This window comes from Urocitellus parryii, chromosome 2 (assembly GCF_045843805.1).
Source record: "Urocitellus parryii isolate mUroPar1 chromosome 2, mUroPar1.hap1, whole genome shotgun sequence".
Lineage (NCBI taxonomy): Eukaryota > Metazoa > Chordata > Mammalia > Rodentia > Sciuridae > Urocitellus > Urocitellus parryii.
This window is the reverse complement of record NC_135532.1, coordinates 41,893,122-41,965,210: the sequence shown is the minus strand read 5'-3', so window position 1 is coordinate 41,965,210 and position 72,089 is coordinate 41,893,122. Positions and strand designations below refer to the sequence as shown.

Below are 72,089 nucleotides of genomic sequence, written 5' to 3'. Positions count from 1 at the left end.
AATATTTATTTTCTAATTCTTGGCAGACACAACATCTTTGTTTGTATGTGGTGCTGAGGCTCGAACCCGGGCCGCACGCATGCCAGATGGGCGCGCTACCGCCTGAGCCACATCCCCAGCCCCTCAGGGTTAGAGATTTTGATTAGTATCTTCTGGATTGATTTTCTTTTGTATGTTTCATAACTCTATTTCCCTTTTTCTTTTTTTTCCCTTGCTAACAACCAAACTCTAGTGTTCTCTATTTCACTCTTCCTTTAATTATTTTACTTTTTTTTCTTCTTCCTCTTTATAAACACATCCTACCTCACCTCTGCATTTGTCTAATTAATCTCTCAAATAAAAAAACACTTTTCTACTCCCATCTCTTCTTCTTTCCTGTTAATTAACTCTGTCTTTTACAGGATACTTATAGATATTCATATTCGTTTATTTTTTCTCATTTTTAGCACTTTTTGAAGGCAGATATTTTTCATGGGTCAATTTTATTTTGCAGAAAATAAATGATAAACTCTTCTTTATTGAAAGATGTTCATTTGGGAAATAGATAAATAATTGTTAGGTAAGCTTATATGGCACATGATTATTATTGTCTACTAATTCATACTTCTGAATTTATGCTGTCTATCCAGAGCATTATATTCATGCAGCAGTAGTCAGAAACACTGATTTTTTAAATTTTCCTCATTTAGGTCCATCCTCTTGATAATGCAGTAAAACATTAGGAGCATTTTAGCCGTAGTCATTTTCTATCATTTGAGTATGTGATGTTCTAGTTCAGAATTCAAGTCTAAGTCTAGGAAATTTAGACTGATTATTTTGTGGTATACAAAACTCAAAATGTATAAATCCAGTAGTTGTACTTGGTCTTCACTTGTATTTATGTTGAAATTTTCCATCATTTATGGCTTGTCTCATGTACAAAATCCTGAGCCAAGGGATACCAGGTAATAGAACAACAAGGTTGTAGCATTTGCTTTTGCACACTGTTCAAGAGTCCACAGATTTATCTAAAGCCTCTTTTTTTCTCTTCTGTTGTAGTTTCATTAAGTATTTCCTCACATATCTTAGCTGTAATAGGTATAGTCTGTGGAGTCTGTGTCCAAACCTTTGGTAGTGACCCATGGATGAAGGTGGCATAGAAGAGGCAACAGAAATTACATCTTGTGATGATGATGATAACAAGCTTGTGTGTACATTTTGATCTTGATCCTCAGGAAATTTTTTTTCCTAGGATGTCCCCTAACTGTCTGTCCAACATGCCTCACTTGTTCAGAAATATCATCTCCGATATTTGAAACATCCCACATTCCAGAAAGGAATCAAAGCAGGAGCCCTCTTCTGCTTTTTGGACATAAGGTTTATATGAGAATGTGTAGCCATGAGCAACAGCAGCAAGGAACATCTCAATACAGGTAATAAGGTCCTGGACTCCTGTGGCATGGCTTGTATAGTTTGTCATTCCCATGTATGCTTTTCAGAAATAGCATCAACTTTTACAAACAAAGCAATAATTACTGCTTGCCAAAAAGAAACAGAACCCAAAAGAAATTTGCCAGTAGGTTGGATTGGACTCAGTTCTTCCTTAGTACTTTATAAAACAGCAGGAGACATTTATGGCAAACAATTGTGACATATTATTTATTATAACCAAATAAGTCCAAGCATTTGAAAATCGGAATTTTCCTTCATCATATATACCAAGAAGCTCACAGATTAAAACAAAGATGGTGGTGAATGGTCTGACACCTGTGTACTGCAGTACACCCAGTTTGTACCTAAATAGCAACACTTCTCGGCCATGATGGACACCAACATGAAGGTGGAAAATATTTCTGCTGATCTTTGGCTTCAAGGATTCATACCAGATCTGGATATGGGTTAGTTAAATAATCAGCAAGGAATCCCATAAAGTTGTAAATTCTCTGCAGGTAATCACATATAGTGCAATGCTGGGATATTTTAAAGCTATCCAACTACCTGAACTGTATATGGTTACCATCCAAAGAATTTTTATTAGATTTTGTCGTTCAGATTGTGTATAACACAGTAGGTGTTGCAGTAGCACCCACGGCGATATAGGTACAGTCAACAGCAACAAGATTCCAGCATTAAACCAAGCCTTGGTATGTATTCCAACATCCAGTTTCGGTAATTCCCACATGCATAGGGGAATCGTAATGACTATATGGACACCAGGTAGATGACCACAGCTAAAGGTTGAGTCCACTGTCTCCAGTTCCTACACATACACGTGCAAGGCATGTTTTCGCATAAATCAGATTGGCATAGCAAGGAAAAATAGTTCAAAAGAGATTATGTAATGGGGAGCCCTATTCTGTGGTTGTTTGTCAATTTGCATACTAGGGAGAAAGAGCTGTTAGGTGATTTCACCAACAGCTCCAGCACCCCCTGGGCTGGCGCTGTGCTTTGTGCTGCTCTTGATGCAACTGTGGCTGCTGAGGATGCTACCACCGAGCAGTTCAGGCAATATCTTTTCTTCCCCAACCCTCATTTACTGGCTCTGCTAAGGTGGAAACCCCTGGCGGAGCCTCTGCCCTCAGTTGGGGATAACCCAGAGTTCCACTTGCACAGTGGCCTGGAGCAGAGGGGCGCCCACCAGGGCCCTGCATACTCCTGTTCTGCATGCTTCTTCTTTTTTTGGGAATCAAGCTTCCTGGATGCATGTCTTCACCCCATTTTGAAGGTAGACACAGCCCCAGCCATGGATCAGAATTGTGAGGACTAAGATGTTTGAGTAGTATATATCAGTTTTGTCATTGTAATCTTTTTAATTTTTATTTTTTACATTTTCTTCTCTCCCTTACCAGTTTCCCTCAACTCTCTTTCTCCCTCTTCCGCTGCTGTCAGCCAATCTCTATTGATCTCCCTTAAAATTTTTTACTCTATTTTCTCTCCTCCTCTCTCATAATCATCACATCATACATCACTTCTGTTCTATCCTTGTTCACCACATGAAATTGTAAAACCTTTTTTAAACTTATTGTTTTTACCATTGCAATAACTAACTGACCGTATCATTTCTGATTATTGTGACAATCAACATTGTAGATTTCATGGCAAGAGCTATTTGGTTTAATGCTGCATCAGTTGTTGTTATTATCTGTCTCCCCCCTTAATGATAAGGTACTGGAAACCTTCAGGGACACTGCAAGCCCACAGGACAGAAACTCTACTGCCTCAAAACAAACTGTTAGATGGGTAGACACACAAAAATCAAGGGAATAAATCACCCCAAACAAACCAAAATACTTTGATATCAGAAACTATCAATACCCCAGTGGAAGAAATGTCAGAGAAGGAGATTAGAATATTCATACTTAAATTGATCTGTGAGGTAAAGGATGGTTTAAGGGAGAAAAAAACAGAAAGCAAAAGATCACTTAAATGACATAGAGATTCTGGAAAAAAACAAAGGAAAAATCTTTAAACTGAAGAAATCAACACACCAAATTAAAAATTCATTGGAAAGCATCAACAGCAGATAGACCATTTGTAAGACAGAGTTTCAGACAATGAAGAAAAATATATAATCTTGAAAATAAACTTGATCATGGAGAAAATGTTAAGAGACTATGAAAAGAACTTCCAAGAAATATGGGATAACATTAAAAGATCAAACTCAGATTTATGGGATAAAAGAAAGCTTGGAGATACAAACCAAAGGAATGCACAATCTTTTTAATAAAATAACATCTGAAAATTTCCCAAACCTTAAGAATGAAATGGAAAATCAAATATAGGAAGCATACAGGACCCCAAATATACAAAATTACAACAGACCCACACCAAGGCACATTCTTATGAAAATACCTAACATACAGAATAAGGATAGAATTTTAAAGGCTTCCAGATAAAAATAACAGGTCACATTTAGAGAGAAACTAATCTGGATCTCAGCTGATTTTTCAACCCAGGCCCTAAAAGGACTCGGAATAATATATACCAAGCTCTGAAAGTAAATGGATGCCAACCAAGAATACTATACCCTGAAAAATTAAATTGCAGAACTGACAATGAAATAAAAAATTCCATGATTTTTTTTAAAAAAGTATTTGTAACTAGAAAGCCTGTTATACAAAACATGCTCAATAAAATATTTCATGTAGAAGAAATTTAAAATAAAAGTGAAAACCAACAAAGGGAGGAACTATAATAAAGGAATAGTCAATCAAAGGAGAAACCAATTCAAATCAGAAATAAAAAATCAATCAAAATGACAGGGAATAAATATAATTTCTCAATAATAACATTGAATGTAGATGGCCTAGACTTATTAATCAAAAGACATAGAATGGCAGATTAGATTAAAAAACAAGACTGAATAATATGCTGTCTCCAAGAGACTCATCTCATAGGCAAAGACATTCATAGTTTGAAGATAAAAGGATGGGGAAAAAACATATCATTCACATGGATCTCACAAACAAGTAGGAGTTTCTATCCTCATATCAGACAAAGTGGACTTTAAGGCAGAGTTAATCAGAAGGAACAAAGAAGGACATTTCATACTACTTAAGGGAACTAAAATTCAACAAGACATAACAATATAACTTACAAGACATAAATATTTAATGCCCCAAACAATGGAGCATCTACATATATCAAATAAACCCTTCTTAATTTCAATAGGAAAATAGGTCACAACACCATAATATTGAATGACTTTAATATGCCTCTCTCACTACTTGATAGATCTTCCAAACAAAAACTAAATATAGAATTAAAATGCAATTAATAATTTAGACTTAACAGACATATATAGAATATTTCTTCCATCAATGACTGAAAACACTTTCTTTTTAGCAGCACATGGATCCTTCTTTAAAATAGACCATATTTTATGCCACAAAGCAACACATAGCAAATATAAAAAATATAGATGATACTTTGCATTTTGTCACATCATAATGGAATGAAATTAGCAATCAAAGGTAAAATAAAAAACAGAAGCTACTCTAACACCTGGAGACTAAATAATATGCTATTGAATGACCAATTGATAGCTGAAGAAATCAGGGATGAAATTAAAAAAATACTTAAAGGTAAATGGGAATAGCTACAGAACATATCAAAGTCTCTGGACACTAGGAAGGTGCTTTTAAGAGGAAAGTGCATTGAGCTCATTCTTTAAAAGAAAGTCACCAAATAAATAACCTAACTTTACATCTCAAAGCCCTAGAAAAATAAGAACAAATTAATACCAAAGCAATAAGAGACAGTAAATAATTAAAATCAAAATTGAAATTTTAAAAAATTTAAAAAATTCCAAATCAACAAAACAAAAAAATTGGTCCTTTAAAAAAGTAAAATTGATAAACCTTCAGCCAAGCTAACAGAGAAAACTCCCAATTACTAAAATTCATGATGAAAAAGGAAATACCACCATGGACACTAATGAAATACAGACAATAATCAGAAACTACTTTAAAAATGTATACTCCAACAAAATAGAAAATCATGAAGACATTGACAAATTTCTATAGACATATGACCTACTCAAATTGAATTATGAGGGCACATAAAATATAAACATCAATTTCAAGCTATAAAATTGAGGATGACATTAAAAGGCTACCAACAAAGAAAAGCCCAGGACCAGATGGATTCTCTGACCTATTACATCTTCAAAGATCCTTCTCAAATTATTCCATAAAATACAAAAGGAGGGAACCCTTCTAGACTTATTCTATGAAGCTAGTGTCACTCTGATACCAAAAACAGATGAAGACACCTCAGGAAAGAAAACTTTCAGACCAATATCCCTGATAAACATAGATGCAAAAATTCTTAATAAAATACTGGTGAATCACATACAAAAACATATTTAAAAGATAGTGCACCATGATCAAGTGAGGTTCATCCCAGGGATGCAGGGTTATTGCAACATATGGAAATCAATAAATGCAATTCTTCACATCAATAGACTTAAAGACAAGAATCACATGACTATTTCAATAGATACAGAAAAAGCATTTGAGAAAATTCAGCATCCATTCGTGCTCAAAACACTAAAAAAACTAGGGATGGTAGGAATAAACCTCAGCATTGTAAAAGCTATATATGCTAAACCCATAGGCAACATCATTCTAAATGGAGAATGACATTTTTTATCCTTTAAAAACTGGAACAATGGGCTGGGGATGTGGCTCAAGCGGTAGCGCGCCCACCTTGCATGCGTGCGGCCTGGGTTCGATCCCCAGCACCACATACCAACAAAGATGTTGTATCCACTGATAACTAGAAAATAAATATTGAAATTCTCTCTCTCAAAAAAAAAAAAAACCTGGAACAAGACAGGGATGCCCTCTTTCACCAATTCTATTCAACATAGTCTTTGAAAGCCTAGCCAGAGCAATTAGACAAAAGAAAGGGATATAAAAGCTATACCATTCATAATAGCCTCAAAAAATGTTTGGGAATAAATCTAACAAAAGAAATGAAAGACCTCTACAATGAAAACTACAAAACACTAAAGAGAGAAATTGAAGAAGACCTCAGAAATGAAAAGATCTCCCATGTTCTTGGATACACATATTGTCAAAATGGCTGTACTACAAAACGTGCTATACAGATTTAATGCAATTCCTATTAAAATTGCAAAGACACTTTCATAGAAATAGAAAAATCAGTTGTGAAATTCATTTGGAAAAATAAAACGCCCAAAATAGCTAAAACAGTTCTTAGTGAGAAAAGTGATGCAGGAAGCATCACAATACCAGACCTTAAATTATAGTACAGAGGTATAGTATCAAAAAAAGCATGGTATTGGTACCAAAACAGACATGAAAACCAATTGTACAGAATAGAAGACACGGAGACAAACCCACATAAATACATATCTTATACTAGACAAAGTCGCCATAAACATACATTGGCAAAAAGATAGCCTATTCAACAAATTGTTCTGGGGAAACTGAAAATTCATATGTAGTAGAATGAAATTGAACCCCTATCCTCCCACCTTGCCCAAATCTCAAAGTGGATCAAAGACCTAGGCATTGACAAAAGACACTGTGCCTGCTAGGAAAAAATTAGGCCCAACTCTCCATTATGTCAGCTTAGGAACCAACTTCCTAAATAAGACTCCCAAAGTGCAAGAAGTAAAATCAAGAATGAATAAATGAGATGGTATCAACCAAAAAGCTGCTTCACAGAAAAGGAAATAATAAGAATGTGAAGAGAGAGCCTACAGAATGGGAGAATACCTTTGTCACCTGCACATCAGATAGAGCATTAATCTCCAGGATATAAAAATAACTCAAAAATCTTAACATTGAAAGAACAAATAACCCAGTCAATAAATGGGAAAAGGAACTGGATAGGCACTTCGCAGAAGAAGAAATGTGAATGGTCAACAAATATATGAAAAAATATTCAACATCCCTAGCAATTAGGGAAATGCAAATTAAAGTACACTGAGATTCCATCTCCAGTGAGAATGGCAATTTTCAACCCCAGTAGGGGCTGGGGTTGTGGCTCAGTGGCAGAGCGCTTGCCTCGTGCATGTGAGGCACTGAGTTCGATCCTCAGCACCACATAAAAATAAATAAGCAAAATAAAGTTTATTTAAAAAAATACAAGTAACAATAAATGTTGGTGAGCATGTGGGGAAACAGGTTCATTCATACATTGCTGGTGGGACTGCAAATTGGTGCAACTATTCTGGAAAGCAGTATGGAGATTCCTCAGAAAACTTGGAATGGAACCACCATTTGACCCTGCTATACCACTCCTTGGTTTATACCCAAAGGGCTTAAAATCAACATACTACGGTGATGCAGCCACATCAATGTTTGTAGCAACTCAATTCACAATAGCCAAGTTATGGAAACAATGTAGGTGTCCTTCAACAGATGAATGGATAATGAAAATGTGCTACATATACACCATGGAATATTACTCAGTTGTAAAGAAGAATGAAATTATGGCGTTTGTTGGTAAATGAATAGAACTGGAGAATATCATGCTAAGTGAACTAAGCCAAACCTAAAAACCAAAGGCCAAATGATCTCTCTGGTATGTGGATTCTAGGGAGGGCAAGGAGGGGAAGAATATTGGATTCGATAATGGGGAATGAAGGGAAGGGAGGGGGAATGTGAATAGGAGAGACAGTAGAATGAATCGAACACAACCTTCTTATGCTCATATATGAATACACGACCAGTATAACTCCATGTCACGTACAACCTCAAGAATGGGATCCTAATTAGAATAAGTTATACTCTATGTATAATTATTCAAAATACACTGTACTGTCATGTATATCTAAAAAGAACAAATAGATGTAAAAAATACAAAAGAGTAGTAAGCAACACAGCATGACAGACCTCTCGCCAATCAGCAGACATTGAAACTGTTGAAAAGCTGAGCCAGTACATATAAGTGGGTCCAGAATTCCAGACAGCTCCAGACAGGCTGTGTATAACCCTAAGCAGGTGCCCTGTTACATTTCTAACGAGATTGCTAAGTAAAATAATCTATTAACACTAGCATTGCCATTTTTCCCAAACCAGTAAGTCTCTCTAAATGCTTTGGAACTTATTCTTCATAGAATTCATATTTCAGTGTTGCTTTGTTTCATTAATTTTTAAGATCACCTTTTTTCCATAAGAACTGCAGGTCTAGTACCTTCTTTTCCTAGAAAATGTTTCCAGACTATTGATTATCTGTACCTTGCCCACAAACACCATAGGTCCCCTGCCAGTCCTCTTAGTCCTTTGTCTTCATTCAAGCATGTGCCTAAAGACTGAAATATATGTATACATATGTTGGAGGAACAGAGCAAAGGCTATTTAGAAGAAAAATTGTACTGTTACTTTAGCAAATTGTTGCAATCTCAGTGGTTATCAGAGATTAGGACTGGGTAGGAGGACTTCTCAAATAAAAAAAATTGTTTTTGTGGTTTTCTTTTTAAATAAAACAATAAATCGTTTGGATACGTTGCCTCAACAAATTAAAAATGTTACTTTCTTCTTTAAAAAGCCTCTACATTTTCATTATTGTCAGGATTATCAATTAGACTGACTTATAATCTGGGGAAGTATTTTTGTTTCAGTTGCAATTGAACAACAGATAAATCTTTTAAAATTTTCAGACTTTGAAATTTATTGTATCTTCTCTTTTGAATACAGAGAAATTGGAAATTGAACAGAAGCTCCAACTTTTAGCATTAAGTAGCTGAATCACTAGATAAAGCCATTTTAGTGCATTTTTTAAAAAATTGGTAAAGAGCTACAAACAGTGATTTTTAACTAGCAAGCATAGTTTCAAAATCTCTAAATATGATAGTGTATGTATTTCAGGTAAACTACCGACACTCTGAATAATTGCTTTTTCTTGCCAGATGGATTTCTTTTCCTTCGTAGTCTAGTTATCTTTCAGGTTTAAAACATTAAGGTTTATTGAGCAATGGGAATATTCTTAAAAAAAATTCTTTCCATCTTGGTTTATGTACGTCTACCAGCAGCAGAATTGTATCACTCCTCAGGGTGATTATGAGCCATTGGATTCTGGTTCTGGCTGTTGGTAAACTAGTCTTTTTTAAAAAAATTATGGCATATGTACATAAGGGAGAGCAAAAGTTGGCTCCTGTGAGCTTCTCTAAGCCTTGACAGTGCTTTGCTCATGTTTAAAACATGTCGTGAATAGGCTGTCACAGACTCAAAGTCACTTTTCCATTTTGTTCATTTTGAAAAATGCTTTTAGGTAATTATCTGGCTTTTGTACCTAATAAGTTTAGGAACATGGGAGGCTTTCCTAGGCTACCCAGGGCTCTCTTAAAATTGTAAAACAGAGTGGCCATGCAGTCTTCATAGGCAGCATGTTGCTTCCAAGCATGGCTGGCCCAAGTGTTTTTGTGTTGCTGTTTCTGGAGATATGTTTGCAAGATATGTCACTCAGTGTCATGTGTAAAGTTAATCTGTATATACCCGATGACACTTCCTCTTTGACTTAAATAGCATTTCACAGATTGCATATAGTGGAAGACATACTGTGCAACACAGCTTTGACTTGAAGGAGCCTAGGGGTTAGTAGTGGATCTAGCTTACATGGATTGATGAGACTGCTGTAGCCCAGAGGACAACATGGAGATTTACAGAGTGCTGTGAAAGCCCAGAGGAATGAAAGCATCTTTTGTTTGGGAAATTCAGGTTCAACTTCTGGGAGGTACCAGTTGCCCTCATGTTGGAATACTTGCAATTTGTACAGAAAGTAGCCTTAGGTTCCACTGATCTAGCCTCCTTTTCTCTTTCTCAGACCATGCACTTCCATCTAGCACTTAATATCTCCAAAAAAAAAAAAATGTTATTCACCCCCAAAACTTCCATTTCAAGGAGCATATTTGGAAATTCTTTTGAGATGAAAAGGGAGGAGTCTTTTAAGCCTAGTCTTGACAGTCTCACTCGGTCTTCACATTCTTCAGACCTCAAGCCACTCTCCCCGAAATTCTCAGACATTAGTCTCATGGTTCCCAAAGATCAAGTCTCCTGTTATTCTCACTCTAACTTATGTAATTCCAACCCTGTTCACAGCAAAACCTCTTCACATAAGTGTCCCCATACATGTGGCTACTGCCAGACTCCATTCACTCACCTGTCAATCTGTGACTTTCAACCCCTCCTCCCCCTCTGCAGAGTAGTCCTTGCTCATGTCATGAATAGCCTCCATGTTGCTAAATTCAGTGTGCCCTTCTTGGTCATCGTCTTATTGGTCCCTGAGCTGCACTGAACTCAGCACACTGCTTTGAAGCTCATTCTTCCCTTGGCTTCCATGGTAATCTCATCCCAATTTTCCTCCTGCCTTTCCTGACTGCTCCACCTCAGTCTCCTTTGCAGATTCATTTTCCTCCTGGGCCACTATCCTTTTCATTCTAAATTCTCTTTCCAAGCCATTTATTTGCTGCCTTGATTTCAGGTGGTCGGTGGTTGTCAAGTACACAAACAAAAATAGTCATAGAAATGGCAGGAATTTACAAAAATGCATAGTAAATATATAAAATGAGTTCTCCTTTCATCTGTTTTATTTTCATGATGTTTCTAATGTGTAATTATTTGAGTGGTACTTCACATTTTTTCAAACCATTCTTAATGTAGCTATAAACAGGTTCCAAGCTAGAAATGAATTAGAGTCCTGTCTGATTGCAACCTATTCCTTCTGTAGATGAACAAACTGAAATCCACGGAGCTTAAGTACTTTCCTTAGAGTCACACAACTGGTTCATGTCTTACTCAAATCTACAACAACTCTGTGAGGGCATATGGATTCATCATTATTTAAGAGATGAGAAAACTGAGGTATTGGTAATTTGAGTCTTGGACAAATTTTCAAAACTCCTAAGTTGCAGAACAAGAACTAAATACCAGCACTAGTTCCCAGGTGGTTGGCACAGACCTTACTGCTTCTCTGCAATTATAGAAATGTTGCAACTAAATTATATTTGAAAGCTGAGTTATCTTTTTTTTTAAAAAAAAAAGGCAAACACACAACAAATTCATCCTGACAGGATTGAGGAGAGGAGGGCAGGGAGGAGGAGTTGCAAAGTAATATGAATTCTAAGTGTTTGTCCAGATGTAAAGACTGAGTTAGGTTTTTTTTTTTAAACCCAGGCCCTGTGTTAATTTAAAGTGTCTATGTTGTTTTTTCCTCCTTTCCCCTTGGTATGATCCACTTTCATTGTAAGTGGCCATGCCTTGGCACCCATGCCAAACCTACCCAGCTTCAGATCCCAAACTCTGTGCTGCCTGAAGTCTCAACATCCCAGGCCTCTCTGTCTCTGTAGAAGAAATCCTGAGATGGGCATAGAGGGAGCTTTACCTGAGCTATTGTGCATTGCAGCCATATGAGGGGCTAGGCCTGGCATTGCAGGGAGAGATCCCATGATGCAGATGGAACTCCCTCTCAAGCTCTGCCTAAGATCCTACACAGCACCCGAGTTGGGTATGAACTCGCCAAGATGTCAGTAGACCTCACCAAGCAAGATTCCACACTTGAAACCTTATCCCCTGCCTTATTTGGTGAAGAACATTTTATTGAAACTCCTTTGCTAGTCCCCTTATGAAAATAAAGAGATTCCAGGTGCATGCTCTCTTCTCCAGAGCTCTTTCCAGCGTGGAAGCTGACCCTCAAGGTCTCAGAACCATCCCTCCTTCAATTAGAAAACTACTCTCTGTGTTGTGTGGATTTTTGCCTCTTAGCTTAATGTTGCAACCAGCTCTTTTAAACCCAGTTTATCCCATCTGTACGGGTCACTGGTAAGAGTATTTAGTGTTCTAAATTTGTTGCTCAGATAGTAAAAGTCTTCACAACTGAAGATAAGAAGAAAATTTTGCTAAGCAAGATCTAATAATATCATGCTAAGTGAAATAAGTCAATTCCCTAAAACCAAAGGCTATGAGGATGCTAATTCACAATGGGGGGTTGGAGCGGGGAAGAATACAAATACTTTGGATTAGATAAAGGGGAATGAAGGGAAGGAAGGGAGAATGGGAATAGGAAAGATAGTAGAATGAATTGGATCTTACTTTCCTATGTGCATATATGATTACAGGACCAATGTAATTCTACATCATGTACAACCAGAAGAATGAGAAGTTATACTCCATGTATGTATGATGTCAAAATATGTTCTACCATTATGTATAACTAATAAGAACAAATAAAAATATACAGTAAAAATGAATTCACCTATGCAGACACCCAGCCCCAGGCATGCTGCACTGTACCCAGTTGAGCTCACCTGAATGGCCCTGCCCTCACGCAAACCAAGGGGTGGTATGGATGTAAAAATTCTCAACAAAACACTAGCAAATGGAATCCAAGCACACATTGAAAAGAGTATACACCATGATCAAGTGGGGCTTTTCTCAGGGATGCAATTTTTTTTAAAATTCTAGGATTCCACAGCAGCTATTTCCAAGAGACATATCAGTTCTAAGTTCATAACTGTTAATACTCGTGAACTAAAATATTGTCTATTTTAGAAAATGCTCCATGTGCTCCTGAGAAGTAGGTAAATTTAGTCATTGATGGATAAATATTCTAAAGATGTCTGTTAGGTTCACATTATTAATCATAGTTTTTAGTTCTGTAGAATCTGGATGTCTATCTAGTGGTGAGACAGTTGTGTTACAGTCACCCAGTATTATTGTATTCTGGTCTATTTGATACTTATTATTGAGAATGGTTTGCTTTATGTATGTAGAAGCACCATTGTTTGGGGCATGAATATTTATAAACATTATATCTTGTTGCATGATTCCCTCAATCATATGAAGTGAGCTTCTGTGTCTCTTCGGATTAATTTTAACTTGAAATCCATTTTGTCTGATAGGAGAATAATTGCTCCTGCTTATTTAAGAGTACCATTTGCATGGGATTTTTCCCCTATCCTTTCACCTTCAGTTTGTGGATGTCTTCGCCTGTGAGGTGAGTCTCTTGCAAACAACATATCATTGGGTCTTGTTTTTTATTTTTATCTAATCTGCCAACCTGTAGTGAGCCGTTTCTGTGTACTGTGGCCGCCATTACAAGATGGCGCTGATAAGCGCCGTGGCCTGTGATAAACAACTCCTTATTTTGGGAGAGTTGGCACGTAGCTGTAAAACACCCTATGAGAAAGATCCACGTGGCAGTTGTGCATTGGGGCTTTATCTGCTTTATTAAGGCTGGGGCACGTAGTAGGAGTAGGAGTAGGAGTAGTAGTAGTAGTAGTAGTAGTAGTAGTAGTAGTAGTAGGAGTAGCAGTAGAAGTAGCAGTAGGAGTAGTAGTAGAAGCTAGAAGACATGTCAAAATATAGGCCTGAATAAACTGCTGAAGGAAGAATCCTGTGTCGTGTTTCCTTTGCTGGCGAGGGGACGCGGCACCAACCTGTGTCTCTTTTTCTTTAATTTTGTGTTATTTTTTAGTTGTAGATGGACACAATACCTTTATCTTATTTATTTACTTTTATGTGGTGCTGAGGATCAAATTCAGGACCTTACACGTGCTAGGTGAATGCTGTACCGCTAAGCCACAACCCAAGCCCCAAACTTTGTCTTTTGATTGAAGAGTTTAGACCATTTATATTCCATGTTATTATAGAGAGTTGCTCTTTAATTTGTGCCATTATGATATATCTGTAATGTTTAAATCAGACTTTATTCTCATTTAATTGACTATTCTTCTAGTGTAGTTCACCCCTATGCTGATTTTTAATTTTTATTTTTCCTTTCTTTTTCATGAAATATTTCATTGAGTATGTTTCATAGTGCAGGTTTTCTGGTTATGAATACTTTTAGCTTCTGTTTATCATGGAAGGGTTTTATTTCATCTTCAATTCTATGTTTTTGTTTTGTTTTTTTACCAGGGATTGTACCCAGGGGTGCTTAACCACTGAGCTATGGTGTTTTTTGTTTTTTTTTTAATGTTTTGAGACAGGGTCTTGCTAAGTTGCTTAGGGCCTTGCTAAGTTGCTGAGGTTGACTTTGAACTTACAATCTTCCTGGGTCAGCCTCTTGAATTACTGGGATTACAGGCATGTGCCACCACACCTAGCCCTGGCCACTGATTTGCAGTGATCTGTGAGGAGACACCAAGGGTTTGCCCAACAGGTACATCCACTCACACTGAGGGTTACAAAGAAGATCCATGGCTCAGAGAGAAAGGGGAAGAGGGGAAAATATGTATGTCTGGCTTCTTTTTGTTTCCCAAGTGGTCAAGGCTCACCCATGGGCAGAACTTCTGCTTTTTTCCATTCAGTCTCTCCTCAGAGGCTGCTCAGGAATCATATCTAAAGCCTTATTTCATACTGATATATTTATATCCAAAAATGAAGTTAAGGTTCATGCAGTGGTTGGGCAAGGATTCAAGAGAGCTAACAGTGACTGCCAGCATCTTCAGGCCTGGCTGAGGCTAGAAGTCCACACGTGGACTTCTAGCACACTCTATTGGTCAAGGCAAGTCACAGGTCAGTCCAGATTCCAGGTTCATGGAAGCAGACTCTACTTCTCAGATAGAAGCTGCAGAGGCACCTTGTAAAGGGTCTGGATCCCAAGAAGGAATCTAGTAAGAAGTTAGCCAGGACAGAAGAGCGAGAGGAGGCCCGGTATTTTAGCAAAATGCTCCTGCTTCACCAGAGCTAAAGCTTAGAGGAACTAAAGCAAAGACAAAGGCTGGATCTAGAAGGCTCTTGGGTGCCAGGCTAGGGCACTTGGATTTTTCTTGGAAGGTATCAGAGAAACACAAAGAAGAGGGAGATGAACATAAATTCATTCTTGAAAGACCTTTTTATTTGGATGTAGAGAACAGTGCAGCCTAGGCAGGACCAGAGGTTGGAGGTTTCATGGTCTGCAGTTAAGGAAAGGAGATAAATCCATGTATTCAGAGAAGTAAATGAATTCCACATTGTCTTGGGCTGATTGAAAAATGCACTTCTTGTTCAGTTCAATACCAGGCGTATTTTCAGAATTTTGTTATCCTCAGTCACCTAAAAAAAGAAACAGAGTAATTAATGACCACCTGTCCAGCCCTCAAAGGATGGACTTGTGTGCTCCTGGTGCTGTCAAACACAGTCCAGCTTCAAGGTATGTTTGAGTGGTTCCAACAGGCCTGGTACCTACCCTATGAGTGGAAATTCTGAGGTGGGTGTTGTTGGACCAGGGGCTCTTAATGTCACCACTTTGTGCTTGGCCCATCTTGAGAGCTGGTTTGATGTGATCTAGCTACAGAAAACTGCTCAGATCAAACAGTTTTGCAAGAGTCTGACACATAAAAATCCAGAATGCTACTTTAAGTTCAATGGAAAATATGGACTAGCTAGGAAATGTACAATCACTCCTCAGGGTCTTCTTTCCCAATAAGCAAAGCTACACAGAATGCTGAATGAACATCAAGGTGCTTAATAACTTTATCTCCTGAGCCTCAGTTTCCATGTCTGGAAGGTGAGAGTAATAACCCCTTTCTCCCATGAGTTGTTACAAGGACTAAACAAAATGACACGAAACACACATAGCACATGGATGTGAATATATTCAGTGAGCCTAAGAATTAATTGCTGAAATACATTTTAAACTGAGTACAGTATGAATAATTTTATAATCAACAACACTATAAATAGCCATGTCAGATATGTACATTCTTGACAATCAGATCTAATTAATTCAGAAGTCAAAAAAATTAGAACCTGGCCAAGATGAATCCTGAAGTACCTGATAAAGATAATACATAAGAAATAAAAGTTGATCAAAAACTCGCCTGTAAAACCCTCCTTGAGGTAGTGTTTGGCTTAGTGTCGTTTGTATGGCCTCGCCTGGTTTTCTGGTAAGTCCCTGGAAAACATTAAAAGAATCATCTCTTGAGGTGACTTCCACTGTCAATTTTGCAATTCACTGCCTTTGTCTGCTTTAGCTATTCAGGTCAAGGTCATCTCCCAATTAACAGTGCCTCATGATACTGTTTACAGCACAAAGTAGTGATTTGATTTCAGGCCTTTTTCAGTTTGAAAGATTTCTTCTCACCATGCTTTCATTTATCCAGAATGTTTTCCCAGGGAAGCTTCATTCCATTTAACTGCTCTTTCTGAGTTTTGTTGTTTTCTCTGGATCATTCTTTGTTTTTCTAGAGATGAGAGAGAAGCTTGTTAGAGGATTGTGTTTAACGTCCCAGGAAAAATGAGCGCAGAGTAAAACTGAGTCTGAAAAGAGTCCAGGGGAAGGAAAGCCTTTGGCAAAATTCTAACTTCTCTGTCAAACAACAACAACATACTGTGTTCACTGATGCTAAAGTAGAGCCCAAAGAGATGCTATCAACACTAGACCTAGGTGATAATCTACTGCTGCGCCCCTCCCCTGACTCAGGCAATGGCAAGGCCCTACTGAGGTGGATGGCGCAAGGCGTCCATCCTCTGGAGGAGCGCAGTATGTTTCTGGGAATGGGCTGGTTTGTTTTTGTATTCCTTTAATAAGTATAGTTGCGATTTCTCATATGACCATTAAGTATGAAGGAAAAAACATGACTTTCCCAATTAATGCAACTACTTCTAAGAATAGATCTGTTTGCTCTAAATGCAATGATTCAGCTGTGGAGTGTAAATTGTTGATGTCTAATGAAAAACTCCCTGTATTCCTGTCAAGGAAGTTTTTGAGAAATTAAATTAAAATCTAGAGAAGAAGAATTAATGTGAAGAAGACAGATTAGTGCTTAGTACTGGGCAACTTGTTCTTGTTCCTGTGCACAATGGTTTGTGCTCTTACTTTTGTTTGATTAAAAGTAATAACAAGTCAACCACTTGCCGTAACCATGGCACCGGTTCCAGTCAGTAAGTCAAGAAAGAATAGTCAAGGTATAGGCCAATAGTTTGGGACATTTGTAACTATTATTAAAAGTTAACTAAGCAGAAACAGCTCAAAATAAACGCGAACTGAAAGTACAAATGCTTGCTTATGCATAAGCCAAGACACATTCTTCTATTCTAATTGTAGCTACGTAATATTTTGTTTCTTTGAATAATGATTCCTGTTTTGTAACCACAAAGTACTGTGAGCCTGCCAAAATGAAAAATATATATGATCAACTTCACAAGTAAAGATTGGGATCAACACCTTCACTTTGGTGTCTGTGTTGTTTCTCCACCCCTCTTTCGCCGACTCCTCACCATCTGTTCGTCTCCTGAGACCCCCTGTTGGAGCTGGTCTCCAACAATCTACACACTTACATAAAGTGAAATTATGTGAGATGTGCCAAGACACATTGATTGTGGATGATATTAATTACTGAAGTAATAGCATCTTCAAGACCTTTTATGAGGTCAGATTCATTAATCTGTGACATATTTGGTTGTAGGCATCTTAAGGACCTAGGTCTCATGGTGAACAAACCATTTCTAGAGGATGGGAAGTTTCACCTGGTCTTGAATAAGAGGAGGAAAGAGGAAAATGATGGTGTGAACAGAGGCACCAAGATGGATTTACAGGATTGTGACTGAATCATTTGAATAATTTCTTCCAAACTGATCAGCTAGACCTAGATCCTTTTAATAGCCAAGTGAAAGGAAATTGTTGAGAAGCTTAATTTTTAACAGAGCAGCTGTGAACTCTACAAAATAAGGTCAGTTGCTTTCACTCTCTGGTCATAAAAGGTCTCTGTTGTGCTGGAACCTGGCACAATATACAGGATAAAGGTCTGGGATGATCTCGAGGCACATCATGAAAGCTAAGAGCAATGTGGGAATTGTCACATCTGTTTGAAGCCAGCTTCTCTGTAGCTTTGCAGACCAAAAATCATGGGGCTTGCATCAGCAATGACATAGCCAAACACCCTGGGTTCTAACTGCAGAGACAGGGGCCCTGCCCAGCTGTGGTGGGTCTTCCTATTATAATCAGGATGCCAGAATCCAAGTTCTTTTGGGGTGGAAGACCCATGTGAACAGACCTCATCCCACCCACTACTGCACCTGGTAGGATTCAGTTTCTGAGGCTCAGTAGGATCTGTCTTGGTTTTGAGAAGGCCAATGAAAAGCACACTGGAGCAGCATAGTAACAAGAGAGTCCAACTTCTTAGAGGAAGAAGGAAACTTAGAGGTCACTCCAACTCACCATTACACAGAATTCACCCAGCCTGTTAGTGACAGAGCTGATCCTCATCTCTGTCATGGTTCCCTGTATTTTGTGAAAATGTTTTGTTGTTTAACTCCATGAACTGTCCTTGTAAACTTACCTCCAATGTGTTTCTTACACTATCATTTGCCTTTTCCTTCCTCTCTAAATCATTCCTTTACTCTCCTTTTGTCCTTTGCTTTCTTCTCAGAAGAAAAGGTAACATCCTCCATCCCAATGTTTACCTTATTTGTCAAGTTTTAGCCAATCTGGGCTAATATAACAAATTTCCATAGACAGGGTGACTGAAACAATAAAAACTTTGTTTCTTTTGGTTCTGGAGGTTGGAGGTGTGAGATTAAGGTGCTAGCATGGTTGGGCTCTAGTGGAGAGCCCTCCCTCCTCTTGACTCACAGATGGATGCCTTCTCCTTGTGTTCTTCCCTGGAAGAGAGCAGAGAGACAACTCTCTCCTGTTTCTTCTTACAAAGGCATTAATCTCATGAGAGCCCCATCCTCGAGACACAATTACCTTATGTCTTAGTCCTTTCTGGATGCTATCACAAAGTAACACAAACTAAGTAATTTATAAACAACCGAAATTTTATTCTCTAACTGCTCTGGAGGATGGAAGTCTGAGATCCAGGCATCAGCAGATTTCATGTCTGGTGAGAGCTGCTGCGCTCTTCTTCCAGGATGGCACCTCAATGCTGCATCGGCTGAAAGGGATAAATACGATGTCCTCACATAGTGGAAGAGTTGGAAGGGAATGGTACCAGGACACATCCTTCATCCTCTATTATAAACACTCATCCCATTCAGAGGACCAAGCACTCCTGGCTTCCCCTAAGGTCCCACCTTCTAATACCATCACAGTGAGATGAGGGTTTCAACATGTGCATCTGGGAGGGACACAAACATTCAGCCCATAGCAATCCTTTTATATGTGATTTGCTGGCTACTCCCTCCTCAGCTGTGGGTCACGGCCCTCTCTCTTTCTCTCTGGCTCACATCCTCCCTGTTGGCACGTCCTGAGGAGACTCCTGACTTGTTGGTCATCTCACTGCCTCTGGGAGCCTTCATCAGGAGTTATGGATTCACCCTCTGCTTGTGTAACTTTAGTGATTCTACATTTGTTTCCAGCTCGTATCTATTTCCGGAGCTCTAGACCCATACAGCAAACTGACTGTAGACAGATCTCCTTAAAGTCTCTTCGCGTATCTTAAACAGTCATCAGGACATCTCAGCTGCCCCTTTTCTTGTAATCTGTGTCTGAGTGGCTCCATCAGACACCTTTCACCACAAGCCACAAACCCAGATGTTTGCCTTGATTACTTCTCTTCCACATCCATAGCAGATCAGTCAGTTTTATAGATTCTACTTTCTTAACCGTCTTGAATCCATTTCCTCAGTTAACTCTGTCTTAATTTAGCTCTTCCACTGGGAACCTACATTTATGCTTCAAGACTTAGTCAGCTCCAGTGTCAGTCATCTCTCCCAGGAAGCTTTCAAAGAGCCTCGTCAGGCCATTATGTAAGTTTTGAGCTTTTCTTTTTTTTTTTCTCTCTAATAACAGACCATAAATCTCTATAGGCAAAGCATCCCTACTCTGCAATCTTCATACCCAGCACTGCACTCAGTGATTGTTAAATGCACACATGCATGAGTAAAAAAGTGAACAAAGTGAGAAAGTAATGTTTTCATAGCCAATCATAAACGTAAGGTATAGGGGTATAGTAGCTCAGTGGTGGAGCACGTGCCTAGCATGTGCAAGGCCCTGGGTTCTATCCCCAGTATCACCACACACTAAAACCAAAACCAAACCAAACAATAAATGTAAGTTATGTGGTTATATATAGGATGTTTCCATGTTTCCCTACAGCTTTCCACAAGTTTGTTTTCTTCTTAACAATTTTTAAAATTTGTTCTTTTTAGATATACATGACAGTAGAGCATATTTAGAATAATTATACATACATGGAGTATAACTTCCTATTCCTGTGGTTTTTACATGATGTGGAGTTTCACTGGTCATGTATTCATATATGAACATTAAAAAGTTATGTCTGATTCATTCTGATGTCTTTCCTGTTGCCATACCTCTTCCTTCCCTTCACTCCCTTGTCTAATCCAATGAATTTCTATTCTCACCCTCCCGCCTCCTACCCCCACACACTTTGTGTGTTAGCATCCATGTATCAGAGAGAACATTTAGCCCTTGGTTTGGGGGGATTGGCTTATTTCACTTATGATATTCTCTAGTTCCATTCATTTACCAGCAAATGCCGTAATTTCATTCTTCTTTAAGGTTGAGTAATATCCCATTGTGTATATATATATATATATATATATATATATATATATATATATACACCACATTTTCTTTATCCATTCATCTGTTGAAGGGTACCTATGTTGGTTCCATAGCTTAGCTATTGAGAATTGAGCTGCTATAACGTTGACATAGTATGCTGATTTTAAGTACTTTGGGTATATACTGAGAAGTGACATAACTGGGACAGATGGTGGTTCCATTCCAAGTTTTCTGAGGAGTCTCCATTACTGCTTCTCTACAAGTTTTATCATTTTTTTCCTGCCTATTTCTTTCTCTTGTGTTTCTGTTTCATTATCTACATTAGTAAAATAAGTCTTAAGACTCAGGGCAGAGCTGGGGGTGGAGCTCAGTGGTAAAGGGCTTTCCTAGCATTGTGCAAGACACTGGGTTTGATCTCCAGCACCACAAGAAAAAAAAATTTGCTTAATTCTAATTTCCTGAGCCAGAGGATTAAGTGAATGTAGATATTCAAAGGAAATTGAATTTGTAAACCAGACAAATTTAACAATTGGAAAAATTTTCCTAGAAGAGTCTCTTTATGTCCTTCCTGAGGCTGGCTATAGAATTACCACAATGATACAATTTATCTTCCTTCCTGACTTTGTGGGATAGTTTGCTGTTGTGATTCATTTTAAGGTGAAGTTTTGGAGGGTGAGAGCAAGTAATAGAATCTAAAGTTGGAGACATTCATCATGGACAAATCCCAAGGTGATGGTGACCCTGTGGTATTCTCACAGAAAACTGTTCTTAGCTGAGTCTTACCAATTTCCAGATTGGCTGTGCTGACTGCTGTTCACCTCACATTTGTTGAGCACTCACAATCCTGCTGCATGTGACACTCCTGGGAAAGCCATCTGCCCGGCCCATCAAGATTTTTTTCTTTTTAGAATAAATGGAATGAGGACCATGAATACCACATGGAAATCACTTGGTCAAATCCTCTTTAGCTTTTTTGTTTGCTTGTTTTACTTAAGAAAAGGGGTTTATTCTGGCTCTGGTTCTAGAGGTAGAAGGTTATGGGCTACAACTGTTGATGGCATTTCTGGAGGTGACTCAGCATCACATGGCAACAGCAGCACATGTGTCTCCTCCTTCGCTTGTGTATTTCAATGAACTCTAACTAAAGGAAACTTATTTGGGGAAAAGGTTATCCTATTTATTTAGGTAGGATTTTTTTTTTTTTTTTTTTTTATACATACAGTGTCAAAGGGAAGTCTCTGAACTAGATCAATAACCTCAGGCCAAGGTCTTGTTCTCCCTTTTAAAGTAAATAGGTGAAAGGGTGACAGAGGTAATGTGGGGTACTTACAGCTTTGGCTGTAGAATTTTTCCCAGGCTGTTGGAAAATCCAAAATCTGGAGGGCTTCCTGGTCACTTCCTCTGTCAGTTCAATACTCTTTTATGGTGCTCATAGTGTATTGGGAAATGAGGGTCAGGACACGGAGATCTGGAAGCAACACTATTAGCGGCGCCATGGCTCAAAGGGATAATTCCCCCTCCCAAAAGTGCAGCAGGGCTTTTACTTTTGTACATAAGCAAGTTTTGGGGACATCAAGGCAAGAGAGTTGACGCAATTCTATTGGAAGGTACATTTCACATTCCTTATATGAATACAAGCTTGTCAACAACCTAGGGACTCTTAGCTCATACAGCTTAGGGACTTGTACTGCACTAAGCCTAGAGGGGGTTGTTCTGTCCCTATTGCTTTGTTTCCTGCTTCTGCATCTTTTACAGGCACCTGTCAGCCTCTGTAAGCCTATGCTTTAATGTCAGTAAACAGAGTGTGTCATTGGGCAAAACCACACCCTGTCAGCTCTTGAACTGCTAAAGTTCCCATTTTGCTGTACCACAATAGAACAAGTTTGGCACTTGTCCACTGTAAGAGGAATGCAGGTCCATGTGACTTGAAACATCAATTGAGCACTGACCTTGAGCTGTGGGGAAGGACATGATAAGGGAAGAAACCCAGCACCACATGGGTGTCAGGTGCTACACAAGCACCAATTAACTATGTCTGCTGCCTGAACTTCCCTCTGCTGAGGAATTTGTTAGTTTACTAGCATTTGTGAACGGTCTATTTAGAGCTCCTGCTGCATGGATTAACTATGATGAACTCTTTAGTCCATACATATATTGAACATTTGAGATAGATAGTGAACATATGCATAGCTGTGTATTTCCACAAGGGCAACTCCCTAATAATTTTTTTTTTTTTACATCAGGTTCATAGTAGACTCTACAATGGTCCTTTTCTTTATTCTAATTTTCAAAAAGCTTTACAAGGTATCATTCATACACAAAAACTGCACATACTTAAGGTATGCAATTCGATGAGGATATAACTGTGATATACCTGTGATACCATTGCCACAATCAGGGTAACAAACATATCCACCGTCTCCAAAAGTTCCTCTGTGTCCATTTGATTGACTGTGTGTGTGTGTGTGTGTGTGTGTGAGAGAGAGAGAGAGAGAGAGAGAGAGAGAGAGAGAGAGACAGAGAGACAGAGAGAGACAGAGAGAGAGAGAGAGACAGACATGCCAGATGAGGTCCCAGTTTTCTCCACCAATCCCTAGAAGGCAGTAGGGTATCAGCTCAGCTGTGGCATGACCTACACAGCACAAGAATTTCAAGGTGGGTCACACCAGGCACAAATAGAGCCTTATTTAGGGAAGCAAGGAAATTTATTCAGGAGAGCAAACAACAGGGCAGGATGTGTACTCTCTGGGAGAGGAAGGGCGGGGGAGGGGAATGTGTGGCTCTCAGTCTTCTTTTAAAGGAAACTTTGTAACTGATGAACATGACAAGCAAAACCTGGGTGGTGACAGCCTAAAGAGCCAGACTCCTGGATTTGGATTGTGGCTTAGCGACAGAGCATTTGCCTCGCACATGTGAGGCACTGAGTTCCATCCTCAGCACCACACAAAAATAAATAAACAAAATAAAGATATTGTGTCCATGTGGAGAATATCACGGAATCCCTTACCCCTCCCCCGCTTCTCCTAAGGGCGCCAAGCCTAAAAACACCAAATTCAAAGTTTACAGTGTCCCGCACAGTGTTCTCTCGCCATTCCTGAGTCACCCTGCCAATCAGCACCTGCCCATCACCTATACAACCCTTCTTAAGCCAAAGCTTGCAAGCTCATGCTCTCTGCCCTCTTCCTCTTCTTTCTCTCCTCTCTCTACTCTCTTTCTCTTTCTCTCTGCCCTCCTCCTCTCCTCTCTCTGCTCTCTGCCTCTCCTTTTCTTCCCCTTTGGGCAGCCCCCCAATTATTCTCTGGTTGAATCTCCATCTCCAGTGAGTCACTTGCCTTTTATCCATGTATAACTGAAAAAACATTAAAAAAAAAAAAAAGAAAGAAAGCTGGACTTCTTTGATTGTTGATGGAGGTCTAGTTCTTAAAATCTTAAGGTTGACATTATCAAGTTAATATATAGTGCTTGGACTATATCCATATCCTGGGTCTCTAACAATAGCTCCCTGTTGGCTTCTTTTAATCATTCTGAAAATACATTCTGTAAGATAACAAAGTATATGGGCACTAATTAATTAAACATTTAGTACTCTAGATTTCTTGGATCTTTTAAAGATTTAGGCCTAGAGGAAAACAGGCCTGAGATGAAGGTGAGGGCATTTGTGAGTTTGTAGATTTTAAGTTACAGAGCCTCTTTCCTCCTCTGCTTCTCTCTTCTTTACCTAACTTTATTTATTTTTTATCCTTGCATAATAAGACCTTTTCTTTGGGGGAGGAGGATACCAGGAATTGACCAGCCTTTTAAAAAATATTTTATTTAGTGACAATTCTTGCTAAGTTGCTTAGGGCATTGATTCATAAGAGAGGGAGTAACGACACAGCAGTCTTCATTGCATGAATGATTTAGATCTCCACTTTCTTACTGCATGGAACTATGTCACCAGGCCACATGAATACTGTCCATGTAAGAGGAGGTTCATTCAAATAGAAATCAGCCCTTTTCAGGCATATCTGAGAGCTTGAGCATTGGCATATGACAAGGCTGTATCCCCTGTAAGCCTCTCTTTAACAAAACCTAAAGTGATTTTTGAAAACTTGAGATTTTATAGGAAATAGTTGGAGTGACTGAATTCTACCATGGGATGATGATGTGATTTGCTGAAAAGTTGACTTAGGAAATTATAAATTTATGAAATATATTTTACATGTATAGTGCAAGTTTACAATACCCAGGTAGGTATTTCTCTCATGGAACAAGAATTCTGGAGGTTGGAAGTTTTTGGTGTTAGCTTAGATGCCCAATAAGAATCTTGACTCTTGCTATTTTTCAGTCCTATACTTCTTAGTTCCTGGGACTTTTTTCTAAAAGCTTGTTATTTTACAATAGTAAGATTGTGGCAACTATTCCAGCTACCATATTTGTGTTCAAGGCAGGAGTTTGGGGAAGGGGCAGAATCAGGGTACATTATCCTGTACCTGGCCCTTTTATATGCAGTCCTTGGTATCCCAAAGGCATTGGTTCCAGGACCCTCTAGGACATAAAAACTCACAGGTTTTTTATATAAAATGTATTAGTATTTCCATATAACCTACACAATCCTCCCATATATCTTAAATCATCTCTAGATTGCTTATAATGCCTAATACAATGAAAATGCTGTGTACATAGTTATCATACTGTATTGTTTAGGGAACAATGAGAAGAAAAAAAAGTGTGCACATTCTCAATACAGACACAATTATCAGAGCCAACTGCCTGGTACACAAATGAGATTCAAGGCAAACAGAGCCCAAAGAGTGTTGGAGAGACTGAGGACCTGTGAAATGCCAAGGGGCCACAGCATAGTGTGCCTACCATATCACTGCATTTGTCTGAATTCAGCCAAGGGCTCAGCACATGACAAATGAGTTTTTCTTTCTGGAGATTTCTGGAATTTATTCCAAATAATTTTTATCCCAAATCGGTTGAACCTGAGGTAATGAAACCAAGGATACTGAAGTTACAGATAAGGAAGGGTGACTATAGAAGAGAAACCGTTTTCAAACACTCCCTTCAATATCCCCCTAAGAGTTTCACTTTTGTCTCCTTGGGCAGGACTTGTCACTTGGCCATACTTAGCTGCAAGAAATGCTGGGAAAGAAGTATTTGGTGTTTTCTGCTTCTAGTGGAGACTGGCAAAGCAGAGGAGGAATAGGAACTGAGCTGCCCTACCAGTAAATGGCTACCAAGTTACCACCAATCCTCCATTAGGGAATAAAGGAATGGCCAGAATCCTTTTGATTACTTCCTTTCATGGCATTTAAATGTAAATTAGATTCTGGATTTCAAAGTACCTACATCCTCAGATTATTTCTGGGAATGAGGGTCAATTGGAAGGCTACATAGGGAAATAAAGGAGTTGGGAAGTTGTCCCAGGCCACAGAGGATGTGCTCTAGGTTGTACTTGTAACCCCGTTACTCCAATAGCACACAGTCACAATTCCTATTGGGCGACTCCTCTGAATTGGACAACTGTGGAGCCCGGCTCTGGGGCTCCACCATGATGGTGCCTCTAATATTTTGCCTCTGAATTGACTGCTCCTGCCCTATCAGAAGACTTTTTCCTTGTATTTTACAGCAAATATCCCAAGTGAGTTTCTATAGTTCAGTCTTCACCAGGCAGTAGAGGTGCACCTGTTGCAGAGCTCTGAAAGACACCTCCAGCTGCTATCAATGGCCTCCTTGGCTCATGTGTGTGGCTGTTGTGGTGGATTAATTGTCTAACCACTCTTGGTCCCTCTCGGAGGGGACATGGGTGACTTAAGCTTCCTGAAGCTTTCCAGATGAGCTAATGGAGCTAATGGAGCAAAGGCTAGCCCTAGGCCATCTGCTGGTTTTTTTGTTTTGTTTTGTTGTTTTTATATTACAGTGGTTCCACTGTTGATTCATCTTTATTTACTTGTTTAAAATTAAAGCCATAAAAGCTTTCTGCTTTTACTATCCAGAGTGCCAGAAAGCCAGAACAAAATAAAACAAACTGTGATGTCATTGGATTTTTTTAAATTGAAGTGACATTTGCATAAGATAAAGTCTAATTATTTTAAAGTGCACAAATTTGGCTAGGTGTAGTGGTGCACCTGTATAATCTCAGCAATTAAGGAGGCAAAGGCAGGAGGATTGCAAGTTCAAGGGCAGCCTCAGCTTCTTAATAAGGTCTTAAAATTAAACATAAAAAGGGTTAGGGATGTGTCTTGGTAGTAAATCTCCCCTGGATTCAAACCCTAGCACCCGAGGAAGGGGAATGCATAAATTTGGTGGCATTTAGTGCATCACACTGTTGTATGATCAAGCTCCTTGAATTTGTGTATTAATGTTAGGGATGATCTCATCTTCTATATGGAAAAGACTGTCAATGCTGCCTGTCAGACTGACCCCAGTAGGTATAGTTTATGAAACTAACTAATCTTCTTGATAGGCTTTAAGGAAAAGGTATCTTCCTGAGCAAATGTAATAGGGCCACCCTGTCAATCTCTTGCTGTCTATTCTCAAATGGCTCTTGCAGTAAGATGCAGATTATTTGCTGGTCATTTATTGTTTAATATTTTATGGTGGCTTAGCCAGCAATTAGATTCACCCAAAAGCAAACCAAACGATGATCAATGTGAGTCACCATCAAGGTCATGGGTAACTATGTCTGACATGAAAATAGAAACTCTTCTTTCATTTACTCATTGGAAGAGGAATTTTCCAGCTTAAAGCCTCAATATGAGTTAGCAGAGGATCAGCTGCCACTCAATGTTTTTTTTTTGTTGTTGTTGTTTGTTTGTTTGTTTGTTTAATGGTAATGGGGATTACCCAGGAGCATTCTGCCTCTGAACTACATCCCCATCCCTTCTAAAAAATATTTATCTAGTGACAGGGTCTTTCTAAGTTGCCCAGTCTGGCCTTGAACTCATGATCCTCCTGCCTCAGTGCCCTAGTAGCTAGGATTATTGTAGGGACAGACAAGGCAAGGCACCAAATATAGCAGGAAACATTTTTATTTGGCTGCAGCCAGGTTCAGAGGGCACAGCTTTTGCTGTAATCAATCAATCTCCTGAACCCCGAGTTCAGGTAGTTTCAGAATTTTATACCCAGCATGTAAAGGGAGGGGCTCAGAAGTTCACAGTCTGCAGAAGTGAAAGAAAAGGCTGCTTTTATGTGAACTATTAAGGACAGCACCTGAGAAGGGGAGAGCTTCTTCTCCCCTTTTTTTCCTCCCTCTGCCAGCTGTTACCATGGAGCCCAACTGGTAACTTCTCTTATCTTAGAAATGTAGACATCTCTGTGAAGCCCCAGCTTAAGGCCAGAGGCCTTGTTTATACATTTCTACAAACTACTATACTGGATACATGTTTGTGAAAAACTAGTAAGGGGGTGTCCAGCACCTGGAGTGCCGATTTCTTCCCAGCCAGTGGCCAAGTAAAACAGGACAACACAAAAATTGGAAGTTTATCTACATTGAACTCTTTTGTAGAGACTCTTGCTGACAGTCCTAAAATCAGCCACGGTGAAGATTTCTGGAGAAGCCCAGTTAAGACTTTTCAGTGGAGAAAGGGGGTGCCACTTCAATGGCCCCATCAGAACTGCTCAGACTTTTCCTCCTTGCCAGCCCTGGGCCTCAGCATGCTTCCTTGATCCTTCCAATATTACCCTGATATGATCAGAGTCCTCCTGCTAAGCTCATGTTCACTTTTTATCAGAGGTAAAAACTGAACATGATGATCTGTTCCTAGGGTAAGTTCCAAGAACTGAAAACCCAGTCCTCATAGGATCATATAACTTTTCAATTTTCCAACTGTTGAAAATAGTATCAGTTCTGACTCTGCTGTCCCTGGTTGTTCTGTGAATGTACCTAACCAACTTCCCTTACACTAAGAGGCATGCGAAAGAGAACATGGCTAAAATTACCCCATGGGAGCCACCTGTTTAATTCCTTTTCTGCTGTGTCTCAAATCTCACATCACTTACAGTTCCCTAAATTCTTTTTCATGGAAAAAGTCATTATTCCATCTATTGGAGGTTAAAATTTGCCTTTTAAATGTGGTTTCTGAAAAAATTAAGTCCAATAGTTTGCTCTGGCAAGTATCTAATATGAAAGCAAGCCAGAAAGTTGGAGAATAAAATATTTAGCCAGATAATAGGCTAAAAAATAATTCAGACAACTCTACTGGAGGCTTAACTTGATTTTTTTAACATGTTGGATTGGTTGGTTTTCTTAATGTCTCATAGATATAACTAACCACAACAATATTTTGGTTTCAATTAAGACTTTTGAAATAGGACTGCTCAAAAAATATTTAACAGTACTGAGTATAAACTAATGAGAAAAATTAAAATATTGAACTCTTTATAGCAGTTTTTCTGGTCTAGATAGAGTGGATTCCCTTGAATGTAACATGATAGAGACATCTGGAATAATAATGGTAATAATAACAATGGTCATTGGAATGTTTATTATATGCAGAGTATTATTAATTATTTCATTTATTTCCTTTAATTCTTACAAAATCCACCTAAGAAAGTATAACTGCTCATTTTTAAGAAACTGAAATAAAGAATGTAGGTATTCTTAAGTTTCTTACTATTAGAATGCTAAGTTCTTTTGCAGAATCCACGTGGAGGGAAAGAATTCATTCAGACAAGAGTAGCCCTCTTGGCCATTTTTCCTGAGGGGACCTCTACATTTTTGTTCCCCCTCTTGCCTGTTTTGCTTGTCAACTCATTGGGTGCACACAAGTTGGGGGGGGAGGAACAGACTTCTAAGTGTTTAGGGTGAAACTGGGTGAAGTGAAGGTGAAGGTGAAGGTCAGGTTCATTCCCAGAAGGTGCAGAGAACCGACTGAGATTTATGCCTGCAAAGGGAGAACAAAGAAAATAAGATGTACATCCAATTAACACGGCAGAGAGGTGGGGAGTCAGGGAGTCAGGAAAAGTACATACATTTCCTATTGCTGCTATAATAAATCACCGCAAATTCAGTGCATTACAACAATATAAACCTCCTTTCTTTTAGTTCTAGATGTCAGACATCTGAAATGGGACTCACTGGGCTAAAACCAAGGATTCTGCAGGTCTGTGTTCTTTTCTGGTGACTCTCTGAGGGAATCTATTTTTTTTTTACTTCATTTTCTAGAAAAAAATCTATTTCCTTATAGCTTTAACATTGTTAAAGGTCTTTTAGCAACAGGAAAGCTTGATCCTGATCTCTGCACTGTGGAGATGGGTAGGGGAGAGAAGAATGGAATGAGTTACTAGTTACTATCATATGCCTGTCCCTATGGAACTCTATTCCACCAAAGTTAGATATAGACTGACTGTTTGTTCACCAAAATTCATTTCCTCTCACTAAATATATGGTTAAACCATGTCTTCCAGCGTCCTGTATTTAAGTGAGATTTTATGATTAGCTTTTGCCAGTGGACTGTGGCCAGAGGTGGAAAAGGAGCCAGTGTCTGTGCTCTATGTTCTTTTTCTTCCTATTCTATGGAGATCTAGGATGCCAGGTGTAAAGATGATTGCATTATAAGAAGAAGCCTGGGCCCCCAAATGACCCTGTGTAGCAGAACCCCATTACCATTATGATTGGTGGGGGTGAGAGAGAGAGCAGTAATCTTCACTCCATTAAACTATTGAGATTTTAGGATTATCACTCATGGTAGTTAGCTAATCTGGATTAATACACAAGCAGCAAACAAGTAAATAAAGTAATTTCAAGTTTTAATAAGAGCTATGAAGGAAACAAGTGCATAAAATAATACAGAATAACCAGAAGGGATGCTATTTCAAAAAGTGTACTCATGAAAGGCATTTCTAATGCAGTGACATTTCATCTGAGGCCTGAAAGATGAGAAGCAGTAGTTCTGAGAAGAGAGAGGGAAGAGCTTTCAGAATAAAGAAACTAATAAATGCAACAAACCTGAATGGGAAAAACATGGGACACATTGGCAGGAATAGAAAAGAGGCCAGTGTGGCTGGAACCAGAAGCTTAGACAGAGGTTCTCCTTAGGGAAGGGTTCATGGCAAGCTACCAGCTTTGGCGCAACTCCTTTCATGCAACCGCTTTTGTGCAAACATTCAATTCCTAAGAGGGTGTCTGCTGGAGAATGTATGCACAGGAAGCAATGCCTTCACCCTGCTCTTCTTACTAATGCCACCAGGAGGGGCATAGTGAGAAAGAGTGGCACAGTGCACAGTTGGCAAGAGAGGAAGCAGGGAGGTGGCTACTGCAAAAGTCTAGACAAGTGATTGTGGTGGCATAAACTAGGTTGATTGCAGCATTGATGGACAGAAGTAACCAGATTTGAGATGCAATAATTGTTGTTTGCAGTACTGGGGATCCAACCCAGGGCCTTTGCTTTGTAAATAGTAACAATGTTTCTATATTGCCATCTAGTTCAGAATGGATATGACCTTAGGTTGTTTTTGTTTTGTTTGCAGTGCCAGAGATCAAACCCAGGGAGTCCCACATGCTAGGCAAAAGCTCTACGGCTAAACCACACACGAGCCTGAGTGCATTTTAAGTGCAGAGCCAGCTGGACATCAAATATGGATACTGAAGTTGAAAGCAAACGAAAAAATTAAGTATGATGTCTAAGTTTTGGCTTGAACTTGAGAGGATGATGTAACATTTACTAAGAGACAATGTGGAAGGAATAGTCTTCAGAAACAAGATGAAGAGACTCAGCTGTGTTGGGTTTGAGGCTAAGTACACCCAATAGGAGGCATCTAACAGGAAGAAGGATATGGGTGTGGAGGATCAAACAGAGCAGTACTAGATTTAAATATGCAACTGTCAGGTGTTTTCATAACCACAGTACTAGGTGAGACCATCAGAGAGAGTGTGGCTTGAGAGAAGGAGCTCAGTAGAAACCTTAGCATTCTAGTATTTAAAGATCTATAGAAAGAAGATCAGTGAAAGAGAAACTGAGCAGGGTGGGTCCAACCAGGGATGGCCAAGGAGGAACATGAGAAATGTATTTTTTTCATTAATAAAATAAAATTTAAAAAATAATATGTGTTCTTAGTTTTAAAAGTAACATTACTCTACAGGGTTCACAGTAAAAGTTAACAGTAGCCTTCTCCACCCTTCTCCCTTACTGATCCCTGATTCCCAGAGGGAACCACTTGCACTTGGTCAGCTTTCTCTTCTGGCATTGCCTCCTTAATCTCTAAACAGCTGTTGTATCTGCAATTTCTTGCCCTTTCTCTCGGCACCAATACCCTTTCTTTCACTAAAGGTGGTTTCTCTTTATCTTGTACATACTCACTCCCACATGTGCTCACATGTGCACACTCATAGACACTTCTTCACTATCCTCCAATTCTGGTTAAAGATGGCCCCTGGTTTACCTTCACAGACTTTAACGATGGTGTGAAAGCCATATGCATTCAGCAAAAACACTACTTTGCATTGTGATCTTTTCCTGGGCTGGCAATATGGAGCATCACATTCTCTTGTGGTGTAGGCAATGGAGACGAACCATAGCTCCCCTCAGCCATGCAATCGGCAGGGGACACAACACTAATCTACAGTGTACTGTGTTGCCAGCCTTTTTTTTTTTTTTTCAGATACAGTTATTCAATTGATTACATAAGATATTCAAGCTTTTATTATGAAATAGGCTTTGTATTAGATGATTTTGTCCAATATAGATGCTCTGAGCAGGTTTAAGGTAGGCTAGGTTAGGCTAAGCTATGCTGTTTGGTAGGTTAGATTCATTAAGCACATTTTTTGTGGTAAATATTTATTTTAATTTGTTATATATGACGGAAGAATGCATTCCAATTCATATTACAAATATAGAGCACAATTTTTCATGTCTCTGGTTGTACACAAAGGTAGAGTCACACCATTTGTGTCTTCATCCATGTACTTAGGGTAATGATGTCCATCTCATTCCACCATCTTTCCTACCCTCATGCCCCTTCCCTTTGCCTCCCTCCCCTTTGCCCTATCTAAAGTTCGTCCATTCCTTCCATGCTCCTCTCCCCATCCCCATTATGAATCAACATCCTTAAATCAGAGAAAACATTCGGCATTTGTTTTTTGGGGATTGGCTTGCTTCACTTAGCATATATTCTCCAACTCCAACCATTTACCTGAAAATACCATGATCTTATTCTCTTTTCATGCTAAATAATATTCCATTGTGTATACATACCACATTTTTCTTTATCCATTCACCTACTGAAGGGCATCTGGGTTGGTTCCACAGTTCAGCTATTGTGAATTGCATTAAGCACATTTTTGATATGTGATATATTCAGCTTATAATGGGTTTACTGGCATCTGCACCTCACAATTTTTGGTTAAATCAATAATATAGTCTTTTTATTACTCTGACTTTATAAATGGTATTCATAGCTGAGCCATGTAGTATACCATGATTATATCTCCTTTTTTATATAAACTCTGGTTTTTCCTGGAATTAAGAATTGCCTTCATTATAAAAAATATTTTGGAGGCTTAATTTCCCAGGTATCTATTTCTAATTCATCTTTGAGCTCTCCTATCAATATTTTTACAGACATCAGGTAATGAAGATGTTGCATAGTTTTTCTTGGCAATGAATTTCCAGGATCTCATCTACCCCTGCTCCAGTCTGAACTATTTGCTGTTGTCCCCTGAGATTTCTTTGCACTGCCATCTTGGGGATTCCCCACCTCCCTGCCTGTGCTAATCTCCTATTTCCTGAGCTCCATATCTTCCTTTTGTGTTTATTCTTTAGTCTTGTGAAAGCATAGGCTCCTTAGCTTCCCTGATGATAAATGCATGAAAAAATCAGTTCTTTAACTATAAATTTTTAAAAATTTCCCCATTGCTACTTTGGGTAGGCTGGTATTACAATTTGACAATAATTTCCCCTCAAGTTGAGGCATAGCTCCCTTGTTCTCTAGTTTCCAGTATTACTGTTGAGAAGTTTAAAGTTACTCTTATTTTTTAATCCTTTAAATGTGATATCTCTCTCTCTCTCTCTCTCTCTCTCTCTCTCTCTCTCTCTCTCTCTCTCTCTCCACCTAAATCATTCTGCAAAGGTCAAAGCAGGACACAGACAAATTGGGTAAGTGTATAACTGGGGGTACCCAGAGGTGAAGGGAGAGAAAATACTCCAGTGGAAAGGCTCAGACCTGAGATTCCTTCTTATGTTTCAGACACTCTGTAAGAAAGGCCATACGACAGTGTTGCTTCCACATCCTGGGCTCCATTCTCACATTTCTTCAAAATAAATAATTCTCATCTATATCCTGATTTTTTTCCCCATCATTCATTTATTCAGATGATCTGACCTGGTAAATCTATTGTTAGTTATATGATTATGTAACTCCAGAAAGGTTTAGGATTAAATATAGAAACGATGATCTAAATTAAACTCAGAGTACTAATATTTTTAGTACTGGCTATAAAGTGTAAGACAATCTGCATGAGTTTATTATTTATGTGAAATATAATAGCAAAGGTGGAAATTATTCTCCTTAAACAATCTAACAATTTATCCTATTATTTTAATTTGAAATGTGCAATTGATTTTTTTTTATTATTGGTCGTTCAAAACATTACATAGTTCTTAATACATCATATTACACGGTTTGATTCAAGTGAGTTATGAACTCCCACTTTTACCCCGTATACAGATTGCTGAATCACATCAGTTACCCTTCCACTGATTGACATATTGCCTTTCTAGTGTCTGATGAATTCTGCTGTCTGTCCTATTCTCTACTATCCCCCCTCCCCTCCCCTCCCCTCCCAGCAATTGATTTTTATACTTGTGGTTTTAAATAGAAACTGCCAGAGAATTTGGCTAAGTATATAAACTGCCTCGATCATATTCAGAGTTTGTATTGACAGCTGGTTTGTCCTATCAGGCTGCCAGGATGAGGAGAGATTTGCTGGAGGAGATAGTGTCCCAACAGGCCTGAAGGATGAGAGGGGATTAGCAAGAGAAAGAACTCAGTAAGTGCAAGGTAGCATATGCCAAGTTCCACAGCTGAAAGTGACTATTGGCCTGTTTGGGAAGCTGTAGGTGTTTTACAAACACTCTCTACACACACAAAATAGGCATTCTTGCTTACAGATTTAAAAAAACAAAATGAGGATGCTGCCTCACTTTGTTGTTCAGGTTTATCTTGAACTTCTGGGTTCAAGGGATCCTCCTGCCTCAGCCTCCTGAATGCTGGGACACAGGTGCATCTATAGCACCCTGATAAATATATGTTTTGTCTTGATTTTTTTTTAGTACCATAAATACAAGTTTATAACAAAGAACCTGAAACCAAGAAAACTTACCAAAAGCAACATTCCTATAAAACAGTATTTCTCATACTTCGGTATATTTCCATTTGGGTAATTCATTCTTGTGGGAACTGTCCTAGGCATTGTAGGATGTTTGGCAGCATCTCTGGTCCCTACCCACTAGATGCCAGGTTATAAAAACCAAAAAGCTCCAGACATTGCCAGAAGTCTCCTGGGGAGCAAAATCTTCAGATTTGGAACCTCTTCTATATGATATGACAAAGAATTTTACTGGCTCAATCGCAGTACACCAGCTGGGAACTCTTGTCAGTATAGGTGTTCTTGTTAGGAGCAGCAATCTCTAATTACTCAAAGGGAGAAAGTGACCAGATGTCTCAGTCAGATACAACTTCCTTCCTCCACCAACCACTGAAGACTCCTCCTAAAAGGGGTCTGATTAAAGCCTTTCAATGTGCATTACACCAAGCATCCAGGAACACCCAAGAGACTCTTTCCTGTCAAGATGGGGGCCATATTACAATGCATCAGCTTCATTCCTGTAGCCCAATGTAGTTGGACACACATCTATTACATTTCAGCTAATTCCAAGGCATTTGTTATTCAGTGTGCAAATGCAGCTGCAGAGATGATGAGAGTCACCATGTGGGCGAGGACTGCCTAGCTCTTCACAGGGATGGCCGCCGTCCACCTCAGGGAATGCAGTGCTGGCTTACAGCTGTGCCACCTTGCTGTACCAATAATGGCATGCACAGTGTGTTAACACAAGGCCTCAATGAAAAGAAGCCTAAAGGTCCAGCTTCCCCACTAAATGGTCAGACTTCAGAATACAGGGTTAAGAGGCAAGTGAAAGGGAAAGGAGGATGGGAAACAGGATCCCTATATGCCTAGAAAGCTGAGGCTTGTAAGACAGCCTCGGGGCTTACCATAATCTTGAGCACACTGGAGAGCCATTGAAGACTTTTAAATTGGCAAGTGACACAACAAGATGAATTTCGAAGATATTTCTACAGGACTTAACATTTCACAAAACATGCACACTCCTATAGTTTAGATCTGAAATATCTCCCAAAGGTAGATATGTATTAAAGGCTTGGTCCCCAGTTTGGCACTTGGGATGTGGTGGAAACTTAGAGGTGGAGCCTAGTGGGAGGTCTTTAGGTGATTGAGGGTTTGTCTTCAAAGGGATTGTGGGACCTCGGTTTCTTCCTCTTTTTCTCTTTTTCTTCCCGTCCACAAGGGCAGTGGTTCTGCTCTACCACATACTCATGTGGTACCACATGCTCCTTCTCAGCTTGCTCTCTCTTGCTTTCTTTCTTGCTGCCCACACCACTAGAAGCCTGAAAGCATTGTGAACGGGGACCTCCAAAACTGTGGGTCAAAATCAACTTTTTCTCTTTGTAAATTGATTGTCTCAGGTATTTGTTAGGATGACAGAATGCTAACAAACATACATTACCTCATTTAACATTCTCTAATGTAAACATTGTTTCCATTTTGCAACTAAGAACTTTAATTAACGGAGACATTAATTAACCAAGGTCAGAGAGCTAATGGGGTTGTAGCCAGAACTGAATAGAAACAAAGTCTTCATTTAATATTGCCATCTGGATGTGTTTACTGTAGTTAGATAAAAAAAAAAAAATACAGGGTTGGAGATGTAGTTCAGTGTGGAGTGCTTGCTTTGCATGTGCAAGGTCTTGGATTTGACCCCCCCCCCAGCACCATACACACACACACACACACACACACACACACACACACACACACACAGCTGGTATAGGGGTAACATTGAAGGCAAAGAATAGCTACAAAATAAGTTGTGTCCAGCAGGAACTAGCACTAAATATTTACTAGGAATATTTCTAGATTATACTGCTTTTTGTATTCTGGATATTTCTAAATTGGTCATGCTACCGAAACCAAGTTACAAGTCTTTGGAGAAGTGGTTTCCAACCCATGCACTAAGACCATCATGGGAACCCAAGTTTACTTCAGGAGATCTTCAGATTCAATATGCATTTTCATAACGGATGCTGAAAACACACCATCTATTTCACAGAAACTTCGAGATTTTTAGAAATTCAGTTTACTCTCAAAGGGATTTTTATACTATGTCACAAAGTACTGTGCCATGTGTGTATGGGCACAGACTATTGGGGCTGAGCGTGGTGGTGGAGTTTGGGGAAAGGGAGCAATCTAGCATCTTTGTATGCATGTGCCGCAGAGTCAGGACTTGCTGAGGGGAATGTAGGGGTAGACAGGGGCATGTACTTGTTTCCCTGCTCTGAAAAAGAAAGCATTCCCATGACTTTCCCCACAGACTGGGAATTGTGTTTGTTTTTATGGTCAGGATTCAGGTGATACCTTAAACAGACCTAAGTTGTATCGATCAAAACTCAGGGTGGACAAAAACACAGGGACTCACCTAGAGTTCAAGTTGGAGAGCAGGAAAGGGGCTCTTAGCCCAACCTAAAATCTAAGCTAGAGAAACAGTAGAAAGGAACAAGGGAGAGAGATGGCTCCAGGCCCTGGCCATGGCATAGGCCAGTTACCACCTAAATCTTCTCTTCCCTCATCTGAAAAATGGAGCTAAAACTTCTTTGGCTTAAATGAACCAATGAATGTATTCCTGGAGAGTAGCACTATGCATCCATAGTTAAAAGTTTTTGCTTATGTGTTTATTCTGACCTAGCAATCCCACTCCCAGCAATTTATCCTGAGTCTGTACCTCCTCCAATAAAAACAATATGTGTGTATATTTATACATATATGTATGTGTGTGTGTGTGTGTGTATATATATATACATATATATATATGTATATGTATATATATGTACATATATATATGTATATATATACACACACACACGCATACATGCATTGTTTTTATTCAAGGAGGTATAGCTTTATTGTGTGTATATGTGTGTATATGTACGTGTATACATATATACACACACTTACATATATGCTTGTTTATTATGCCATTATATTGCAAACAACCTATAGGCCATCTATATTAGTTTTTGATTACTGCATAATGAGTTACTAGAAATTTAGCAGTTTAAAACTACATCCGTTTGTTAGCTCACAAGTCTGCAGATCAGAAGTCTTACTTGGCATGATTGGATTGTATACTCAGGGTACCACAAAACTGTAATCAAGGTGTTGGCTGCACTGAATTCTCATTCTGAGAATTGAGGAGGAGAATCTCCTCCTCCCAATATTCTTTTTTTAAAAAAATTTTTAAATATTTAATTTTTAGTTGTAGGTGGACACAATACCTTTATTTTATTTTTATGTGGAGCTGAGGATAGAACTCAGTGCCTCACATGTGAAATTAATGCTGTCTCCAAGAGTGGTTGGGTCTCATGAGACTAGATTAATTCCTGGGAGAATGGATTGCTGGAAAGTGAGTTTGGCCTTCTCAGCTTGCTCTCTCTTGCTTTCTTTCTTGCCATCGAGCTCTCTTTCCTGAGCTTCCACCATATGTCCTAACCATGTGATGCCACCATCATGTTGTGATACAGCCAGGGAGCCCTCTCCAGGTGACATGTATTGTGTCATATGGCCACTAACATGGCATCCAAAGGTTCCTATCTCCTGTACTTCATGCTTGAATATAATTCCTTCCCACTTGAATGTGAGGTGAACTTATTGACTTGCTCCTAGTAAACGCAACAGAAATAATAAGATGTCACTACAGTATTCTCACTAAATGACTGTGATTTCTGTCTTGAAGGCTCTCTTTGTGTGTGCATGTGTGTGGTGGGGTCACTGAGAATGGAACCCAGGGGTGCTCTACAGCTGCAGTATGTCTCCAGACCTTTTTTCAATTTGAGACAGCATATCTCTAAGTTGCCCAGGATTTCACTTGCAATCCTCCTGTCTCAGTCTCCCGAGTTCCTGGGATTACATGCCACCATGCCTGTCTTGAAGTCTTTCTTTCTAGGGTGAGGCAAGTTGCTGTGTTGTAATTTTATGGAAAGTTTCATGATGCAAGAAAATGAAGTGCCAGGAGATTGACAAAGAGGAGTTTTCCCCTTGAGTCTTCAGAGAGAATGTGGTCATTCCTGAAATATTGATTTCTGGCCTTGAGCCTTTGAAACTGTGAGAGAATAAGTTCTGATCTTTTCAAGTTTATAGTTAATTTGTGATAGTAGCCACAGGAAACTATTACATCAGCCAGTAACCAGAGAAGACCTGAGTCCTGCCAACAGCCACTAATAAGCTTGAAAGAGGATCTTCTGAGGCCTGCCAGCAGCCAGGTTGAGTGAACTTGGCAATGGATCCTCCCTAGGTTAAGCCTTGTGATGACTGCGCCCCCAAGGGACACCTTGACTGTTGCCTATGAGAAATGTGGAGCCACCCAAGTGGCTCCTGGATCTCTGACCTGCAGAACTGTGAGATGATATAGGTTTACTGTTTTAACCAAGTTTGGAGTGATTTGTTATATAGCAATCGCCCTCCTCCCTCCTACTTGGGTTCTCTCTCTCTCTCTCTCTCTCTTTCTCTCTCTCTCTCTCTCTCTCTCACACACACACACACACACACACACACACACACACACACAACACACATTTTTTTTCTCTCTCCTCTCAATTTTGGGGAGACAATCTATAAACTAATGGTGGTTGGTAACTGATAGGAGATGGTATGTTGGTCAGTTTTACATCACTGTGACCAAAATGCCTGACAAGAACAACTTAGAGGAGGACAAGTTTATTTTGGGCTCACTGTCTCAGAGGTTCAGTTTATGATCGGGCAGTTTCATTGCTCTGGGCCCAATGTAAGGCAGAACATCATGGTACGAGGCTTGTGGAGGACCACTGCTCCGCTCATCCAGGAGGCAGAAAGAGAGGGTGTGGGGACAGACACACACACCAGGGACAAAATATAATCCCCAAGGGCATGCCTCTAGATAATCTACTTCCTCCAGCCACACCCTACTTGCCTAGAGTTACCACCTGGCACAATAGCTCTTTCAAATTATTGATCTATCAAATGGGTGGACTCCGGTGATGAGGTTACAGCTCTCATAATCTACTCATCTCATCTTTGAACATTTCTACATTGTCTCACATGTGAGATTTTGGGGGGCACCTCATATTCAAACCATAACTGATGGTTACTGATTGTGGATGGTTTCTGATAGGGGTGAATAAGAAGGGAGTTCAGAGAATGGGAATAGGAGTAAGAGTTCTCAGAGTATAACTTTATAAGATTTTGTTTTAATCTATATGAGTGTTTTATACTTTTAAAAAATAAAATTAAGAAGATGAAAAAAACAAAATTCTAAAATTGACACAAATAAAAATGAAAACATAAGTTGATAATATAGCCATATTAAAAAGCATGTAATAATTCAAGCAATTTCAGAATATAATAACTAACTGAATGATTTAAAATGATATATTATAAAGACAAAAATGAACAGCAAAGAAATCTTAAACCTAGAAGATTTGTTGCTGCTGGTGGTACTGGTGAGTAAGTTTTATGTAAATTGTAGAACAAATGAGTAAATTTGTTGATGCTGATGGGAACCAGGATTTTTACTGGAGGAGATGGAAGATACAAACATGGAAAGGAGGAAGTAGAGAGGGGGTGGAGACATACCTGAGGGACTGGGGTTGTGGCTCAGTGGCAGAGCGCTTGCCTTGCACATGTGAGGCACTGGATTCAATCCTCAGCACCACATAAAAATAAACAAAATAAAGATATTGTGTCCATGTATAACTAAAAAAATTAAAATGTATATATACATATATTTAATATTTAATGTCTTGTTACATGATATTTTAAACACACACACACACACACACACACACACACCTGGGATCTGGGATCTGGGAAGCCAGTGGTAGTCGTGTGTACCTATAGCCTCAGCTTCTTGGCAGGCTGAGGCAGGAGGATTACTTGAGCCCAGAAGTTAAGGCCAGCCTAGGCAACATAATGAGACCCAATCTCAAAAAAAAAAAAAAAAATTATAGACCTATATATGCACACATATATATGTATCTGGGCAAAGGCTTGTACTGTTCATTGTAGTGAAGTATAAAAAGAACTTTAGGGCTCACAAAACCCTAAAATTATAAATATAACACTAAAAGTGCACAATACAAGGAAATTTAAGGAGAACTGGTAGATCTCTTGCTAGAAAGCAAGGAAGAGCTCAAAGATTTTCAGACATTTGAAAGGACATAGGAACCAGGTCAGGGGGCTTCTACTGGTCAAATGTGAGCAATTTGAGCACCAACAAATAATAATAGCATTTGATTGTAAGGACTGAACATAAAAAGAATCCAGGAGTCCACACCATTTCTCAAAAACAAAGAAGAAGAAGGAAAGTGTGAAAGGGGAAGAGGATGGGAAAGGGAGAAAAGAGAGAGGAGGGGGAAAGGGAGAACTCCTCTTTCATTTTTTTAAGATTGGAATGTCAGCTAAAAATGTAGAAAAAATGGTAAGAGTTGGAAAGCCACCATATTACAATGGATATAATGTGTTCATAGGTGTATACTGAAGTCATTTAGTTGTACAACATTGTGAATGCCCTAATGCCACTCAGTGTTTCACTTCAAAGAGGTTTATGTTATATGAATTTCACTTTTATAAAAAAGTTGGAAAAAATCACATGCATGCTATCTTTGTATATTATTTGTTGGAATAAATTATTGTTCTCTAGAATGACTTCAACTTCCGAAAATTTTAAGGTTCTGTCTGAAATTAAGCACATTTTTATTGTTTAGAAGACACATCCTATCAGCAGTACCTTTTAGATTATGCTCCTTAATTAAAAATAATATAATCTCTTTAATCATCACAATCTCTTTATGGTTTTTTTTTTTTAATTTTCAAAATGTTCTCATTCCTTTATGACAGTGTAGAGCCTCAGGCTGCATTTGGAATGCTGCATTTGGAGTCAGAAAATGGGGACAAATATTCACTGGGGTTCAGCCTATCCCTTCAGATATTAATACAAATGCAGCAGATAGCTTTGTTGACAGATAGAAGCAACCTTGAGCAAAGGGGTTGGACTTGACATGGTGAATAATGATGTCAGAGGAACACTGTGGGCCTCCTGAAGTGAAGCAGTGGGAAGTGCACACCATCACTCCTACTTTTCTCACTAAAATATTTAACCTGAATTTAATCATGAGGAAACAATTCCATAAATCCAGAAGTGATGCAGTCTGCAAGGCAATTGACCTGGACTTCAAATATGTGAAAGCTATAAAGAATAATAAAAAAAGTGAGAGTATTGTTCCAGACTGAGTTTAGGGATGTGAAATCAACTGCATCAATCTCCGTAGATCCTGAACTGTGTGTGTGTGTGTGTGTGTGTGTGTGTGTGTGTGTGAGAGAGAGAGAGAGAGAGAGAGAGAGAGAGAGAGAGAGAGACAGAGAGAGAGAGAGAAATTTTGGGACAGGAGAGGAAATTTAAACATGAATGGTACATTTGATATGATTGGAAATATATTTAATGTCTTGTTACATGATGTCAACTTTCCACTGGTTCAGTGGGAAAATATATAGTGAGAACGCAAATGTTGAAAAATGTTAGCATTCTAATGACTCTGGGTAAAGCGCATTCTTTTCATAGTACGGTTCTTTCCATTTTTCGGTCGGTTCGTAGATTTTTAAACTAAAAAGCTGGGGTATAAAAATAAATGCAAATTTACTTCCTTCCTACGGTGGAGGTTCCCGCAGACCGGAAACTACCCCTGAGAAGGCTTCCTTTCCGCGGATCTAGCGGCTTCCCGATTTCTCTTTCCCTGCGAAATCGAGGTGTGAAGGTGAATGAGAGCTGTCCTCGCTTCTGGGGCAGCTTGCCGCAGAGCGGGGAGAGGGAGATAGGGGTGCAAGACGGTCCCCGGCCCCGGCCCCGGACCCGCCCCTCCACACCCAGCTCGCGGGCAGCCTGCGTCCTGGGCGGGGCTGGTGCCGGCAGCGACCAATGGGAGCCAGAGGCAGGGGCGGGGCCGGGGCGGGGCTTGCGCTGGCTCCTAGACCAGCCCCAGCGCTCTGCTCTCCACCTTCAGCGGCACCGCCCTATCAGGCCGCGTGCGAGCCTGCGTTGGAGGTGGTGGGAGGCCGTGGTCCTCTGGTTAAGTTCTTGGGCCGTTTCCCTTCGCTCACGTCCTCTTTACAGCGTGGTGCCCAGGACCCGAGGACTGGAGGTATCCTGGGGCCCTGATCTCCTGAGAGCTGACGCAGCTGGGCGTGCTCGGGTCTGCGGGTGTTCTAGGGTTCGCAGGCAGGATTGGGCTCCGTGGTGCGCGAGGTTTCGGGGGCAGGATCCGCTGCCCGGCTACTGCTGCCGTGGATCGGGAGGGTTGGGTTGTTGGTGTGGAGTGATTCCTGTTCTCCAGTCATTGGGATGCAAGCGTGAAACCAATTCTGGTATTTCAGCGTTTGCGCCATTGGTGGAGCAGTTAGCTCCTCCTGCCGGTGCGTCTCTTCCCCTCGTGGGCTCCTTCAGACTGTAGAGCCCCAGCCCGGCCGGCCGGCTTCGTGGGCTGAGAAAGAACACTCTACTCTTTGACTTGCTGGTGGAATCAGCCAGGTTGGTTCATACTTGCAAAAACCGGTCGAATGAATTTGATCAGAAAGTTCAGGTAGCTCTGGGTTTTAAAGTGTTTCCAGGTGTAATTTTATATAAAGCAATCGCAATGATCAGTAGTATTGTTCTGCCCAAGAAGAGCAAAACAGTGTTGAAACTGTTCTTGGATTCTACATTCATCTCTATTTATGCAGTAAGAAAGTTGACAGGCATGAATTTTAGTCCTGGCTTTGCTACTGCCAATCTTTGTGACCTTGGGTTTAGTTAATTCATGGGAAATGAGATGGAATTTCCAAGATTCCTTTTAACTCCACGTTTGGTAAACTGTGTTGAGCTTATTTTTCGTTTTGCACTTTTAAAAAGAATAGGAAAAGGGAAAAGTTCATGAAAAGGCAGTCCAGCAGGGAACAAAGATCTTTGAGAGCCCAAAAGTTTAGAAACTGATTACAGCTTAAAACTACAGACGGAAAAGGAAACACAAGTGAAATTGAAAGGATTTATCAAGAATTAATTAGAGAAACTTGAAAAGCATTTCAGAAGTACAGCTATATTTAATTACCACTCCTTACACCTATACGAATAAGGTCAGGGGAAAATAAATATTAAGTAGTCATGTAAGAGAAAATATCATCAGAGAGGATGGATAACTTAGCATGTATCTTAAGTGTAGGAAGAATCTTTGGAATTAAATTTGTATGGCCATTTCCATTCAGCAAACACTTTTTTAAAAATCAGAGGTTTTCTATCTTCCATGCAGAAAAATCCTGCATTTATTCTGAATGTGTAGAATTCCCTCCCCTCCCACCAAGATGTATATAAACACATAACACACACACACACACACACAGCCTTGAGGCTGTGTGTGTGTGTGTGTGTGTGTGTGTGTTGGGGAGTGCTGGGGATTGGATCCTGGGTTTTGTACATACTAGGCAAGTGCTTTATGGCTTAGCCATACCCTCAGACCCCAGTATTTTAAAACAGCCTTTGGAAGTTAGTGTTTTGCTGCAAAGTAGTACATGGCAGAAAGATCACACTATCTTCAGAGGCACATATAGTTTGAATACCCTGTATTCCTGAGTGAGGAAAGTTACTTTTCTTTTCAGAGATTGTGTTGCTTCAGTTGTGAAATGTGGATAATGATACCTGTTTCTTGGGGTTGTGAGGATTCAGTTAAATCCTTTGTGTGAACAATGTGTAGCAATGCTTGACATTGGAATTTTTTTTAAACTTATTGGAAGTTAAGGATCTCCAAAGAGTGCTCATAAACAAAGAAATGAATTAGTTTACTGAACAGAGATCCAGCTCAAGGTAACTGCTATGGCCAGTACAGGTTATCAGACACAGGTGACTAATTCTAACCTTAATGGGGACCTATTTTGTTTGGATGTTTGTCTATCTCGTGAGGCTTTCTGGTTCTTAAGCCAAATTATTCTTTCTTTTCAGAAAACATTAACTTGGGAGTCCCAATGGTCTTAACTGCTTAGTGATTTAATCTTAAGGATTTAATTTTCTTTTCCTTAGGAAAAAAAAAAGAGCCACAAAGTTGTTTTTAACCTCTTACTAGATAGCTTTGAAACACAATGTAATTGAATAGAAAGAACTTTCTTATAATTTAACCAGGGATGCTGACACAGGAGCGTACACCCATTTTGGAAGATGTTTTATTTTGGCAGTACTTCTGAAAACTAATGAGATGTGATCCATTCCTAGTGATTCAAAATGGCAAAGAGACAATTGCACAATGACTTTAGTTGAGTATTTGCATGAGTATTAACCCAGACCCTTTGGGTTATAATCTAACTAAAAACTTAATATCAAAACTGACAGAGGAGGGGCTGGGCTATAGCTCAGTGGTAGAGCGGTTGCCTAGCACGAATGAAGCACTGGGTTCGATCCTCAGCACCACATATAAATAAATAAAGTAAAATAAAAGATGTGTCCACTGAAAAAAAACTAAAAAATAAATATTAAAAAATTCTCTTTCTCTCTTTCTCTCTTTTAAAAAAAAAAGTAGTGGCAGAAATTAGAAATTAATTAGTGAGATGGTATGAAGTTATATGGTAAATTTTTTAAAGTTAAAGATCAGTTATAATCTCACTTCCCATAAATTTTTGGAGGCTGTAGTGTGTGTGTGTGCGTGTATTCATGTGGGAAAAAACTCATTTGTAAACAAGGTGAGTGAAAATGACAATCAGCTATAATGTCTTCATTGAAAAATTAATTCCTTAAAACAGGAATTTAAATGATCACCATGTTCCATGGTATAATTGGCCACCATTTATTTAGTTTGCTGATTTTTCAGTAGCAACACAGATCCTTGGGCTGTGTTCCTGTGATCCTGGTTCAGTAGGTGAGGCCTAGGTGGCTGTCCTATTAAGAAACTCTTCAGGCAGGTTCAGAACTACCAAGGAATCCCATGTTCCACAGAGGTGCTTGATATGTATAGGTGTCTCAGCCCCTGAAATACAAATCTTTTAGGAGGGTAGGAGTAGAGGGGAAGGGGAGCAACTGCTTAATGGTTTCCTGGTGAGATGATGAAAACATTTTGGGACTAGATAGAGTGGTAGTTGCACAATCCTGAAGTGCCACTCAGTGTGAGTTCACCTCAAAGAGGTTTGTTCATGTTATATGAATTTCATCTCAGTAAAAAACTTGCTGAAAAAATCACATGAATACCATCTTCGTATTCTGTTTGTTGAAAAAAAAATTATTTCTTTTTAGAATGATTATCTTCTGAGTATTTTGATTTTTTTCTCCGAAATGAAGCACATTTTATTGTTTATAAGATATATCCTGTTTATACGATGTATTCTGCTTAGCAGATATTTCTGCCCTCATTAAAATTAAGAGAATATCTTTACCCATCACAACCTTCTTATGGGTTCTTTATTTTTAATGTTCTCACTCCTTTGTGACTGTAGAGCCTCAGGCTGTAGCCGAAAGAATGCTGCATCTGGAGTCTGGACACTGGGTTGTCAGGCCAGTTCCGCCCCCACCTGCTGTGTGGATTAGGCTGAGAGCAACTTGGTCCAACTGGGTTTTATAGCCTATGTGTGAGAATGATATATTTGTTTTCCTACCCCAAGCTCTTTGGGGTGATTCACTGAAATCATTTACATAAGACATTTTGTTAGTTATGGTATTTCACATGCCAGTGTTATGTAATCCATGTTTTGCTTTTTAACTTGGCAATTAGCAAAACCCAAAAATGAGTTGAAGATAAAAAATGAATCATTAGATTTATTATTAATGTGTTCTTAGAGTATATAACTTATAATGTTAATCATTATATTAGTTATGTTAATAATCATTATTATAGTTATAGCTTATAATGTTAATTATTATATTAGTGAAGCTAAGAATTAGTTAAGTGCAGGTATTAAGTGTTTTCAAGGATAATAGAGAGATTAGAGGAATTTGGTGGGGCAGAGCTCGCTCTTTAACATGAAAATACATAAAAGCATGATGACCTTCAGGTTCTATGCTTAGGAGCCTTCTACCTTACTCATTTGTAACTATGATTTTTTTAATATTCCTAAATGAGGAATTACTATTATTAGATTTACATATGGTCCTCTTTGTAAATCAGGTGTGTGACCCTGATCATGGCTCTGCTGAGAGCTAACATTCTAGATTGTAGTGACTTGGGGTAGGCTTCTGGGACATATGGACTTGGGAAATTCCTAAACACATGCAAAATAAAAACTTTGGACATATTACCACCAGTAATGACTGTAATAAATTAGAAATTTTACTTTAAACTGATAAAAGTTATAGTTGATAGTATATACACTCCTATGTATTAACTTGTGTTTCCTGTTAATGGGCACAAGGCCTTTGTTTCCAACGCAGATCACACAACAACTGTTGTACATACCACAGATGTGCAGGAGCTGGGCTGTGGCGTGTGAGTGTATACCACATTGAGTGGAGACATATAAAGGGAAGAAAGTTATTGAGTGTCTTTCACATATATATAATATTTAATCCCAACAGTTAGCCTATAGCTGGCATATGATTCATCTTGGTGAATAAATGTATATGCTCTACTCTTAATTGTTGTTTTGGCTATTGTGATGGTGGTGGTTGCTAAAGAAAAAACCTAGACTGAGAGGTTAACAGGAACTTCCCTACAAATAGGAATGTGGCCCTGACCCAGGTCTGCTTCTTTCCTTCATGCCAAGCTGCCTCCCAGCTAGTAACATCATGTGGCCAAGAGAACTGAGTTGGCAGTACATTTGAAGTAGGTGGTGGTGGGCTGGGGTTGTGGCTCAATGGTAGAGCACTTGCCTAGCATGTGTGAGGCATTGGGTTCAATTCTCAGCACCACATACAAATAAATGAATAAAATAAATGTCCATCATCAACCAAAAAAATATATATATAATTTTCTTTTAAAAAAAGAAGTAGATAGTGGTGACTTTTAAGTAATTATCATTTTACCATATGACACAGGTTTGCAACACTTTTTACTCCAGGGCACCTGAAGAATATGATGCCTCCCTTTAGGGACAGGCTAAGAGAGTGGCAGGTGAATAGCAAATATTTATTGCATGAAGATAAAATAGACTACTCAGAAAACAGCCTCCCCTGCCCTGCACTGGATTCATAAGCACACATTGAGATATTAGCCTGGCAGATGACTTCTTGAGGCTGGAGTAAAAATTAAGGCCACTTGGGTTGGGCATATAGCTAAGTTGGTAGCCCCTGGGTTCGATCCCCCCCACCAAAAAAAAAATTAAGACGACTGATGAAATGAGATTAGAAATTGCTGATTTGGGGCTTAGGGCACAGGGGTGCTTTGCTTTATTAAGGTGAGGCTCGCCCTGGGATTGTTGGGGGGGGGGGCCGGTAATAGCCCTGATAGTTCCAAATAAAACCCAGGAAAGAAAAGAAGTTGTCTGTGTGAGAAGTTACAACATTGCATCCTCTTTCTTTTGTGCCCAGGAAAAACCCAGTTTGTGTAAGTCAAGGGAGAAGGGACAGCGAGAATGTCAGCCCTTAACTGGAAGCCATTTGTCTACGGAGGTCTAGCCTCCATCACAGCTGAATGTGGTAAGGAGCGCAGGTCCCCAAGTCACCTTGCCTACTTTGTTGGGATGGAATTTTAATTGCCATTTGTTGTTTGAGCAACACAAGGGCAGAACGTGAATTTAGGAAACATTAATCCCAGAATTTAAAAACGCCTCCTTTTAATTAATTTTAAAGACAGATAAGTCATTTTGGCTATTTATTAGCAGTTTAGGGTTCAGAGTTCAGTGGGGACAAAGTTGGAGCCTGCCAGCCAGACAGAAGTTTTACGAATCCTGTTTGGATTGCGTTTGTTTCTGTTTTCCTCGCCCTTTCCCCTACTTTTTCACAGATAACCCATTTGGCAGTAAAGAGGGAAGTTCAAGGGTCTTCCCTGATCCTGAGGAGATTGATTTATTAGATGGACTTCATTCAGTCACTTCCTAGTTGTGTATTGTCTGTATCCTATCAATCAGTGACTTCATCATGTGGGTTCCACATCTGATTCTGTTGGTTTTTTCCTCTGGAATCAGTCATTCAGCACATGGATTGAGGCCTTTTTTGTGACTAGTGCTGGGCTGGACGCTTCATTTACTCAGTTGCCATAGAAGACATGTTAACCCCCAACCCAGTTTCCTGGGTCTCTTTGCTGGGGGGCTTTCAATGAATTAATTGATGAATTTCAGTGAATGTTTCATTATACTGAATTAATTAATCTTGATTCAGTGAGTCAAAGTTACTGTTTGAAGAATGGGTTTTATATGTTTGGATTAGCTGTTAGATACTATGTGAAACATCTTTACCTGTGTTATGAGATTTAATTTTAGATTATAAAACACTGCTTCCTAAGTAAAGATTCCTTTAGAAAATGAACTTTTTTTGAACCTCTTTTCAGTCACATTGTACCCAATTTTAGTTTTTTTACATACATACAGAATAGTCACTTTGATTTTTAAGTGCATTTCTTGTTTGTAATAGTAATTCTATTTACTTTCTATAGCAATGCAATCTCCTCAGACCCTTTGTAGAGTAAGATGAGGTGTGAATAAAAATGTAAAGAAAGAAAAATGTATTTTTTGTGTAATTGTTTTCTTTTTTAATTGTAAAATGGACACAATAACTTTATTTTATTTATTTGTTTATTTTTTTATGTGGTGCTGAGGATTGAACCCAGAGCCTCATACGTGCAAGGCAAGTGCTCTGCCACTGAGCCACAACCCCAGCCCCATTTGTGTATTTTTAAGTTATGCTAATCTTTTGGTTTCTTATTTTTTTTTTAAATAGAAGATTACACAATATCTCCCATTTCTTAATGTTTCTGACTTCATATTATAGTCTGAATGCTTCCTTAGTAGTATATCACCATGGATACTTTATTTAGTGGAATTTCTTTTTATTAAGTGAACTATTTCTTTCTTTAACATTTCAAGGCACATTCCCCATTGATTTAACCAAGACACGGCTTCAGATTCAAGGCCAGACAAATGACGCCAACTTTAAAGAAATTAGGTATCGAGGAATGTTGCATGCTTTGGTGAGAATAGGCAGAGAAGAAGGGCTGAAGGCTCTGTATTCAGGGTGAGTGAATTTTTGTGTGTTTATTTTTCACTGTTGACCATTTCAAACAGATAGACCTAAGACTAAGCGTTCATCAAGAAAAAGTAAAGATTCAAGGTATATTTGAAGATCAATTAGCATGGTAGACTTTTCAGTTTTAATTTCAATGTTGTTTTCTAAATATTTTATGTAGTATATGTTTTGGTGAAATTGTGCTTTTCCTGTATTCAATAGCCTGTTGGTATTCTTTTTCACACTTTGAAAGAACAGTCCTTTTCCTTAGCTATTCTGAATTATCTAGTTTTTTTGCCACCATGAAAATGATATAGTATGGCTGAGTTGCATTGAACTAATTTTCACTATTTAAACACTGTTCAGTATTTAATGAACCGTGTTCTGTAGGTGCTGGGTGAGAGGGTGAATGAGCCAAGGTCCTACTCAGTCAGTTCTTGCATGAAACAGAATTTACTTGGATAGTTTAAATGAAGAAAAAGGAAAGCCCTTGCATTTTCATACAAATGGGCAAATGATCTCCACTTACATTTTCATTGAGGTTAAATATGAGGGTCCAAGCTTCCACTTGATGAATTTACTGGTAATTGGCACAAATTTTACTGAACCAACTTGTATTTTTGTTGGATCTTGACTTTTAAGAAGTCCATTTTGGTGTAGTTTGAGTGTGTCTCTGCATGGTTCTCCCTGAGGATATCAAGTGACCCCTTGCCTGTTGGTTTGGCAGGATTGCCCCCGCCATGCTACGCCAGGCTTCCTATGGCACCATCAAGATAGGCACTTACCAGAGCTTGAAGAGATTGTTTGTTGAACGCCCAGAAGGTGAGTGGGGAATCTATTTTTCACCTGGGGGTCCTCCAGCAGATGAGGTTTTTGATCTTTTTATTCACATGGTTTTGGAAAGAATTTTTCTTTTTGACTTTACTATGACTAAAGAGAAGTCTGAGTGTAAAGTCTAAAAGAATTGTGCTATGTCAAGTCAGACACCAGCTGAATTGAGAGGAGCAATACTTACAAGGAACCATCTCTGTAAACGAGATGGTTTAATTAGTTGTCCTCATTTCCAAAATGCCTAGACTACGGTATGGTGTTACCATTTAATCTAGCTTAAAATTTTTAAAAATCATATGATTATCACCCACTTTTCAGGACACCATTGAATACAGTTCCTAGCATTAAAAGCTCTTGAGTTCTAATACTCCATGTCTAATTGGTTCCATGACTTTGTTTTAATCCACAGAATTCTCTCTTTTCTCTCTCTTTTTCTCCCCAATGGGATGAGCACCAGTCACTTGTATGAGAGTGGTGAAATGCTTTGAAAATACTTTGGCATATTTCAAACTAAATACACATGATGTGCTTTTAAAACTGTCTGTGTCAAACAAAGCTCCATGTAACCTCATAGGAATGTGTCTTTTTTTTTTTTTTCCTAACAGATATAGCTCATCTTAATTATGATGGTCTGACTTTACACACAAAATTGAATTGGTAGATGGTAACTCACTTTGCATGCTCATTCAAACTTATTTTTCAGATACTAAGAGTTAGCTAGCAGAATTCCTTTGAAAATGAGTTGATTCATAAAGGATAAATTTATCTTAAGGTGAATAAGTCACTTATTTGGTTTATGGAAAGGAAGAATTCTGTATATATGGAAAGTCAAATACTATGTCTTTGTTTACAGATGAAACCCTACTGATCAATGTCATATGTGGAATTCTCTCTGGTGTCATATCCTCAGCTATTGCTAATCCAACGGATGTTTTGAAAGTAAGCAGTGCTAGTTACATCTGAGAGGAACATTCTGTATTTTCTTACTGAGAACAACAGATTTTAGATAATGAAAATCTGTCAATATAAAATTCTGTGTATGTGCAAATCCATTTATACTGTAAAGGTTATAAAGACTAAATATCCACTAAGTGCATTTTTCACTGATAGAGATGTGCTCAAAAATAGAGCTCATTTTGGAAACAAGGATCTTGGTGACTGAGCAAGAAAAAAAATTTTAAGCTTGAATAGATGTATTTGATTTCTTTTTTCATAGAAAAATCTTCCTTGTCTTATTGGTTTATTAACAATAGATAGGCTAACCTGGTGTGGTGGCACAGGCCTGTAATCCCAGCGACTGGGGAGAGTGAGACAGGAGGATCACAAGTTCCAGGCCAGCCTCAGCAACTAAATGAGACCCTATCTCAAAATAAAAAAATAAAAAGGGCATGGGACTTAACTCAGTGGTAGAGCATCCCTGGGTTCAATCCCCAGTACAAAAAAAAAAAAAAAAAAAGGGGGGGGTTACAAATACAAGCTCCTTATTAATAACTATTTCTAAATGCATTTTCTTACCTTTTAATTTGTTTTAAGAAATACAAAGATATTTACTTATTGTAATTAGATGTAACATATTAAGATGACCTTAGTGAGAATACTAGTATTTTAGGCAGTTTTTTTTTTTTTTTTTTTGTCAATGTGACCCAAATACCTAACAAGAACAACATAGAAAGTTAATTTGGGATTCACAATTTCAGAGGTCTCAATCAGTAGACAGCTGACTCTGTAGCTCTGGGCTCAAACTGAGGCAAAAAATCATAGCAGAAGAGTATGGCAGAAGAAAGCAGTTCAGGACATGGCAACAGGAAACAGAAAAAGCTTATCGGGAACAAAATATAAGCCTCAAAGGCATTAGCTCCCCCTCCCCCCGAGTGTCCCTCCTCTTCTAGCCACACTCTTCCTATCTACAGTTACCATCACTTGGATTAATGCACTGATTAGGCCAAGACTTTCATAACCCAGTTATTTTACCTATGAACTTTCTTTCATTGTCTCACACATGAACTTTTGGGGAACACCTCATATCTAAACCGTAACAACTGTTCTCGTGACTAAAAGTCTCAGGGGTCACTCCAGTTGAACTGGGCTAACTGGGCTGCGCAAAATAACTACACAAGAGACACAAATACCTTTTTCTTTGGGGGCTATGACGGCTCCTCTGACCTTAAGGGTCTGCAGGAAGAGAGAGAGAGAACACACACACACACACACACACACACGCACACGCACGCACGCTGACCCCTTTTATTGAGGAGAAGCTATTCAAATGAGGCAAGGGGTCAGGTTTCAGGGGGCTGAGTCTATCTTCATGTTGTCCACTGTCAGCAGGTTGACTGACATCTGGTTAGGCCATATCCAAGGGCACAGTAAGAGAAGGAGACACACACAAGGCACTTCCAAGGAACATTCTAACCTAAACAGGGGAGGAGTTATATTACAAAGGAACAGGTGAGCATGGCTCCACCCATGAGGCTATAGGAAGACACAGTCACTAGAACCCTAGAAGAGCGGGGCAGTTTAGCAGCATGGGTGCCTGATGCCTTATCCCCAGCAGGGGAGTTAACTCAGTCACTTGCGAGGTTGGTCTCCCACAAGCACCCTTAAATCCTTTTTGGAATAAGCAAGGGCATAAGTAATTAAATAAAAACCAGGGGTTCTGGAGCTATAGCTCAGTGATGGAGCGCTTACCTCGCATGTGTGAGGCACTGGGTTCGATCCTCAGCACCACATAAAAATAAATAAATAAATAAAGATATTGTGTCCATCTACAACTAAAAAATATTTTTAAAAAGGGGGACTGGGGTTGTGGCTCAGAGGTAGAGCGTTCACCTAGCATGCATGAGGCACTGGGTTCGATCCTCGGCACCACATAAAATAAAGAGATTGTGTCCACCTATAACTAAAAAATAAATATTAAAAAAAAATTTTAAAATAACAGGTGCAGGCATGCATTATTTTCTGAACCCCCTTGAGTTATTCTTTCTCCTATCCCCACATTTAATTAAGTATTCTGTTTAACAAAAACTACATGCTTAGCATCTCAAATGACTAAGAAAAGGTTCCTGCTCTCAGAGACTTCAATCTAAGATTCTAAGAAGCATCAAAGCTATATGCAGCTTGTTGAGCATACCACATGTTAGGTACATGTGCTATAGTGAAGGTACAGCATGTGTGAAGAAAAAATACAAGGCTCTTTTACCTTCTATTTGAGGTAAGAGAGCTAGAGCAGGATATCTATTTTTTAAACATACCCCAGGGCTTAGGAGAAAGGCAGTTCCTGTATTTTGGTTTATTTTGCCATGTTAGTGTGGCAGTTAACCATTTCTTTTAGAAGCTGGTGGTAATGTGTTTGCTCCCTAAACAAATATGAATAACCACTTTTTTAGTTGAAATCTTTTTCATTTTAAAGAAGGCAAAGAGCTACATCAAACATGATATTTTGGTGGAATCTTGGTCATGTGGATCACATGGCCTTTTGAAGTTCACTAGTAAGTTCAAGTGTAACAGAGTCTAACAGTATCATGTGGTCGTCATGTGGCCAGCTTGCCTGCATACCTTTTCGTTCAGCGGGTTGGAAATAGTAGTGACTTGGAGCATTTTAAGACCCATGCTTGCCTGTGCTTCATGCAGCGAATTGTACTGGATAACTCTTATTAATTATATTAGAATTGCCATCACTTTCTTTCCTGCTTAGTCACTACAGGGAAATATGCTATTTTCTGTCCTTCCCAAAGACTTTTAAAAACTTAATTTATTGAGACTTAATGAAGTGCTGTATGTAGGAACTCCTGGACTCTCCTTGGTGCCTTTTGGAGATTCCAGAGTTCCCAAGAACCAATCATTGTATGTTTTTAGTCTACTGAGAACTTTTAAGCAGCATTACAGTAATAATTTATATTACAGTTTTTTCTAAGGTTATCAAGCATGAAATTGAATGATTTTCAGAGGCATACAAGGGTGGTGGTGGGGAGAATGTGCAATTTTCCTTCACTTATTGGTCTTTAAAATCATCTCTAGATACGAATGCAAGCACAAAACAGTAATATTCAAGGTGGAATGATAGGCAACTTCATTAACATTTACCAGCAGGAAGGGACGAGAGGACTGTGGAAGGTAAGCTTAAAGAACAGATCCAGCTGACTTAGTTCTTACCATTTTTCCTTTTTAAAATTTGTCCTATTTCCATCATTTTATTTTAACCCAAGTGGCATAAAGGAATAACAGAAGAGTGGTGTCTTCTGCCCTCAAAGATATGATCTTCCTTATTTCCTTATCTGTAAAATGGAAATGTAAAGAATATATCATGATTTTAAAATGCCTTTTGAATAATTCATGTTTAATAAGTTTTGTGAAAGTTGAGCATTTGTTTTCTTTTTGTTGTTTAAATCCTTATAGAGAAGGTATCTTGGTTTGAGTTCTACTGGCGCAACATAGTTTCAAGGCCCTGAAGTGAAGTCTGGGTATTAGGCAAGTGCTGCTGTGGAGTGCTATTTGCTGGAATTCTAATGACTTGTCTGTTCATAGAAGAGACCCTAAATATCACATAGTATGATCTCTCAGTATGACAAGGAGACTTCAGGCTCTGAGAGGTGACTTGTCCTGGCCAAGGTCTGGCCCAAAATTGTGCAGATGGTACCAGAGTCAGAATTAGACCTTAGAGCTTTGAAGTGCTTTCTCTGTGGCCTTTTCAGTCTGTCGGTCCACAGGAGGAACACATGAAAAGTGGTTATAGTTTGTGGAATAGAACTTTGCACGTTTGCATTCTATGGAGGGCTATCCAAATCATCTTATTATTATTTTACACAGGGTGTGTCCCTTACGGCTCAAAGGGCTGCTATTGTTGTTGGTGTGGAGCTGCCAGTCTATGACATCACCAAGAAGCATCTGATTCTCTCAGGCCTGATGGGAGATACTGTGTGTACCCACTTCCTGTATGTTTATGTTTTTTTTTTTAATTAATATATTAGGTGGGAGGGGAGGGGAGGGGAGGGGGGATAGTAGACAATAGGACAGAAAAAAAAAAAATATATTAGGTATGCAATTTAGGGTGATAATTTAATATAAATTTATAGACACTTTAGAGAAAGTTTATTATAAAAGTAATATATTTTCACATTTGAAAATATGTAGCACAGAAGTCAAATAGGACAGAGTATAAATTCTTATCCCTATACATAGGAAGCTATTGTTAACAGTTTCATATGTATCTGTGTTGTATAAATGTGCATATAAATGTCTACAAAAGTATGTTACATGTACTTCATTACTGGGATCAAACCCAGGGCCTTGAGTGTGCCAGGCAAGTGCTCTACCACTGAACTTTACCTCCAGCTATTTGTATATGCTTTTTAAAACTTAACAATAAATTGCACACATCTTTCCATGTCAGTTCTTTCAGACTTAATTTATTTTTAATAGCTTCAGATTATCATGTCACATAAGCATATTATAGATTATTTAATACTTCAGTAGCAGGGGTGACTGCCCTGACAGGGACTTTTGGCAAAGCATGGAGACTGATCTGACTGTGACCACTAGGGAGAGCACTGCTGACCTCTGGTGGATAAGAGCTTCCCCAGGCAGCCAACCGACAGCCTCCATAACAAAGAATGACCTCATCCAAAGTGTGATTAGTGCTGAGGTTTAGAAACCTGTGAGTAATTGATTCTCTTGAAAGAAACACCTCGGACAAGTAAACCTTTAACATTGTTCTTGAGCAGGAAAAAAAGATTCATGAACCAGGTATCACACTCATGACCAAAAGTGGTTCAGAGAGCTCTGATTCACAACGCGTGCAGGCAACATTTATAGTCAGAGAAATGGAAATGGGATACATACAAATGGTTTCATTTAGTCTTTTTCAACTTCATAATAGGAAGAAAGTGTTCCCATACAACCATTCAGTTTTTCACTTTGAGTACAGAATTCAGTAAATTATATGAGATATTCAACCCTTTATTATAGAGTAGGCTTTTAATTAGACAGTTTTCCCAAGTGCAGGTTAATATAAGTGTTCTGAACATGTTTAAAGTAGGCTAGGCTAAGCTATGATGTTCAGCAGGTTAGGTATATTAAATGCATTTTTTACTTATAATTTATATTTCCAATTAATGATGGGTTTATTGGAACACAATTCCATCATAAATTGATGAACGCCTGTATAGAAATAGCCTGATTGACTGCAGTTCTGCATTGACCCTATTTGGACACGTTTTGGCAGCTTTCAGCTTATGATTGTCTGAATGTTTGGCTGAGACTTGGCTACTTGTTACTAGTAGACTGTCACATTAGTTTGCACGTTTGTTTGCAGGTAGGTTTCAGTTAGTCATGTACAGAGGCAGCTTTAGGTTAAACACAGTTCAATCGAATAATACCTAATGTGGTCTGTGGTAGTCTTGTGAGAGTGGAAGTCTAGCAGAACCTAAGACCCCTGATAGTTATTCCAGTAAGGAGAGCTTGTTTTTTTCATTTTCATGAATAATATGAATATAATATGGCTAGAATACTCTGATGCCACTTACAGGTAAATAGATGAAATAGTTCATCCTTGGAGTATGTTCCTTCATGTTTCTATGATTCTTTGACTTTGCAGAACCTCAGATTACTCTTAGCTGTGGCTGGAATTTAAAAGCCAATAAAATCAGTGCTGGTATTTAAGGAAGTTTGTCTAGCTTTCTAGATATGGACCTTATATTTGATATATTTCATGTCATTACATGTCTCTTCACTTTTGGGAGGAGGTTGTTTCCTTCTTTGATGGTATTGATGTGTGCTGAGTGGTGGCTAACTTTTGGGGACTTTTTTTTCCCAATTAAATCTTCATAGCTCAAGCTTCACCTGTGGTCTGATGGGGGCCCTGGCCTCAAACCCTGTTGATGTTGTAAGAACCCGTATGATGAATCAGAGAGTTATTAGAGATGGCGGATGCTCTGGCTACAGGGGTACCCTGGATTGCTTGTTACAGGTGAGAATGATTGAATGTTTGTGCAGGGTTGAAAATTTTTTTGTGTGTGTGCTACACACACACACACACACACACACACACACACAAATATATATGAAGTAACTAAATTTTGACAGCTATTAAAACTAAGATGGTTGATACTCTATAGGCCTTAGATATACATATGGCACTTCACTTCTGCTACACAGGGGTAAACTATTATAAATATAAAATCTAAACAGATATTTGAAATGAAAAGCTCATTTTCTATATGCCTCCACTCTGCTATGAAGAGTAATAAAAAGGTATTTTTGTATCTCCTTCCAAAATATACCTTCTTCGGGGCTGGGGATGTGGCTCAAGCGGTAGCGCGCTCGCCTGGGATGCGTGCGGCCCGGGTTCAATCCTCAGCACCACATACAAAGATGTTGTGTCCACCGAAAACTAGAAAATAAATGTTAAAAATTCTCTCTCTCTCTAAAAACAAACAAACAAAAAACCTTTTTCTTATGTGTCTAACACATAGAAGTCAAACTGGAATGACTATCCCTTGTCCAGACATCTCTCTCAAAGCAGTACATCAATCTTACTATAATTCTCAGCTTAAATAACTGGGCCTCCTGTTTATGATTACGTGAAAGTTTTCATCTGTCTTTCCATTCACTTGGCAGCAGCCAATGATTAAGGACTACTTTTGTGGGTCCCATTCTCTGGCATGATTTTTCTACTATTTGCTTTGTGTAGGGTTTATTCAGCCCTTTGTGTGGGGTCATTTGGCCTAGGCAAAAGCCTTTATAGGGACAGGGCAAAGATTATAACAGTACTTCCACATAGGATTTAATTTTTTGTGGAGCTGGGGATCAAACCCAGGACCTCCCACATGCTATGCAAGTGCTTTACCCTGAACCACACCCTCAGCCCTAGGATTTAATTTTTAAGAAATTAGATAGGGACTGGAGTTGTGGCTCAGTGGTAGAGCACTTGCCTAGCATGTGTGAGGCACTGGGTTAGATCCTCAGCACCACATTTAAATAAATGAATAAAACAAAGGTCCATCAATATCGTGTGTGTGTGTGTGTGTGTGTGTGTGTGTGTGTGTGAGAGAGTGTGTGTTGGATGGCTGCAAACACTATTAATGCATTTGACATAATTGGAAAGTTGGAAGTTAACTCCATTTTTCTTTTCTTTTGTTTTTAACAGACATGGAAGAATGAAGGTTTTTTTGCTCTATATAAAGGGTTTTGGCCAAATTGGTTGAGACTTGGTCCTTGGAATATCATTGTATCCTTTTATGTCGTAATAGATCTGAAAAAAGATAGAGCCAAAGAATATTGCTTATGTAAACTGTCATTATCAATTATAATTTGAAAGTGGTTTCCTACCCTTTTTGAGTTCCTCTCATTCTAAGAAATAACTACTCAGTTTCTTTTTTAGAATTAGTTTCTACTCAGGTCTCTGCTAGATACTATGGTCTTAGTTTAATAATGGTGTTATTGAAAGGTAATTAGATTAGTGAAATTTCTCATCAGATTTTATGATTTCAGAGAGAGACAAGGATTGAGTTTGTATCTAACTGCTCTGGAGAAGGATACAGTTGGCAACAGGGTCTAAAAATGCTTATTGCCGAGGCCACCTGGAGATAACAGGAATCAGCTCTGGAATTATTTAGCTGGTCTACACCATTCCTTTTTGCCAAAGTAGGAGGCAGAAAAGGAGTGTGTTTTATTTTACTTTCTTATCACTATGACCAAAAAACCTGACAGGAACAACATAGTATAAAGAAAGTTTATTTGGGGCTCACAGTTTCAGGGGTTTTGGTCCGTAGATTGCTACTCCATCACTCTGGGCACAAGAGGAGGCAGAAGGTCATGGCAGAGTCAAGCAACTCAGGATGGGGCAATAAGGAAACAGCGAGAGAGCTCTACTTACCAGGGACAAAATATAAACCCCAAGGGCATGCCCCTATTGACTTGTCTCCTCCAGCTACACCCTATCTGCCTGCAGTTACTGCCCAGTTAGTTAATTTGTATCAGTGGATCAATCCACCAATTAGATTGCAAACCTCATAATCTAAACATTTCACCTCTGAGTTTTCTTCATTGTCTCACACATGAGATTATTGGGGATATCACATGTCTAAACATGAATAGAGGTGAAAAGGCAGAATGAAGAAGCAGAAGGGTTGGATTTTGCCCTTCTCTTAATTCTCTTTATCTGCTCCTTCCTCACAAGAAAGGCTGCCTAGAAGAAACCCAGAGGAGAGCTTCCCAGGGATTGCTAACTGTCTCTGTCTTTCACAAAGAAGTTTACTCTTCCAGAAAACCTTAATACTAATCAAAATCACATAATCACATACAAAATGACAGAAGATAATCAGGGTGGGTGTCTTTCCAGACTGGGGGATTTGCAGATCTCAGTCCTTAGCAGTGACTTTCTGTTCCATGCTGACCTTCCGGGCAGGCTTTTGGGAAGATGGTTAAGGCTGTAGCTCCTCGTGTTTAATCGTGCCTGGGCACAGGTCTGCCTGTACATATTTATTAGCAGGTGTGCGAGTTGTAAGTCTGTTTATACTAATTGAAATTGGTAAGATGACATTTTTTTGGCAGCCTTAACCCATCACTACAGTTCTTTGTGACATATGAACAGCTGAAGAAATTGGACTTGTGACAAGTGAGGGCTACACAAGACATCTGTCTGAAAATGCTAACTTCTGCAATGGTAGAGCTTCCTGTGTTTTACTCTGCTTCTCACTGCTCAGCTCATCACAGATTCTGGGATGGCAGCAACAGATGAAGAAGGCTGGGGTGGTTCAGACTGCTGCTGTTGGCATCGGATGCTCTTCATCCGTGTTTAATGGCCTAAATTGTAACATCCAAACACTAGTCCTTACCATTGAAGTGCCCTTCAACATCAAAGATAATATACAAAGAAATTTTGCAAGAAAATCAGGTACCATGTACTGTTTTCTTCAGGGAGAGCAGCTTCTGCTGCCTCTCAGCTTATAGCTGCAGATGTCTGCTGCTTTAAAACAGCTCATGGAAATGATGCAGTGGAGCCTCCAAGACAGTGTTATTGTTCCTGAAGTGCTGGGAGCTTTTGCTTCTTGGCAGCTGAAGACATTTCATGTATGGAGACCTGGACTTGTTAACCCCAGGTATAGACAGTGCAGGAAATAGATCCTTGGGATATTGCACTGCTCTATAATCTCCTATCTTTTCTGGATCTTTCACTTATAATAAGTGATTTTAAACCATTGAAGACTTGACCTTTGTGAGGAATTGTTACAGTGTATTAATACCAGTGCTGTGTTGGCTTCCAAGGTTACAGGTCTGTGGGTGGGAGATGTTTTCAAGTGCTTGCCTCTTGTTTTAGATAATGTGAGTAATTTGCTCTGTGATTTTGGGCAAAATTTATGACTTCCCAATCTAGAAAATGGGAATAATTATATCTAATAATGTTGGGGTCAAATGAAGAAAAAAGAGCAGGTGTTGCTATGTGGCCTGAAGTGAAGTATGTTTACATCATGATGAAGCTATAATCTCTAAACAGTCTGTGGATGCGAAGAAAATCATATTGCCATGGGCTTCTCACAGTAATAAGGAGTGAAGCCCTTTGTTAAAAGAAGAACATACAAATGAAGGTTTATCTTAACAGACTGTTGCTAGTGAACTGAGTTGATTTTTTCCAATTTCTAGCTTTTACTTTTAGTTCATGTCATGTTTGTTAAAATGTTTCCTAGTTAGTGTGGATGGAAAATACTTGCTTGAAATTTTTTAGATCTTTTTTTTTTGTGTGTGTGTGATGCTGGGGATTGAACCCAGGACCTCAAAGACAGCTGAAGAAGACATTTCATGCATGGAGAATCCATATCCCCAGCCCAAAATAGTTTCTTTAGTGTACCTGTTTATCTCATTTCCAATAAAAGGTACATGATATTTTCCTTTTTTCTTTTTTTAGTGCTGTAATAAATCATTCTCCTTCCTTCTTGTCTTCACTGTATTTTCAAAATAAAGGTGTCCCTCAGAGCCTCAAGAATTTTCTGTTTCTAGAAGATAGCCTAAGAAATGGGGGTGGATCCTTTCTGGTTCAATCTTTAAGAACCATAATAAATTCTAACTTGGGCTCCAGGGCAGGCTATTTCTACAGAATGTGCCAGAGAGATTTCCAGTTTGTCTAGCCCCAGGACTCCTTCCTCCTTGGAAGAGAGGGAATATGAGTTTTCTTGAAGGATCAGGCAATTTTCCTCCAAGCCATTTTCACCTTGTCGTCGTCTTTATTAGAAAACATTTTGGAAACAGAATTTTATTTTCAAAAGTAAAAGTCATTAAAAAAAAAAAAAAGGAAAGAAAAAAGGTCACTGATGGTTTGTAGGTATTGACTATCTAGACCAAGATGAAAGGCCACATGCCCCTGGCTTCACTAGATGGCAGCAGAGGACCCTGAACTGTCTGCAGGCGCTGAATGTATCTTATAGGAGATATTTTCTCCTTAATGGACATTCCATTAATGTGAGAGACTTCTGTAAAGAGACTTTCACCTTTGAGTTGAAAAGATTGCTTTTCTCAAACCCCTCTTTGTTTAATGTTGAAAACATTTTATTTTTAAAAACATACATTAAATTTCTAAAATGGAAACAAGTTGTTTTGAAAACCATATAGAGTGAATGTCGGACAATTTGTCATTATTATACATTTATTCAAATTATGTGTTTCTCTACCAGGTGAAAGGAAATTGAAACCTCATGTATAAGACAAAAATGTAGCATAGGTTTATTAAGTGCCTTATAGAACAGGATCCTAACCTGCTTTTTTTTTCAGTCTTCTCTTTCTTAATTATGAAAATTAATGCAATTGTGGAAGCGTCTAACCACGAAACAACTTAAGGAACTGGGAGGCTTGGTCCCCTTATTTTCAGGGGATGATCACTAGTCCCCACCCCTTGGATGTTGCTTACGAATGGCAAAAGAACTTCTAGTTTTTATAACCAAGTTGAAGAAAATGTTTTTGTAACCTTATGGATTTGTGTAATTGATGCTAAATGTTGCTGATCTGTCATATAAAAAATGGCTCCTGTTCTTCATATTTATTCATGTGCTAGAAATAGTATTCATTATTCAAAGAGTACACATGTCACAAGTATCTATATCTCAAGCTCTTTATTTAAATGTTGTTGGACTATGTAGTGTAAATCTTTTGTTTCACTTATTTAATAAATTAGAGTAATATATAATAACAAAACAGTTTGTGGTTATTTCAGATAATTAGAAACATTTAAACAAAGGTAATACAGAGTCCAAAAGGCTGGGGAAGAAACCGTGTCTAAGGACATTTCTCTCTGCTGGAGAAGTTGAGGGATCATCTTGCTCAGTGCCTGGTACCTGAGTGGAACATCCCTGCCCCCACCATTGTATGAAATGTCCTGCAGCTCAGTAGAGGCCAGTGAACTTGATCCTACAGCTGGTTTGGCAAGTCAGCAGCCTGGACATTTAAAACACCAATATGACTGAGGTCACCATTGTCAATTGTCAAGTCCCCTCAACCTGTCTTCCAACACTGGGTGTTGCTAGAAGCAGGACTGGGCTTCTTGATCCACTGTGGACAGGGCAAGGATACCCAGTTGGCAGAAAATAACCAGTGAATAAATGTGAACTTGGTTCATTAATTTTTTTATTTAAAAATATTCTCTAGGTGCCTGTCTTAATATTTGGATTAAACAGTGGTTTATGGAAACATCAGAATGGGTAAAATGGGGAAATGTTTTTCTTAGTAGACTTCATTTTTTTAGGTCCATAGCAAAACTGAGTAGAAAGTACAGAAATTCCCTTTTGTCCTCTGCATCCCCCAGTATCAGCATCCCATGCCAGAGGGGTATATTTGTCAGAACTGATGAACCTGCATTGACACATCATTAGTACCCAAAGTCCATAGCTGACATTAGGGTTCACTTGGTTTTGTACATTCTGTGGGTTTGGACATAGGTATCCATCACTGTTGTATTTTGTAGAATAGTCTCATTGCCCTAAAAAAGGGAGATGTTTACAGTGCTGATAATCAAACCCAGGGCCTCGTGAATGCCAGGCAAGCACTCTGCCATTGAATCATATTTCCAGCTTAAAACCTTGTCCTTGTTCTCCTATTTAAGCATTGGATGATATAGCCTTACATGGTTGACTACATATGAAGTTCAGCGGGAACAGCTGGCTGCTGGTGTGCCTCAAATGCCTGTGGACAGGGGGACTCTCACTTGTATGATGGCACCTGTTGGACATTTGGCTTTCAAGCCAGGGTATGAATTTTTAAAACTGGCAGCTGGAAAAATGTGACAGGGTAAATTTTTGGCACATTATAAGGAGATCCGTTCTGGAGCAAAGCAGGGGAATGCAAGGCAAAGCTGGTGTAGTAATCTGTCTCACAAACTAGATGCAAATAATGGAATTGAGAACACCAAGAGCAAAAACTTGGAAACCAAAGCAGGAGTATGAAGTTTAAGTGGTAGCACACTGCATGCTTTATGCTTAAGTTATATCGTAAAAAGGCCTTCCCAACTACATACATTGTTTAAAATACATAACAACAAAAAAATCAAACAGATACAAGGAGATCTTTGATGATCCCTTCATCAAAGTAGCTGGAGACCCTCATTGAAACACATTTTCAAGTTAAAAGATATGCCCGGGACAGGAGATCTAACCAAAATTTTATTTATTTGTTTGTTTGTTTGTTTATATATTTATTCTTATTGGTTCTTTTTAGTTAGACATGACAGTAGACATTATACATACAAGGAGTATAACTTATTCTAATTAGGATCCCCCGGAGTTTCACTGGTTGTGTATTCATATATGAACATAGGAAAGTTATGTCTTGATTTGTTCTCCTGTCTTGCCTATTCGAATGCCCCCTCCCTTCCCTTCATTCCTCTTTGTCTAATCCAATCAACTTCTATCTCCCCTCCTCCACATTGTGTGTTAGCATCCACATATCAAAGAACATTCAGCATATGATTTTTTGAGATTGGTTTATTTCGCTTAGCATGATAGTCTCTAGTTCCATCTATTTACTGGCAAATATTATACTTTCATCCATTATTATGAGTAATATTCCATTGTGTGTGTGTATATATATATATATATATATATATACATACATACATATACATATACATATTGGTATGGATGTGGATATATGTGTATATATACATGTGATGTGTGTGTGTGTGTGTGTGTGTGTGTGTGTGTGTGTATCCATTTTCTTTATCCATTCATCTGTTGAAAGGCACCTAGGTTGGTTCCATAGCTTGACTATTGTGAACTGAGCCACTATAAACATTGATGTGGCTGTGTCACTGTAGTATGCTGATTTTAAGTCCTTTGGGTATATGCAAAGGAGTGGGATAGCTGGGTCAAAAGGTGGTTCCATTTCAAGTTTTCTGAGGAATCTCATAAGGCTTTCCAGAGTGGTTGCACCAATTTGCAGTCCCACTAGCAATGTATGAGTGTACCTTTTCCCCCAAATGCTCATCAATATTTATTGTTACTTGTATTTTTGATAATTACCATTTCAACTGGAGTGAGATGGAATCTCATGTGTAGTTTTAATTTGCATTTCCCTAATTGCTAGTGAGGTTGAACATTTTTTTATATATTTGTTGATGATTCACATTTCTTCAGTTCTTTTGCCCATCTATTGATTGGATTATTTGTGGGGTTTTTTTTCATGTTAAATTTTTTGAGTTCTTTGTGTATCCTGGAGATTAATGCACCTGAGGTGCAGGTGGCAAAGATTTTCTCCCATTCTATAGGCTCTTTCTTCACATTCTTGATTGCTTCCTTTTCTGTGAAGAAGCTTTTTAGTTTGGTACCATCATATTTATTGATTCTTGATTTTAATTCTTGCACTTTTGGATCTTGTTGAGGAATTTGATTCCTAAGCTGACATGATGGAGTTTGGGGCCTAGTTTTTTCTTTTATTAGGTGCAGGGTCTCTGGTCTAATCTGATCCACCATGAGTTGAGTTTTGTGCAGAGTGGAGTTTTGTGCAGATAGGAGTCTTAATCTCATTTTGTTACATATGAATTTCTAGTTTTACCAGCACCATTTGTTGAAGAGGCTATCTTTTCTCCAATGTGAGTTTTTGGCAACTTTGTCTAGAATGAGATAATGGTATTTATGTGGGGTTGTCTCTGTGTCTTCTATTTTTTTAAATTATTTTTTAGTTGTAGTTGGACACAATACCTTTATTTTATTTGTTTATTTTTAATGTGGTGCTGAGGATCAAACTCAGGGCCTCACACATGTGAGGCAAGTGCTCTACCACTGAGCCACATGTGTCTTCTATTTTATACCATTGCTCTATAAGTCTGTTTTGATGCCATACCATGCTGTTTTTGTTACTATAGCTCTGTAGTATAATTTAAGGTCTGGTATTGTGATGCCTCTTGCTTCACTTTTCTCACTGAGGATTGCTTTGGCTACTCTAGACCTCTTATTTTTCCAAATGAATTTCATGACTGCTTTTTCTATTTCTATGAAGAATGTCATTGGACTTTTAAAAGGAATTGCATTAAATCTATATAGCGCTTTTGGTAGAATGGCCATTTTGACAATATTAATTCTGCCTATCCAAGAACATGGGTGATCTTTCCATCTTGTTATGTCTTCTTTCTTTAGAGTTTTGTAGTTTTTATCATAGAGATCTCTCACCTCTTTTGTTAGATTGATTCCAAATATAAATATTTTTGAGGCTATTGTGAATGGGATACTTGTCCTAATTTCTCTTTCAGTTGATTCATCACTAACATATAGGAACACAATTGATTTATGGATGTTAATTTTATATCCTGTTATTTTGCTGAATTCATTTATGAGTCCTAGAAGTTTTTTAGTGGAGTTTTTTGGGTCGTCTAAATTTAAATATAGAATCATGATCAGCAAATAGAGATACTTTGAGTTCTACTTTTCCTGTTCATATCCCTTTAATTTCTTTCTTCTAATTGCTCTATCTAGAGTTTCTAGGACTATGTTGAATAGAAGTGGTGAAAGAGGGTATCCCTGTCTTGTTCCAGTGTTTAAAGGGAATACTTTCTATTTTTTTTTCCTTTTAGAATGATGTTAGTCTTGAGTTAGCATATATAGCTTTTACAATGTTGAATATGTCCTACTATCCATAGTTTTTCTACTGTTTTGAGCATGAATGGATGCTGAATTTTGTCAAGTGCTTTTTCTGCATCTATTGAGATAATCATGTGATTATTTAAGTCTATTGATGTGATGAATTTCATTATTGATTTCCATATGTTGAACCAACCTTGCACCCCTGAGATAAACCTCACTTGATTATAGTGCACTGTCTTATTAATTTTCATTGGCTTTAATTCACCAAAATACTCATGTGCAGGAAGCCATCCATGATTTACATGAGGGTCTTCTCTGGGTGTGGTAGCCAGGGAGACTTAGGTTTGGAATTGCAAACTATCTGTGGCTCTCCCCGGCAACAGATTGCCCAGTGCACGTGACCTTTATCTCAGCTCTAGGAAGATTCCCTCACAGTAGCTCCAGAGATGGGCGTAACCCTTTGGGAACTAGACTGCCCACCTTTAACCTTTTTTTTGGTGAAGAACATGCTATGGAAGGCCTTTGATGTTTCCCAATATAAATAAAGCAGGTGCGGGCTCCATTTTGCCATAGTATAGAAGCTGGATCCATATGATGGACATGCCCATCCTGCCCCAGCTTTTGAAATTATTCTCTGTGTCCTGTGATTTTCTTCGTTGTTCTGTTTTTCCTGGCTTTTATTTCTCAGCCAGCTCATTCCACCGAGGGGAACCCCATTTCCACTGCCTGTGCAGGACATGGACGGGACTCATGGTTCACTTAGTGTCAAGACTAAAGCCATCCCGAAGTTCTTTTATTCCATTCCAAGCTTCTTTGCTAATATCCGTAAACACTCCGCACATCTAACTTCACGCAATGATTTTGTCAGTTACAGGAAAGCTAAGAAAGTTAAGTTTTCAAAAGAAGTGAAAGCAAAGGCAGGGGGCTGATCCAGATGCAAAGTCACTGCAGGTGGTCAGATAAAGTTAAGAAAACCAGACAGCTCGCTTAGGAGAACAGGACTGCAGCGCCAAGAACTTGTTCAAGTCAAAGATGTCGAAGGCTGGCAATTCTGAAGTGGGCTAGCTACATCAAATAGGGAGATCAAGCTGAACTGAAGACCGCGGGGACAGTCAAAAGTTTGTCACTGAGGACCTCAGGACGTGTTCACTGAATGGTCTGATTAGATGATGGGTCAGTGTGTCGCCATGCCACTGTCTCAGGTAGCCCCTCCTTTTATGTGTTTGAGGGGACTGTATCATTTGGTGGTCTGGGTTCCTTGATTTGGGTTTCATACCCTCATACATCCGTGTGATTCTGATTCAATTCGGTAAGTTTACACGTCATTTTTTATTAGCATGATTAATTTATCGGTTTGTGATTTTTGCCGTGCAACTCTGGCGATTATTCTTTTCAATAAATTTTGTTATGTCCAAAATCTGGTGGTCATCTGTTTTGTTTGCCCAGATGAATCACCCACCACATCATTCTGCTTTAGAACTTGCACTCAAAATGGAGCAGATCATGGCAAACTGCTCCTTTATAAAAATGAAGTAGTAACTCAGGCACTCCTTGTTCTTACACCATGGAGTAACTCAGGGCACAATCCACTCTCCTCACCATCAGCTAGTGTTCAGCTTAGTCTCAGATGAAGTTTAACAATTTTTTTGCTAAATTAGTAAACATTACCAACTAGCACAGTGGCACATGCCTGTAATCCCCGTAGCTCAGGAGGCTGAGGCAGAAGGATCTCCAGTTCAAAGCCAAACTCAGCAACTAAGCAAGACCCTATATCAAATTTTTTTTTTTTTAAAAAAAGGGCTGGGGTTGTATTTCGCCCCTGGGTTCAATCCCTGGTACCAAAAACAAAACAAAACATTTTAACCATTTTTAAGTTTGGCATTAAGTATCTTCTCATTGTCATGCAACTGTCACCACCACCCATTTTCAGAACTTTGAGATAAATGGTTTTGGGGGGATCTAGTTCCTCAATTCATCGAGCAGTGTGCATCCTTGTGATCTTGGTACAGGCCTATGCTCAAACTTGCTTCTGAATACTTAAGAATTTTTCATACTTGTGAGAGGTTTCCACAATTCCCCAAACTGATCTAGAAAAAGAAACTACCATATGTCAGGTGAATGGTTTTCATTCACCCAGGCTTCCTGTGCTTCTTAATTCTTACATATAAGGAATAAAGCCAAATACTAGCAATTAGTGATTACCATTAGATCTTCCCCAAAGTGCTGCCCAAGTATTTCTTTGTCTGTCAAGAAGATTTCACTGAACAAAAGACAGCGATTCAATTCATTGCTCCTTTTGAGTTCTTGAATATTGATGGCTGTAGCCAAGAACCTCAGGGAGTCTGCCCACCATGCTTCAGCTGTAACTATCTTTGCTGAGCAGCAGGGAGAATTGAACGGACCCACAAATCCCACAATTGGGGCAGGGACAATGGAGTGCTGGACCTGATTCACAGCATGTGTTGCTGCGAGAGCAGATTGTCAAATTTCCAGGAATTTTGTGAACAGGTGGTGACAAACTATTAAAAATTAAATCATGTAGACTTATAGTTAAGTACATTATATGAAAAGCAAAGGTAATAAATGCTTGAAGTTTACCATTTCCTGATTTTCTGGTATCTGTGCCATTGAGATGATTCCCATCTATTGTGGCTGTACGGTGCAAATACTGTCTCCTGACGTGCTGTTGTGCATCTCCTTGCAACTCCATTTTGGGCGATGTCTTGTTGGTAGCCTGATATCAACCACAACGGGAGGACTTACACTGCAGGTACCAATAATGCTGCAGATCAAGGCTTTGTCTTGTTTTTGCTGCTGTTAAACATTTACCATCACACCTCTTCACTACGGAGTAGGAGGGGAAACAGACCCACTTAGAATACTCAGTCACCTGCGCCTGGTAGGAGCATGCTTACACAGTCATTCTTATTGTGCATCCTATGTTTACCTCCACATTAAGATTATAAAAAAAAAATCCTTTCCCTGTGTCCTCCAAGAGGGCCCAGAGGATATTCCCTTCAATGACTTAACTTAAATGTGCTGAGGGAAGCCTCATTTCCTTTAGACACTTTGCAGTGGGTGTCCTCTGCCCAATTGACTAATGATGAGAAATGCGGCCACTTCAAGGTGCTTTCTGATTTTAGAGACCAAGTCACCCTAGCAGTCAGCATGGCCACATTGGTGAAGGGAATGCTTTGACTTGTGAAGGTCTTTGGTGGTATCCCTAGGATGGATAGTCAGCCTACTAAAATATAATTTGTTCTGAATAATTGGGAATTCTCAGGTGGCCAGAGATCTAATTGGGGTCACCAAAATAGATTCCTGGTCACTCACCCAGTTCCAAGATCTGAGCAAGTTCACAGACCTGGAGCCCTTTGGCATTGCTGAAATATATATGAAAAAATCTTTCCTCAAGCCCTTGGAGCTCCATGCCATGGGGAAAGAAAACACTTGGGACTATTTAGGAATTACTGAATGTTGGCTGATGCTAATCTCTGGGAACCTTACGTCGTTGTTAGGCCAGGTTTCTTCGGTAACAACCCAAATGGTGTACAGTAATGAAAGTTAATTTCTTGCTCATACTATATGCCCACTGTAGTTTAATTGCAGCTGTTTTTCATGTTGTGTTCTAAGATCCTGGCTCGTGAGCAGCCTTTTTGAGGAACATTGCTAGTCTTATAGTACAGGGAAAATTCGTCACAGCAAAGAATACATCAGTCTTCAGAGCTTCTGGCCAGAAAGGACCCATGTCTCTTCTGTTCACATTTAATTTTCTCAAGCAAGTCACATGACAAGATCTAATGGGGTTTGGGAAGTATATGTTTCTTCCATATGGAGGAAATCAGACTATTTGGCAGACAGTGATACATTTTACCACAGGTGATTTCTCTTCATTTAACTTGCTTATTTGGCCTGTGCAAAAGCAAATGGATCTTAAAGAATGAGATCCATTTAGAGAGTATAGAAAATTTGATTGACTGCTGCTGCTCTTCTGAAAATATTATGCTTATCAGAGTAAATCAAGATGGTTCTGAACAATTTACGAGATAGAAATGACCTCCTGTATTATGACAGCCCCAATCAGATGTGTCACTGAAAAAATAGTTGGCAAAGAAAATTCTTCAAGTGTTCAGGACTTTAACAGCACACGTGTACTTCCAGGACTGGAACCTTGAATCCATGATTAAGGACAAGGTGGTTGACCTCTATTTTCACTCAGATCCAGATCCAGTACATCTCTGCTCGGTGCTTTTGGATGCTGATTCCTGGGTGTAGACTGTATCACTCGGTCTCCCTCGCTCTCTAGCTTCTGGTTAGGTTTAGCTGATGAAAAATAACCAGTAGGAAATTTGAGGGGGAGGAAAAAGAGGGCATTTGGTTTTCATTTTCTTCCATCTTCACTGCCGAGTCCCTGGCAATAGATGTGTTCCTCTACTGCCTCCCTGTCAGCAGCTGTAACTTTCACAGGGCTCTGGTAACACTATTTTCTCTTCAGCCCTACAGGTGGTAATTTTTCCCACGGTTGCTCTTCCTAACATTGATTACTCTGGGTCTCTTTAACTCTGTGATTACTTCTTTCATTAAAGTCTCTATTGGAATCATCTCAGGTAAATTCTGTTACTTGATGGGATCCTGGTTAAATGTAACCTTTCCATTCTTTCCTTCAGAGGATTCAGCCTCTCATATTTTCTATCCTCTTGTCTTGTGCTGGGTTTGGAGAAATTTCTCTACATCTGTCTTTCAATTTACTAATTCTCCTTTTGACTGCTTCCCCATTTATTTTAATTCCAACTCCCTGTTTCAGTTTTAAGGTTGTTTTAAAAATATTCTAGTTTTATGGCATGGGGCTTTAACTCAGTGGTACAGCACTTGCCTAGCACATACAAGGCCC

At 39.0% G+C, this 72,089-nt stretch overlaps 1 protein-coding gene across 3 annotated transcripts; it reads left to right on the top strand.

The window, feature by feature from the left end:
* The first annotated feature begins 43,217 nt into the window (after positions 1 to 43,217).
* On the top strand, positions 43,218 to 63,298 carry Slc25a30 (solute carrier family 25 member 30). Of its 3 annotated transcripts, XM_026411957.2 has the most exons (11): positions 43,218 to 43,350; positions 43,583 to 43,736; positions 48,681 to 48,788; positions 50,174 to 50,321; positions 51,040 to 51,134; positions 51,997 to 52,082; positions 55,161 to 55,256; positions 55,950 to 56,074; positions 57,969 to 58,107; positions 59,287 to 59,367; positions 60,712 to 63,298. In XM_026411957.2, the coding sequence occupies exons 3-11, from the start codon at positions 48,725 to 48,727 to the stop codon at positions 60,751 to 60,753; spliced, it is 876 nt and encodes a 291-aa protein (XP_026267742.2). In that variant the 5' UTR covers positions 43,218 to 43,350; positions 43,583 to 43,736; positions 48,681 to 48,724; the 3' UTR covers positions 60,754 to 63,298. The 3 variants fall into 3 exon arrangements, with proteins under 3 accessions (XP_026267742.2, XP_026267741.2, XP_026267743.2); XM_026411956.2 differs by lacking the exon at positions 43,583 to 43,736; XM_026411958.2 differs by lacking the exons at positions 43,218 to 43,350; positions 43,583 to 43,736 and adding an exon at positions 49,906 to 49,934 and having other exon boundaries at positions 48,704 to 48,788.
* Positions 63,299 to 72,089: the final 8,791 nt, after the last annotated feature.

Coding starts and splice junctions, on each gene's coding strand:
- Slc25a30 (XM_026411956.2), top strand. CDS start 48,725: ATGTCAGCCCTTAACTGGAAGCCATTTGTCTACGGAGGTCTAGCCTCC. Junction 51,135..51,996: donor GTTTGTTGAACGCCCAGAAG/GTGAGTGGGGAA, acceptor CTTTGTTTACAG/ATGAAACCCTACTGATCAAT. Junction 56,075..57,968: donor ACTGTGTGTACCCACTTCCT/GTATGTTTATGT, acceptor AAATCTTCATAG/CTCAAGCTTCACCTGTGGTC.